This window comes from Triticum urartu, chromosome 1 (genome assembly GCF_003073215.2).
Source record: "Triticum urartu cultivar G1812 chromosome 1, Tu2.1, whole genome shotgun sequence".
Classification (NCBI taxonomy): Eukaryota; Viridiplantae; Streptophyta; class Magnoliopsida; order Poales; family Poaceae; genus Triticum; species Triticum urartu.
This window is the reverse complement of record NC_053022.1, coordinates 525935541-526006746: the sequence shown is the minus strand read 5'-3', so window position 1 is coordinate 526006746 and position 71206 is coordinate 525935541. Positions and strand designations below refer to the sequence as shown.

At 45.1% G+C, this 71206-nt stretch overlaps 4 protein-coding genes across 9 annotated transcripts; all 4 read right to left on the bottom strand.

Annotated features, from left to right (window-relative positions):
* Positions 1-35549: 35549 nt before the first annotated feature.
* LOC125533050 (putative leucine-rich repeat receptor-like protein kinase At2g19210) lies at positions 35550-40756 on the bottom strand. The gene is made up of 12 exons (XM_048696845.1): positions 40666-40756; positions 40029-40587; positions 39254-39747; positions 37938-38076; positions 37749-37820; positions 37583-37654; positions 37424-37504; positions 37172-37339; positions 36882-37110; positions 36565-36691; positions 36313-36384; positions 35550-36217 (listed from the first exon to the last, which is right to left on the bottom strand). The coding sequence occupies exons 1-12, from the start codon at positions 40754-40756 to the stop codon at positions 35550-35552; spliced, it is 2772 nt and encodes a 923-aa protein (XP_048552802.1).
* Positions 40757-43559: 2803 nt separating this feature from the next.
* LOC125525574 lies at positions 43560-49185 on the bottom strand. Of its 6 annotated transcripts, XM_048690616.1 has the most exons (5): positions 48736-49185; positions 48428-48497; positions 46351-46578; positions 44474-46183; positions 43560-44319 (listed from the first exon to the last, which is right to left on the bottom strand). In XM_048690616.1, the coding sequence occupies exons 4-5, from the start codon at positions 45248-45250 to the stop codon at positions 43759-43761; spliced, it is 1338 nt and encodes a 445-aa protein (XP_048546573.1). In that variant the 5' UTR covers positions 45251-46183; positions 46351-46578; positions 48428-48497; positions 48736-49185; the 3' UTR covers positions 43560-43758. The 6 variants fall into 6 exon arrangements, with proteins under 6 accessions (XP_048546573.1, XP_048546546.1, XP_048546552.1 ...); XM_048690589.1 differs by having other exon boundaries at positions 46765-49185; XM_048690595.1 differs by having other exon boundaries at positions 48428-49185.
* A 3733-nt stretch (positions 49186-52918) lies between these two features.
* Positions 52919-57861, bottom strand: LOC125525536 (ATP-dependent 6-phosphofructokinase 6-like). Its single transcript, XM_048690542.1, has 14 exons — positions 57384-57861; positions 56704-56750; positions 56552-56591; positions 56405-56467; positions 56181-56318; positions 55465-55623; positions 55327-55380; positions 55067-55135; positions 54816-54945; positions 54494-54534; positions 54071-54295; positions 53872-53917; positions 53614-53765; positions 52919-53341 (listed from the first exon to the last, which is right to left on the bottom strand). The coding sequence occupies exons 1-14, from the start codon at positions 57705-57707 to the stop codon at positions 53120-53122; spliced, it is 1710 nt and encodes a 569-aa protein (XP_048546499.1). The 5' UTR covers positions 57708-57861; the 3' UTR covers positions 52919-53119.
* Positions 57862-58622: 761 nt separating this feature from the next.
* LOC125525562 (mitochondrial-processing peptidase subunit alpha-like) lies at positions 58623-64639 on the bottom strand. Its single transcript, XM_048690571.1, has 13 exons — positions 64462-64639; positions 62582-62803; positions 62209-62505; positions 61961-62128; positions 61714-61881; positions 61545-61625; positions 61326-61392; positions 61125-61222; positions 60082-60154; positions 59913-59983; positions 59777-59826; positions 59081-59193; positions 58623-59000 (listed from the first exon to the last, which is right to left on the bottom strand). The coding sequence occupies exons 1-13, from the start codon at positions 64498-64500 to the stop codon at positions 58948-58950; spliced, it is 1500 nt and encodes a 499-aa protein (XP_048546528.1). The 5' UTR covers positions 64501-64639; the 3' UTR covers positions 58623-58947.
* Between the last annotated feature and the right edge of the window lie 6567 nt (positions 64640-71206).

Below are 71206 nucleotides of genomic sequence, written 5' to 3'. Positions count from 1 at the left end.
CGTGTGATAGTTCAAAGTGAACAGTGTTCGTCAAGTGGTCAGTGCAGCCTTGGTAGCACAGCGAGAAGTGGATGAGGCAGAGAGTGAGTAGAGACCGGCAGAGTCAGAGAAAGATCAAGACAACAGTGAGTACGGCAACAAGAACAACCCCAAGGACACGGCAAGGAAGAAAGTGGTGCAGTACAACCCCAAGGACGCGGCAAGGAAGAAAGTGGTGCAGCGCCCAGTGTACTTCATCAGCTCCCTAGTACTCCTACACTAAGACTATGTTTGGATGTTGATATTGGGCCTCGGAATTAGATATTGGCATTGGTCTGGCCTGAATGTCGTTGTTTGGATGGCTGTGGCATTCGGGATTGGAAACGAGCTCGAATATCGGCCCGACCGCGGCAAATTGTGCGCATGCCCTTCTCCAATTCGGACCCCCAGCGCTCGATATTGCCTTGCATTCGCTAGCAAGAGCCCCTCCCCGCCAAACATACCTCTTCGTTCCCGCTCGAGGAAAGGCAAGAGGCGCGAGCGACGGCGCGATTGAGGTACTCCAACAGCGGCGCAGGTGAGATCCCTCCCCCTCCTCCCTCCTCCCCCCTTGTCTTCCCCGTCCTTCTCTATCCCCGGCGAGGCTCCGTTTGTCCCCATCCTGCTCCCTCCTCGTGCCAATCCTCAACCCCCTCCCCCGTCTCACCAGCCATGGCGGCCAAGGTGCTCCCTCCCCGTGGCGCGGCGGCGGAGGCTGTCTTTTGCCTACCGTGGCAAGCGCCCCCCTCGCCCCCCCCCTTCTTGAACCCCTATCTCGACCGGCCCCATGGTATCTTCTCACCCCCTCATCTAGAACCCTAGAAATCTTCTCTGATCCCCAATTTCTCTGCGTCTTGCAGGTCACTTGGTGGGTGTATGGATCCTTCTCAGCAGCCCGATTCAAGGTATGTGATGTTCATAGGTGTGTGTGATGTTGATCTAAATCTGTCTAGATGTTTGTCTTCTCAAAGATTAGAAATTGTAGGTGTTTTAGATCTGTATTGCTGTTACAATCAATAATTATGTTTGTGGTGCATCTTTTATTCTGTTCTAGCAGGTCTTCATAGTTGCAACTTGCTGTGCTAATTTATTGTGTGATGTTCGCTTCATAAAATGCTCAGTTTTATTGATTGAAAAGCTGTATAAATGATTGATGGCTAATAACTAAATTATTGTGTAGTTCCATACTATCAGATCAAGTAGACATGATTTCATACATAACTGAAGAGAACAAAAGGAGAAAGAGGAAAAGGATAATCTTGACAGAACTTTACTTCGAATCGGTACTTCTTGGAATGGCATACCTTATTTCACAGAGAGCACCTCGTGGATTAGGTAGTTTTAGTGATGATGAGAACAAGCACACACTTAGGAAGTATTTGTTGAAAGATATGTATGATGGCTCAGAAGTGGCATGCTATGATCAGCTACGTTTAACAAAAATAAATTTCCATGATTTGTGCATCATGTTGCGTGAGAGGTGTGGTCTACTTGATAGTGTGTATGTGGCTGTGGAAGAAAAGGTTGCGATGTTCTTGTTAGTAGTGGGTCATGGTCTGAAAATGAGGTTGCTTCGAGGCACATACAAGCGGTCTTTGGGAACTATAAGTACTCACTTTTCCGAAGTGTTAAGAGCCATTCTATCTATGCATGGGGAGTTCATTAAGCTTCCAGATGCTAATGTTCAACCTCCCGATGATTACAAATGGAAGTGGTTTGGTGATGCACTAGGAGCATTAGATGGCTGTCATGTAGATGTTTCCGTTCCCGTACCTTCCCAAGGGAGGTACAGGAATAGAAAGCAAGCTGTCACTACCAACATGCTCGGTGTGGTGGACTGGAATATGAAATTTCTATATGTCTTACCTGGCTGGGAAGGTTCCGCTTCAGACTCTAGAGTCCTACGCGACTCCATGAGAACTAATCGCCAAGATGCATTTGTTGTACCTAATGGTATGGCTTTTTCTCTTGGCATCTTGTTCTCTTTTCACATGCTACAACCAACCTAACCGACTTGTCTAACGATAGGGAGATATTACTTGGCTGATGCTGGTTACACGAATGGACCTGGATTTCTAGCTCCATTCAGATCCACTCGGTATCACTTGAAAGAGTGGGCATCAAGTCAGCAACGACCCCAAAATGCCAAAGAGCTATATAACTTGCGTCACTCTCGTGCTAGAAATGTAGTAGAGAGAACTTTTGGGTTGTGGAAGAAGAAGTGGGCTATTCTTCGCACTCAAAGTTTCTTTGACATAAAGGACCAGGTAACATGTGTCCATTTGGTTTTCAATAAGAGGCATAACGGAGGGAAAAATATTTACTTGAAGAAAACATTCTTGCAGATTCGAATCATTAATGCTTGTTGTGTGTTACACAACTTTGCGAGGGATAGACAACATATGATGGACGACTTATTGCTGCAGGAAGTGGATAATGAAATAGCTTCTCAGCCAATTGAGGTTGATGATGCAAACTCAATTAGAAGTGTTCAAGTCACTAATGCATGGACCAACTTCAGGAACCAACTATCTAATGACATGTTTGCTGAATATGTAGTGGCACATGCAAATTTACAGCAGTAGCGGGGCATGTGGATTAGCAAGATGTGTATTTTGCTTTTGGGCTAGCAAGATGATGTCTTTTCTTTTGTGCTAGCTAGATGATGGATTAGCAAGATGATGTCTGTTCTTTTGTGCTAGCTAGATGATGGATTAGCAAGATAATGTCTTTTCTTTTGTGCTAGTTAGATGATGTTATGTTCTCTTTTGTGCATAGCTATTGGATGGTGACTTTTGGATATTTTGTACATCATCATCATGAGAAAGCAATTAATATATGTTCTCTTTTGTTTGTCAATTGTTATTCAAACTTTTTACTTGTAGCACCATGGTTGAAGAGAAAAAGAAGTATAGTAGAGATTACTTGACATGGAATGATGAGATGGACAAGGTTTTGTTGGATGTCTTTGTTGAACATCACAATAGAGGTGATCAGGCCCAAAATGGATGGAAGCCACATGTCTACAATGCTGCTATAAAGGCAATACATGATAAGTGTGGACTAAAGGTCACAAAGGATAAAATATGTTCAAGGATGAAGACTTTTGACAAGCATTATGCTACGATTAGCAAGATTCTTTCTCAGAGTGGATTTGGTTGGGATTGGGTCAATAACAAGCTACTCATGGATAGTGATGATGTGTGGAACAAATATGTCGAGGTAAAACATGATGTTTAATTAATTTACTCTATGTCATATATATACATGCAGGCTAATGCTTTACTTTGTATGTGTGTCCAGGCTAATGTGAAGGCAGCTTGCTACAAGAACAAAGAAGTGAAGAATTGGGAGGCAATCTGCACAATATACTCCAAAGATCATGCAACCGGTGAAGGTGCAATGACAGGTGCTGAAAGTGAAGCACAACCAGCAGAACTAGACGTAGTAGATGTCGAAGCCTCTCCAGAATTGCCACAAAAAAGGCAGCAAACAGGCGATGCTATCTTGTACATGCTTGGAGACATGAAGGGTTCTTTCCAAGATGCTTTGAAGTCACTTGAGCCACTAGAACAGCCCAAGGTTACTCCTCCTCTTGAAATCATTGCCGCGCTTGAAAAGATCCCAGACTTGGCTTGTTCAGACATGTTTCGAGCATATGGTAAACTCATCCTTAGTGAACGCTTATTCCAAGCGCTTATGGAGTTGCCCATAGAGTTTAGGAAGGAATGGTTGTTGATGCTCAATGAGAAGAACAACGTTTGACTAGTTTGAAGTTACTATGTTATTGTAATGATGAAAAACACATATACTATGTTCTTCATTTCATCGCACTTGAATTTCCTATGTTATTGTATGAGACTTGAATTTCGTATGTTATGTCTTGTTGTCAGCTAAATGCTGCTGAACTATAAGTGTTGCTGTTCTTGTTGTATTACTGCTGTTGTACAAATGTTGTTGTTGCTGCTGTGTAAGTGATGCTGTTGCTGTTGTATAAGTGCTGCTGCTGCTGTTGTATAAGTGCTGCTGCTGCTGTATAAGTGCTGCTGCTGTTCTATATGTGCTGCTGCTACTGCTGTATAAGTGCTGCTGCTGATGTATAAGTGCTGCTGCTGATGTATAAGTGCTGTTGCTGCTGTATATGTGCTGCTATCAAATAAGTGTTGTTTTTGGGTAAGTGCATCTTGTTTATAATTGTAGATTGTATTCTTTGTATATAGTCATTCAAAAAATAAATGCAGATTGCATATATTTTAGTTTCAAACATTACATGGAAGTTTAATTTTCATCATATGACAAATGAGCAATTCCAATGTAGAGGATGACCATCCAAACAAGCTTCAGAATTGAGGCTCTCATCCAAATTCCAAGTGACAATTCTGTGCACATCCAAACAAGAGAATTCGGGTTCAATGTCAATATCAAAGTCAAGCAGATTTGATATTGGGGCCAATTCAATTCCATGGCCCTCAATATCAACATCCAAACAGAGTATAAGGGATATCCATAATGTGATTTCCACATTCAGTGATGTCGGTGAAATTCACTGAATTTCAATAAATTTTAGTCCACACCAAACTAATTACCTTTCGCCTGAAACAACCTTGTCATTTCAGTTGTACATAGGAATTTAAAAATATTTACAAGTTTTTCAAATGTTGGTAGAATTTCAAGTGAACATTTTAGTCAAGGTCATTTGACCAAGATGCAAATCAAAACCCCTGAATTTCAATGATTTTCGGTAGTGGCTGAAATATTTATGAAACTGCAATTCAAGACCATCCGCACCGAAGCAAAACAGCGTGGCATGGTAATGGCACAGGTTTTCAACAGGTGAACAATAGCTACTGTCGAGGTTTTCATTTTAAGTTTCAGAAAGAAAAAAAATCAGTATCAACCGAAATCATCGAAATTCAGTGAATTCAGCGATTTTGATTTGCATTTCGGCCAAAAGGCAGAATACTCACCTGGATTCAATTAAATATTTGAAATTTTTGCAATATTATTTTGAAAAATATTTAATTCATGTGTACTACTACTACTAAAATTGTTGAAATATTTTGGTCAAAAGGCAAATATTTCAGTGACTGCTGGAATTAATGAAATTTCATGAAATCTCAGTGAAGCCAACCATGAAATCTCAGTACACCACTACTACTGCTACTAGCAAATTTGTTCCACTATATCCCACCATTCGACGATGATGAACTAGACTAAGTAAAGTCCAAAGCAAACCTTGAATTCATATGGCTCATCGGAAATCGGAATTGAACCCCCACCTCATAATTCCTAAAAATCACCACCTTGAATTCTCTGATCCCGGCGATTACTTACCTTTATGCTCATTTTCGGAGTGAAAGGCACCCGGTCTGAACCCCTTGTAGTATATCAAGATGGACTCTCTGAAGTTTCATGAACTCTCTAAATTCTCTTTGCACACCATGTACTATCTCAGAGATGGACTATTTTTCACTCTTGAATCTCATCTTATGGTATCTTCTGGGTCTCAAGTCCATCAAGTAGTAAAAAAATAGAGAAGAGGGAACCGAAAAGAAAAAAATACGAATGGAGCATGTTTAAGAACTATACTGCTTTCTGATCCTTACACCTGTGCCTGAATTCGAGGATTCACTGTGATGATGCGGTTTCACTTAATGAAATGAAACCAGGAGGCACGCCGTTTTTCTCTAGAAAAAAAACAAATACGAACAGAGCTACAAGACACTAAATTCTCATGGAAAGAATGAACAAAGCCCAGCATATAAACACAGTTTCAGGGCAAAAGAACAATATGCAATGTAACAAAGCAACCCGTTCATACATTGTATTTCACAGCACAAATTTCTAGGCAAATATTAACAATTCGGTCAAGATGCACAACACCACCTACAGGGACACTCCTCAGCCTTAGTGCCTGGGATGACCATGAAAACATACCAATGTGGCGCAGCATATCTGTAAGAATAGTAGACTGGATATGAAAAATGTAGAGCTATACTCCCAGCTGAATTACAATGACTAATATTAAACTAAACCATCTCAGTTGAAGTTTCATTGAGTTAACATCAAACAGGTCTCATAACTAGAAAAGGTCAATTCAGATTACGCTGAAACTATTTCCAAAAAATAGACCAGATACATCTCCATTCCAATGTTGAAACTCATACTGCCAAACAGAGAACATGTACCAATCAACTGCTGCAATTCCATTTCAATGCTCCAAATTAAGCAACTTCTGATCAAAGTTGCAGGTACTGCCTTGACCTAAAATTCAAAGCACTAGATTAGTTTCCTTCCAGAGCAGACATGATGATTCGTTTATAGTGTATGCATAAAAATGTGGAAACTACTATGCATTGTTACATGTATAACCTGTAAAATCCATGCCACCACAAACTATAACAGCCATTGGTCATCTTGAAGTCAATACTCACAAATGGACAAGCGTTCTTGATAATTTGATCATGATTCATGCATTCCAAGGAATTCCAATACTCAGAGCATTATGTAAATTTGTTCGATTAAAGAACAATGATGGAATTTAAGTTTGTCATTTCAATTGAGATAACTGAAGAAAATATACTGAAGTTAAGCATACAGATCATGGATGCAAACTATGACCTGATACTAAGCCTTAATGCGTTTTTGAAAACCAACTGAACTGCGATGCATTTATCTACAGACAACTCAGCTGCTAACACAGTGTACATGCCATAAAGCGAACAAATGACAAGAAATAGTAAACAAGCGAGAAAAATCAGTTATTTGTATCGTGGAACTATTTCAAGAAGTAATCAAGTTTTTCTTAGCACACTTGTGCTACTAAAGCTGACTCGTGATATTTTTGCAATATCTGAGAAACAATAATCATCATTAAAATAAACAACTGAGGAGTTCCTTCTTAAACTTTCGATCAATATATCAACAGCCCATGAGCCTACACTAGTAGAAAACAGGGCTTTGGTTCGGCCAGAAAAGAGCATTAATCCCGGTTGCATTACGAACTGGGACTAATGTGAGCATTAGTCCCGGTTCGAGCAGCTAGGGCACCGTATAGGCATTAGTCCTTGTTCAAATGGGACCTTTATGTTGGAAATATGCCCTAGAGGCAATAATAAAATGATTATTATTGTATTTCCTTGTTCATGATAATTGTCTATTGTTCATGCTATAATTGTATTAACCGGAAACCGTAATACATGTGTGAATACATAGACCACAACATGTCCCTAGTAAGCCTCTAGTTGACTAGCTCGTTGATCAATAGATGGTCATGGTTTCCTGACCATGGACATTGGATGTCATTGATAACGGGATCACATCATTAGGAGAATGATGTGATGGACAAGACCCTATCCTAAGCCTAGTACAAGATCGTATAGTTCGTCTGCTAAAGCTTTTCTAATGTCAAGTATCATTTCCTTAGACCATGAGATTGTGCAACTCCCGGATACCGTAGGAATGCTTTGGGTGTACCAAACGCCACAACGTAACTGTGTGGCTATAAAGGTGCACTACGGGTATCTCCGAAAATGTCTGTTGGGTTGGCATGAATTGAGACTGGGATTTGTCACTCTGTGTAAATGGAGAGGTATCACTGGGCCCACTCGGTGGGACATCATCATAATGTGCACAATGTGACCAAGGAGTTGATCACGGGATGATGCCTTACGGAACGAGTAAAGAGACTTGCCGGTAACGAGATTGAACAAGGTATCGGGATACCGACGATCGAATCTCGGGCAAGTACTATACCGGTAGACAAAGGGAATTGTATACGGGATTGATTGAATCCTCGACATCGTGGTTCATCCGATGAGATCATCGTGGAGCATGTGGGAGCCAACATGGGTGTCCAGATCCCACTGTTGGTTATTGGCCTGAGAGTTGTCTCTGTCATGTCTACGTGTCTCCCGAACCCGTAGGGTCTACACACTTAAGGTTCGGTGACGCTAGAGTTTTTGAGATATTAGTATGCGGTTAACTGAAAGTTGTTCGGAGTCCCGGATGAGATCCCGGACATCACGAGGAGTTCTGGAATGGTCTAGAGGTATATATATATAGGAAGTCTAGTTTTGGCTGATGAAGCTACGTACCTAGGGTAGGGGCACGGACCCGTCCAAAGAGCCCTACCCAAGGACATCCCTAGAAGAAATCACCTATCAATCGACTTGAAGGTACCCCACTCGACAGGTTCAAGACACTCGACCAAGAAGCTACCACTCGACCATGAAGCTAATCACTCGACTGCCAGGAGACCTACAGTCACTCCGTAGGCAAACGGTCAGCTGTTAAGTAGTCTGCATGGTCATTATAGCACTTTATTAGAGGCGTTACCAGTAACGCCCAATCTTAAATGTACCTTAAACCCTGCATTACTGAGGGCAGGAGGGGGCCGGCGAACTCTATATAAGCCACCCCCCTCCTCAGTATGAAGGGTTCGCACCCCTGTAATCCATACACGCATAATCCAGTCGACCGCCTCCGGGCTCCGAGACGTAGGGCTATTACTTCCTCCGAGAAGGGCCTGAACTCGTAAACCTCGCGTGTAACAACTTCCCAATAGCTAGGATCTAGCCTCTCCATACTCACACCCCTACATCACTGTCAGAGTCGGAACCACGACAGTTGGCGCCCACCGTGGGGCAGGAATCTTAGCACTTAGTTGGAGAAGTTGCGATCTTTTCCGATCCCTTTGATCATGGTTTCTTGCGGAGTTTTGGTGGAGGGCCGCGAGATCCGTCTCGGCGCGCTCACCTTCATCGCCGATGACTCCGCCTGGCTTCAGGAGGCACCACTCGACATCGACGCGCTCCCCGTCCGCGGCGCGACGCACTTCCGCGCATGCATTCATGGCGTCCTCCTGCGGCAGCCGTCGACCCAGTATCGGTCGACCCCTGCGCCGTCTCCCCGCCCTGTCTCCCACCAGCGCAAGCGCTCCGGTCGGTCGAGACTTCAGCGGTGGGTGAGGCACGCCGTGGCCCGCCAGTCGGCAGCCCCACAAGTTGCGGCAATCGAGCCCGTCGAGTCCCTCTATGGCCTGTTCGACCTGTCGACTGGCTCCGTGGGGACCGCATCCGAGTGCGAAAGCAGCAACCCAGCGGCTGAGGTTCTGGCGATCGATGGGACACACAGTCCCCTCGGTTTCCCTCGCGCTGACGGAGCTACGGGCGGAGGCGACCCGTCGCGTCCCCACGATGAGTATCTGCCCGAACCTCTCACATCGTTACAGCGAGAGGAGCTTCGCCGCCGGAACATGGACGCACTTCACACTCCTATTGTCGGAGAAACCCCCGAGGCCCGGGCCTTGGAGGACGTGCGCCTTGCTAACCTGGCCGAGCGCACTCGACTGGAGAATCTCCAGCGAATACTCGACGAGCAAGCGCGTCAGCGGGCTCCCGAGTCCAGTCGACGTCCGCTAGCTCCCGAGTCCAGTCGGCGCCGGCTCTTCTCACCGCCTCAGGTATATCGAACCCCAGTTCAGAATTTGGCCGCTGCAGCCCGTATAGCAGAATCAATTCAGCCATCCCAGTCAGAGGCAGGCAGGGGCTTGTTGCAGATCAGAGCATTGCTCCGGGCGGCAGGAAACCAGAATTCCGCCGTTTCTCAGTCGCGGGATAGGATCCACAGTCGATCCGTTGCAGCAGACACAGTCCAGTCAGCCCACAGCCCGAGATCACCCCCGAGGCGTGAGGGACGTGATGACCGGCATGATCAGTACAGGAGGAATGAGCAGTATGATCATCGATTCGGTCGAGATGATCGACGTTGAGTGCCAACCCCTCCCCCGAGGAGCGGGTCATATGCGCCTCGACGGCAAGATGACAGACGCCCTCACAGTGTTGGGCAGAGGATTCCAGTCGACCCCAGAGACCCAGGCTTTGATGCGAGGTCTATCCTCGTTCAAGGTTTGGTCGACAGGAACAGGGCTCATCGAGAGGGCCACAACAGAGATGCGCCTGCCAGCAGCAGCAGAGTACGTGTTTCAGGGCCAGAGTGCTTCAGTCGAGCCATCAGGGCCGCAGTGATTCCTCCCAATTTCAGGCTGGCAACTGGAGTCAGCAAGTTCACCGGCGAGTCCAAGCCTGACACTTGGCTCAAAGATTACCGAGTGGCTGTACAGATTGGCGGTGGCAATGATGAAGTGGCCATGAAGCATTTGCCTCTTATGTTGGAGGGCTCAGCCAGAGCGTGGTTGAATCAGTTGGCACCTAGCAGCATTTACACCTGGGAGGACCTCTCCCGAGTGTTTGTCACGACCTTTGAAGGAACATGCAAACAACCTGCAGACCTCACAGAGTTACGGTCTTGCGTGCAGAAGCCGAATGAAACACTAAGGGATTACATCCAGAGGTGGATCACGCTGCACCACACAGTTGAGAACGTGCCAGACCATCAAGCAGTTTGCGCTTTCAAAGAGGGCGTTAAATACAGAGAGTTGAATCTGAAGTTCGGTCAAACTGGAGAGATGTCTCTGAATCGGATGATGGAGATCGCCACCAAGTACGCTAATGGTGAAGACGAAGACCGACTCCGAAGCGGCAAGCTCAAAGCAGTCGCCCAAGAAACTGGAGGAAACTCCACTCGGAAGCAGAAGCGGAAGGCCGAGCCAGCTGCTCCCGGGGAGGCCCTGGCCGTTGCCCAGGGAAACTTCAAGGGGAAACCCAAGGGCACCTGGAAGCCCAAGAAGGTCAAAGATCAAGACGGGAATGATGTTTTGGACTTACCGTGTCACATCCACACCAAGAAAGACGAAGAGGGTAATTTTATTTACCCAAAGCATACCACTCGATAGTGTCGGCTCCTGATCCAGCAGTTCCAGGGCAAGCAGCCCAAAGATAAGGAAAAAGAGCCAGACAGGATTGAAGACAAAGAAGACAGTGACGATGGATACCCCCAGATCAATTCCACCCTGATGATTTTTGCTGATGTTGAGAGCAAGAGTCGACTGAAAGTCATTAACCGTGAGGTGAACATGGTTGCCCCGGCAACACCCAATTACCTGAAGTGGTCGCAGACTGCCATCACATTCGACCAGTCAGATCACCCGACGCACATTGCCACCCCTGGGAGGCAAGCTTTGGTGGTCGACCCAGTTGTCGAAGGCACTCGACTGACCAAAGTATTGATGGACGGCGGCAGTGGCCTGAACATACTGTACTCTGAGACTTCGAAGGGGATGGGCATTCCGATGTCCAGACTTAGTACCAGCAACATGAGCTTCCATGGAGTCATTCCTGGGAAGAAAGCCGAGTCGCTCGGCCAGATTGCTCTTGATGTAGTTTTCGGTGATTCAAAGAATTACCGCAAGGAAAGGTTGACATTCGAAGTTGTGGACTTCCAGAGTGCCTATCATGCCATTTTGGGTAGGACGGCTTACGCACGCTTCATGGCTCGACCATGTTACGTGTATCTCAAACTAAAGATGCCTGGCCCCAAAGGTGTGATCACTGTTACTGGCAGCCGAAAGAAAGCAGAAGAATGCTTTCAGAAAGGCTCAAAGATCGCTGACGCTCAGATGGCAGTAGTCGAGCTGAAAGAGTACCAAAAGACTGCCGATCCGAGTGAATTGCTGCGAGCCAAGAAGCCCGCCTCAGAATCAGCTTTTCAGTCGGCTGGCGAAACAAAGACAGTCCACATTCACCCGACCGACCCCGACGCTGCTCCGACTCACATCTCGATGACGCTCGACTCCAAATAGGAAGAAGCACTCATCCAGCTCCTCCTTGAGAACTGGGATATCTTCGCATGGAAACCCTCTGACATGCCTGGAGTTCCCAAAGAGCTGGCTGAGCACCGTCTACGAGTCGACCCAAAATTCAAGCCTGTGAAGGAACATCTTCGACGGTCCGCCATCCAGAAGAAGCAAGCCATTGGCGAGGAAGTGGCTCGGCTCTTAGCAGCAGAGTTCATCCGAGAGATTTACCACTCTGAGTGGCTCGCCAATGTCGTCATGGTCCCCAAAAAGGACAAGTCGCTCCGCATGTGCATTGACTTCAAGCATATCAATCGGGCCTGCCCGAAAGATCATTTTCCCCTCCCTCGCATCGACCAAATAGTCGACTCGACTGCAGGGTGCGAGAGACTGTCTTTCCTAGACGCCTATTCCGGGTACCATCAGATCCGTCTGTATGGGCCCGACGAGATCAAAATAGCTTTCATCACTCCATTCGGGTGCTTCTGTTACGTCACCATGCCGTTCGGCCTCAAGAACGCCGGAGCCACGTTCATGAGAATGATTCAGAAGTGTTTACTCACTCAAATCAGTCGGAATGTGGAGGCATACATGGACGATATCGTGGTCAAGTCCCAAAAAGGTTCCGACCTGCGGGCTGACCTTGCTGAAACCTTTGCCAATCTCAGGAGGTATGATATCAAGCTCAATCCATCAAAGTGCACATTCGGAGTTCCAGGTGGAATGTTACTTGGTTTTCTCGTTTCCGAACGAGGGATCGATGCCAATCCTGAGAAAATTGGCACCATACTCCAGATGAAGCGTCCTGTACGCGTGCACGATGTCCAAAAGCTTACAGGCTGCTTGGCCGCTTTAAGTCGATTCATTTCTCGTCTCGGTGAAAAGGCGTTGCCTCTTTACCGACTGATGAAGAAGTCTGACAAATTCGAGTGGACTCCAGAAGCTGATGCAGCGTTTGCAGATCTCAAAGCTCTGCTCTCCACCCAGCCGGTGCTTGCTGCCCCAATCAGCAAAGAACCTTTGCTGCTTTACATTGCAGCCACAGGACAAGTTGTCAGCACAGTACTTACGGTCGAGCAGGAAGAGGAAGGAAAGGCCTTCAGAGTTCAGCGCCCAGTCTATTACGTGTCTGAAGTTTTGACCCCTTCAAAACAAAGATACCCCCATTACCAGAAGCTTGTATATGGGATTTACATGACCACAAAGAAGGTTGCACATTACTTCTCTGACCACTCCATTACAGTCATCAGCGACGCCCCACTGTCAGAGATTCTGCACAACAGAGATGCAACTGGTCGAATGGCCAAGTGGGCGATTGAACTCCTTCCCTTAGATATCAAGTTCGAGGCAAAGAAGGCTATCAAGTCCCAAGCAATCGTAGATTTCATCGCCGAGTGGATTGAACAGCAACTTCCGACTCAACTTCACTCGGAGCACTGGACCATGTTCTTCGATGGATCTAAGATGCTTAATGGTTCCGGCGCGGGAGTAGTCTTGGTCTCCCCCCGAGGAGATAAGCTCAGATATGTTCTCCAGATTCACTTTGATTCCTCCAATAATGAAGCAGAGTATGAAGCACTTTTGTATGGGTTGCGCATGGCCATTTCAGTCGGCGTCCGTCGCCTCATGGTCTATGGCGATTCGGATTTAGTGGTTAATCAAGTGATGAAGGAGTGGGACGTCAGAAGTCCGGCTTTGACCGGTTACTGCAACGCAGTAAGAAAGCTATAAAAGAAATTTGAGGGGTTGGAGCTTCATCACATTCCCCGACTGAAAAATCAGGCAGCTGATGATCTGGCAAAGATAGGCTCCAAGAGGGAAGCCATTCCCAGCAACGTGTTCCTGGAACACATCCACTCACCGTCAGTCCAAGAAGATCCCTTCACAGAAGAAACCCCGCAGCCGAAAAGTGCCACAGATCCGACTGGAGTCGAAGTTCCTGCCGTGGTCGACCTAATCATGGAAGTCTTGGCGATCACTCCCGACTGGACGGTACCGTACATCGCGTATATCCTAAGAAAAGAACTCCCGGAGGACGAAGAAGAGGCTCGACAGATCGTCCGTCGATCCAAGGCCTTCACAGTCATAAAAGGACAGTTGTACAGAGAAAGCGCGACTGGAATCGGTCAGAAGTGCATAACACCGGAAGAAGGTCAGATGATCCTTGACGAGATCCACTCGGGGACCTGTGGTCACCACGCGTCCTCTCGGACCATTGTGGCCAAAGCATACCGAGCGGGATTTTACTGGCCAAGAGCAAATGAGATGGCAAAGGAGATAGTCGACAAGTGTGAGGGGTGTCAGTTCTACTCCAACATGTCACGCAAGCCCGCATCAGCCCTGAAGACCATTCCACTCGTCTGGCCCTTCGCTGTCTGGGGACTGGACATGGTCGGTCCTCTGAGAACAGGCAGGAGCGGTTTCACCCATGTGCTTGTGGAAGTCGACAAGTTTACCAAATGGATTGAAGCTAAACCCATCAAGAACCTCGATGCTCGCACTGCTATTAGTTTCGTCAGAGGACTAACATTCAGATATGGAGTCCCTCACAGCATCATCACTGACAATGGGTCAAACTTCGATTCAGACCAGTTCAGAGCCTTTTGCGCCTCTCAAGGCACTCGAGTCGACTATGCATCAGTCGCCCATCCCCAGTCGAATGGACAAGCTGAAAGAGCAAATGGTCTGATCCTCAAAAGACTAAAACCTCGACTAATGCGTGATCTCAAGCACGCGGCAGGTGCCTGGGTCGACGAGCTTCCGTCAGTTCTGTGGGGATTAAGGACCACCCCTAACCGGTCGACTGGAAGAACCCCATTCTTTCTTGTTTATGGAGCCGAAGCCGTTCTGCCAAGTGATCTCCTTCACAACGCTCCCCGAGTCGAGCTTTACACCGAAGATGAAGCAGAACAGGCTCGGCAAGATGCAGTAGACCTCCTGGAAGAAGAAAGAGAGATGGCCATGATCAGATCGACCATTTATCAGCAAGACTTGCGTCGATTCCATGCCCGGCATGTGAAGAGTCGAGCCTTCCAAGAAGGAGATTTGGTCCTCCGAGTGGATCAACAGAAACCACACAAGCTTGCTCCTACTTGGGAAGGCCCCTTCATCATCACCAGAGTCCTCCACAACAGAGCGTATCACCTCTACAATGTTGATCGCCAGATCGATGAGCCGCGAGCTTGGAACGCGGAGCTGCTCCGCCACTTTTACACTTAAGTTCCTTCCTATAAAGATGTAATAAGAGAAACTTCCGCAGTTCATTTTTATCAAAGTCAAGAGTGTTCCAATGATTGCTGTCACTTTTGTTTACATACGAAAACCCCCAGTGGGTGACTTAGCCGCGAATCCGTTTCGCCTAAGTTCAAAAAAAATCCTACCGAGTGGAGAGCAAACCTCCCACTCGGGGGCTTAGCTGCAGTCCAGCACTCGCCTAAGTTCTCCTACGAAGAGACTTAGCTGCAGTCAGCACTCGCCTAAGTTTGAAAAATCCTACCGAGTGGAGAGCAAAACTCCCACTCGGGGGCTTAGCTGCAGTCTAGCACTCGCCTAAGTTCTCCTACGAAGAGACTTAGCTGCAGTTAGCACTCGCCTAAGTTTGAAAAATCCTACCGAGTGGAGAGCAAACCTCCCACTCGGGGGCTTAGCTGCAGTCCAGCACTCGCCTAAGTTCTCCTACAAAGAGACTTAGCTGCAGTCAGCACTCGCCTAAGTTTGAAAAATCCTACCGAGTGGAGAGCAAAACTCCCACTCGGGGGCTTAGCTGCAGTCTAGCACTCGCCTAAGTTCTCCTACGAAGAGACTTAGCTGCAGTTAGCACTCGCCTAAGTTTGAAAAATCCTACCGAGTGGAGAGCAAACCTCCCACTCGGGGGCTTAGCTGCAGTCCAGCACTCGCCTAAGTTCTCCTACGAAGAGACTTAGCTGCAGTCAGCACTCTCCTAAGTTTGAAAAATCCTACTGAGTGGAGAGCAAACCTCCCACTCGGGGGCTTAGCTGCAGTCCAGCACTCGCCTAAGTTCTCCTACGAAGAGACTTAGCTGCAGTCAGCACTCGCCTAAGTTTGAAAAATCCTACCGAGTGGAGAGAAAACCTCCCACTCGGGGGCTTAGCTGCAGTCCAGCACTCGCCTAAGTTCTCCTACGAAGAGACTTAGCTGTAGTCAGCACTCGCCTAAGTTTGAAAAATCCTACCGAGTGGAGAGCCAACCTCCCACTCGGGGGCTTAGCTGCAGTCCAGCACTCGCCTAAGTTCTCCTACGAAGAGACTTAGCTGCAGTCAGCACTCGCCTAAGTTTGAAAAATCCTACCAAGTGGAGAGCAAACCTCCCACTCGGGGGCTTAGCTGCAGTCCAGCACTCGCCTAAGTTCTCCTACGAAGAGACTTAGCTGCAGTCAGCACTCGCCTAAGTTTGAAAAATCCTACCGAGTGGAGAGCAAACCTCCCACTCGGGGGGCTTAGCTGCAGTCCAGCACTCGCCTAAGTTCTCCTACGAAGAGACTTAGCTGCAGTCAGCACTCGCCTAAGTTTGAAATCCTACCGAGCGAGAGCAAACCTCCCGCTCGAAGGCTTAGCTGCAGCCCAGTGCTCGCTTAAGTATGAAACACATCTCATTTCCCAAGGACGACGAGGGGCAGGTCGACTGCCACCTTCTCCTGGAGAGCTTCGCCACAAATACAATGTGCGCTCCGTCCCACCCCACAGCAACAGGGTGTGGGTCGACCGCCACCTCCTCCTGGAGAGCTTCGCCACAAATACAATGTGCGCTCCGTCCCACTTTGCAGTAACAGGGTGTAGATCGACTACTACCTTCTCCTTCGGAGCTGCACCACAGACACAAAGTTATTTCGAGTGAAGACCAAATTCCACTCGACGGGTCATCCACAAAGAGATTCAACGACAAATCAAGTTCAAATAAAGCCTAAAAGGTCCCAGAGACCTCTGATCAAAGTACTCCAGCCCCCGGCTCGGCAGAGTTTAACTGTTACACTTCCACTTAGCATTCCGAGGCAAATTTAAGGCAGAGTTTAACGGATTACAAAATACACTCGGCATTCCGAGGCAAGTTTTTTCATTCCTCGGGAGGAGGAGGACTGGCAGGGGCGACAAACTCATCCAAGTCGATCCCGTCTGCGATACGAGTAGCAGCAGCAATAAATGTCTCCATGAAGTCCTGGAAGTTGTGCTTCCTCGTGTTGGCGACTTGGATGGCGGCCAGCTTCTCCTCCCGCACCTCCTTGCAATGGACGCGGACCAGAGACAGAGCCACGTCAGCGCCACACCGAGCTGAAGACTTCTTCCACTCCTGCACTCGGTCAGGGATTCCGTTGAGTCGAGTCATCAGAGACTCGAGATCATTCTGGAGCGTAGACTCTGGCCAAAGCGTCGGGTCGATCCGCGTCATGGCAACCTTCAGTCGAGCCAAGTAATCCACGACGCCGTCAACACGAGATTCCAGTCGGAGCAGGTTCATGGCAGCTTCATCTTTCACCGAAGAGTTGATTGGATCCAAACCTGTTTCGATCCGCCCAGTCTCCTCTTCAAAGTTCTGGCAAAGTTCTGCATACACGACCCAAGGATAAGTCAAATTTCGTAAAACTGAGTCGACACAAAAAAACAGTCGGAACTGAATGTGCACCTTCAAGCTTGATGTACAACTTCTTGGCAAAACTCCTCAAGTAGCCCTCCAGGTCGTCCCTCCTACGAGCGATGCCTTCCATCTTCTCGCCCAAGAGGAGGTTCTCCTTCTTCCAATTTGCAGTCAACCTATTGGCTTCATTCAAAGCGGTCTACAACCTGGTATTCTCTTTTTCTAATTGATCGACCGAAGCCAGCTTCTGTGTGGCCAGAGCAGTCTTGTCATCAGCCTCCTTACGGGCAGCAGCCAAGTCCTGATCCTTCTTCGCCAGAGCTTCTTTCAGTTTTTCTGCAAAAAAATGATGATTGGGTCGGAGAAAGCGAAAAGATACTCAAGCCTAAAAACTAACCAGTCGACAAAGGCGTCTTACCTGCGGCGCCGTCTCTGACCTTCTGCAGCTCTGTCCTGGCCAGCTCCAGATCAAGGTTCATTTGAATTTGCTGCTTCTCCAAGTCAGCCAAGCGGGTTCAAAGATCACTAGATCTCTGAAGTCAAAGGGGAGGAGTTACAATTTCAGTAAAAAAAGCAACAAAGGCAATAAATACTAAGACTACGGTCGACTGCCAGCAGTCCACCATAGTCTCGGGGACTACACGCAGTGGGTGCACTTAGCGTGCCCCCACCGGTTCCTATCCCACCCGACCGACCCCTGAAGTCGAGTCCAAGACAAGTTGCTTCCGAGCAGCTAAGAGACAATAATGGAGTTTCTAAGACTACAGCCGAAGCGAAACATTCGACAGTAGCCTCGGGGACTACACCCAGTGGGTGCACTCAGCGTGCCCCCACAGTAAAAAAAGAGAAAGACGTCGACTGCCCGCAGTCGACAGGATACCGTTCCATTCGACATGACCCGATCAGACAGAGCGAAGAAACTCAACTACAACGACTCAATTTAAAGACTACAGTCGACTGCCAGCAGTCCACCGTAGTCTCGGGGACTACACCCAGTGGGTGCACTTAGCGTGCCCCCACTCGTCCAAGAATTGGCAAACACACCCACTGGGTGTACAAACTTAAAGATCTTCGGAAAAGAGATTCTTCAAAGGACATATCGAAACAGACCAAGTGTTGAAGTCGACTGACCTGGACATTGCTCTGAAGAGCCGAGCTTGCGTCATAAGCCGCCTGGCAAGCCTCCCGAGCCACTTTCACCTGTTCCATCATGATTCCAGCCTGGCGTACAGCCTCCTTCGCAGCAGCCGCTTGGTCCTCAGGGACGGGGTACGCAGCAAAAAGCGAAGACGGATCCGCAGTCGACGCTGAAGGCCGCACACTCATCAGAGGAACAGCGAAAGTCACGGAAGCCCGAGCGGGTTCGCCATCATCCCGAACTACGGCCTCAGGCGCCGGAGTGGATTGCGGAGTCTTGCCAGCCAACGCCTTCTTCTTCCTCTTCACCCTCAGTGGTTCGTTGTCGTCGTCGTCCGGGAGGTCAATAACATGAGGAGGAGCTGCAAGGAAAACATTCAATCAACCAGAGTCGCAATAAAGTTTCAGTCGACTCAAAAGCAGGACGTCAGTGATCGTACCAGGGTTGGAGGTGACAGCGTCCTCCATCTCTTGGTCGTCGTTCCTGGCGGAGACCTCAGAAGTTGCACCACTGCAAATGTCGAAAGTTAGTCAGTTGGCCCAGTGAATCGACCAAGGATCCGTCCACAGTGGACAAAGGAAAGCAAGTGTTATTGTTACCCGGAAATGGTGGGAACAGCTATCTTCATCTTGGGCAAGGCCTTGGGCGGCTTGGATGGCGTCGCTCGTGGGTGCTTGGGAGCCTTCCCGGTCGGCGGAGGAGAAGAAGTCCGAGGGCTATGTACCTAGGGTAGGGGCACGGACCCGTCCAAAGAGCCCTACCCAAGGACATCCCTAGAAGAAATCACCTATCAATTGACTTGAAGGTACCCCACTCGACAGGTTCAAGACACTCGACCAAGAAGCTACCACTCGACCATGAAGCTAATCACTCGACTGCCAGGAGACCTACAGTCACTCCGTAGGCAAACGGTCAGCTGTTAAGTAGTCTGCATGGTCATTATAGCACTTTATTATAGGCGTTACCAGTAACGCCCAATCTTAAATGTACCTTAAACCCTGCATTACTGAGGGCAGGAGGGGGCCGGCGAACTCTATATAAGCCACCCCCCTCCTCAGTATGGAGGGTTCGCACCCCTGTAATCCATACACGCATAATCCAGTCCACCGCCTCCGGGCTCCGAGACGTAGGGCTATTACTTCCTCCGAGAAGGGCCTGAACTCGTAAACCTCGCGTGTAACAACTTCCCAATAGCTAGGATCTAGCCTCTCCATACTCACCCCCCTACATCACTGTCAGAGTCGGAACCACGACATTGGCCACCGGGAGAGTTTCGGGGTCACCGGTATTGTACCGGGACCACCGGAAGGGTCCCGGGGGTCCACTGGGTGGGGCCACCTGTCCCGGAGGGCGCCTCCACCTGGCTTGGGGGCCAAGCCACCCCCTAGGCCGCCGCCCCTCCCATTAGATGGGATCTCTAGGGGCCGACGCCCCCCCAGGGCCCCTATATATAGTGGAGGGGAGGGAGGGCAGTAGAACCTAAGCCCTGATGCCTCCCTCCCTCCCGTAACACCTCTTCATCCCCGCTTGCGCTTGGCGAAGCCCTGCCGGGATCCCGCTACTTCCACCACCACGCCGTCGTGTTGCTGGATCTCCATCAACTTCTCCTTCCCCTTGCTGGATCAAGAAGGAGGAGACGTCTCTGCTCCGTACGTGTGTTGAACGCGGAGGTGCCGTCCGTTCGGCGCTAGGATCATTGGTGATTTGGATCACGACGAGTATGACTCCATCAACCCCGTTCTCTTGAACGCTTTCGCTTAGCGATCTTCAAGGGTATGAAGATGCACTCCCTCCATCTCGTTGCTAGATGACTCCATAGATTGATCTTGGTGATGCGTAGAAAATTTTAAATTTCTGCTACGATCCCCAACAGTGGCATCATGAGCTAGGTCTATGCATAGATTCTATGCACGAGTAGAACACAAAGTAATTGTGGGCGATGATTTTTTCAATTTGCTTGCCGTTACTAGTCTTATCTTGATTCGGCGGCATTGTGGGATGAAGTGGCCCGGACCGACCTTACACGTACACTTACGTGAGACAGGTTCCACCGACTGACATGCACTTGATGCATAAGGTGGCTGGCGGGTGTCTGTCTCTCCCACTTTAGTCGGATCAGATTCGATGAAAAAGGTCCTTATGAAGGGTAAATAGCAATTGACATATCACCATTGTGGTTTTGCGTAGGTAAGAAACGTTCTTGCTAGAAACCCATAGCAGCCACGTAAAACATGCAACAACAATTAGAGGACGTCTAACTTGTTTTTGCAGGGTATGCTATGTGATGTGATATGGCCAAAAGGATTTGATGAATGATATATGTGATGTATGAGATTGATCATGTTCTTGTAATAGGAATCACGACTTGCATGTCGATGAGTATGACAAACGGCAGGAGCCATAGGAGTTGTCTTAATTTATTTATGACCTACGTGTCAATGAAAACGCCATGTAATTACTTTACTTCATTGCTAACCGTTAGCCATAGTAGTAGAAGTAATAGTTGGCGAGGCAACTTCATGAAGACACGATGATAGAGATCATGATGATGGAGATCATGGTGTCATGCCGGTGACGATGGTGTTCATGCCGCGCCTCGAAGATGGAGATCAAAGGCGCAAGATGATATTGGCCATATCATGTCACTTTATGATTTGCATGTGATGTTTGTCATGTTTACATCTTATTTGCTTAGAACGACGGTAGCATAAATAAGATGATCCCTCGCAATAATTTCAAGAAAGTGTTCCCCCTAACTGTGCACCGTTGCTAAGATCTGTTGTTCCGAAGCACCAATGATGATCGGGTGTGATAGGTTCTAACATTCGCATACAACGGGTGTAAGCCAGATTTACACACGCAATACACTTAGGTTAACTTGACGAGTCTATCATGTACAAACATGGCCTCGGAACACGGAAGACCGAAAGGTCGAACATGAGTCATATAGTGGATACGATCAACATGAAGATGTTCACCGATGATGACTAGTCCGTCTCACGTGATGATCGGACACGGCCTAGTTGACTCGGATCATGTATCACTTAGATGACTAGAGGGGTGTCTATCTAAGTGGGAGTTCATTGAATAATTTGATTAGATGAACTTAATTATCATGAACATAGTCAAAAGGTCTTTGCAAATTATGTCGTAGCTCACGCTTTGGTTCTACTATTTTAGATATGTTCCTAGAGAAAATTTAGTTGAGAGTTGACAGTAGCAATTATGCGGACTGGGTCCATGAACTGAGGATTGTCCTCATTGCTGCACAGAAGGGTTATGTCATTAATGCACCGCTCAGTGTGCTGAACCTCGAGCATCGTCTGTAGATGTTGGGAAACATCTGACATACACGTTTTGATGACTACGTGATAGTTCAGTACGTAATACTAACGGTTTAGAATTGTGGCACCAAAGACGTTTTTGAAACGTCGCAGAACATATGAGATGTTCCAAAGACTGAAATTGGAATTTCAGACTAGTGCCCACGTCAAGAGGTATGAGACCTCTGACAAGTTTCTTAAGCCTGCAAACTAAGGGAGAAAAACTCAATCGCTGAGCATGTGCTCAGATTGTCTGAGTACTACAATCGCTTGAATCGTGTGGGAGTTAATCTTCCAGATGAGATAGTGATGGTTCTCCATAGTCACTGCCACCAAGCTATTGGAGCTTCATGATGAACTATAACATATCAGGGATAGACATGATGATCCTTGAGCAACTCGCGAGGTTTGACACCGCGAAAGTAGAAATCAAGTAGGAGCATCAATTGTTGATGGTTAAACCACTAGTTTCAAGAAGGGTAAGGGAAAGAAGGGATACTTCATGAGACGGCAAATCAGTTGCTGCTCTAGTGAAGAAACCCAAGGTTGAACCAAACCCGAGACTAAGTGCTTCTATAATGAGGGGAACGGTCACTGAAGCAGAACTACCCTAGATACTTGGTAGATGAGAACGCTGGTAAGGTCGACAGAAGTATTTTGGATATACGTCATATTATTGTGTACTTTACTAGTACTCCTAGTAGCACCAGGGTAATAAATACCGGTTCGGTTGCTAAGCGTTAGTAACTCGAAATAAAAGGCTGTGGAGACTAGCTAAAGGTGAGATGACGATATGTGTTGGAAGTGTTTCCAAGGTTGATGTGATCAAACATCGCACGCTCCCTCTACCATCGGGATTGGTGTTAAACCGAAATAATTGTTATTTGGTGTTTGCGTTGAGCATAGACATGATTGGATTATGTTTATTGCCACACGGCTATTCATTTAAGGAGAATAATGGTTACTCTGTTTATTTGAATAATACCTTCAATGGTCTTGCACCTAAAATGAATAGTTTATTGAATCTCGATCGTAGTGATACACATGTTCATGCCAAAAGATATAAGATAGTAATGATAGTACCACATACTTGTGGCACTGCCATTTGAGTCATGTTGGTATAAAACGCATGAAGAAGCTCCATGTTGATGGATCTTTGGACTCACTCGTTTTTGAAAAGATTGAGACATGCGAACCATGTCTATTGGTAGATATGCATGAAGAAACTCCATACAGATGGATCTTTGGACTCACTTGTTTTTGAATCACTTGAGACATGCAAATCATACCACATGGGCAAGATGACTGAAAGACCTCGTTTTCAGTAAGATGGAACAAGAAAGCAACTTGTTGGAAGTAATACATTTTGATGTGTGCAGTCCAATGAGTGCTGAGGTACGCAGTAGATATTGTTATGTTCTTACTTCACAGATAATTTGAGTAGATGCTGAGTATATTTACTTAATGAAACACAAGTCAGAATTATTGAAAGGTTCAAGTAATTTCAGAGTGAAGTTGAAGATCGTCGTGACAAGAGGATAAAATGTCTATGATATGATCATAGAGATGAATATCTGAGTTACGAGTTTGGTACACAATCAAGACATTGTGGAAATTGTTTCACAACTAATACCGCCTGGAACACCATAGTGTGATGGTGTGTCCGAACATCACAACTGCACCCTATTGGATATGGTGCATACCATGATGTCTCTTATCAAATTACCACTATCGTTTATGGGTTAGGCATTAGAGACCACCGCACTCACTTTAAATAGGGCACCACATAATTCCGTTGAGACGACACCGTATGAACTATGGTTTAGAGAAACCTAAGCCGTTGTTTCTTAAAAGTTTGGGGCTGCGATGCTTATGTGAAAAAGTTTCAGGCTGATAAGCTCGAACCCAAAGCGGATAAATGCATCTTCATAGAATACCCAAAAATAGTTGGGTATGCCTCCTATTTCAGATCCGGAAGCAAATGTGATTGTTTCTAGAAACGGGTCCTTTCTCGAGGAAAAGTTTCTCTCGAAAGAATTGAGTGGGAGGATGGTGGAGACTTGATGAGGTTATTGAACCGTCACTTCAACTAGTGTGTAGCAAGGCACAGGAAGTTGTTCCTGTGGCACCTACACCAATTGAGGTGGAAGCTTATGATAGTGATGATGAAACTTCGGATCAAGTCACTACCAAACCTCATAGGTCGACAAGGATGCATACTACTTCAGAGTGGTACGTAATACTGTCTTGGAAGTCATGTTGCTAGACAACAATGAACCTACGAGCTATGGAGAAGTGATGGTGGGCCCAGATTCCGAAGAATGGCTCGAGGCCATAAAATCCGAGAGAGGATCCATGTATAAAAGAAAGTATAGACTTTGAAAGAACCACTTGATGGTCGTAAGGCTGTTGGGTGCAGATGGATTTTAAAAGGAAGACAGACAATGATGGTAAGTGTCACCATTAAGAAAGCTCGACTTGTCGTTAAGATGTTTCCCGACAAGTTCAAGGAGTTGACTACGATGAGACTTTCTCACTCGTAGCGATGCTAAGAGTCTGTTGGAATTATGTTAGCAGTTGCTGCATTATTTATGAAATCTTGCAGATAGGATGTCAAAACATTGTTTCCTCGACGTTTTTCTTGAGGAAAGGTTGTATGTGATACAACCAGAAGGTTTTGTCAATCCTGAAAGATGCTAACAAGTATGCAAAAGCTCCAGCAATCCTTCTAAGGACTGGAGTAAGCATCTCGGAATTGGAATGTACGCTTTGATGAGATGATCAAAGATTTTGGGTTTATACAAAGTTTATGAGAAACTTGTATTTCCAAAGAAGTGAGTGGGAGCACTATAGAATTTTTGATGAGTATATGTTGTTAACATATTGTTGATCAGAAATGATGTAGAATTTCTGGAAAGCATGCAGGGTTATTTGAAAAGTGTTTTTCAATGGAAAACCTGGATTAAGCTACTTGAACATTGAGAATCAAGATCTATAAGGATAGATAAAAAACCGCTTAATATTACTTTCAAATGAATACATACCGTGACAAGATTTTGAAGGAGTTCAAAATAGATCAGCAAAGAAGGGGTTCTTAGCTGTGTTACAAGGTGTGAGTATTGAGTAAGACTCAAGACCTGACCACGGCAGAAGAGAGAGAAAGGACGAAGGTCATCCCCTATGCTTTAGACGTAGGCTCTACAGTATGCTATGCTGTGTACCGCACCTGAAGTGTGTCTTGCCATGAGTTAGTCAAGGGGTACAAGAGTGATCCAGGAATGGATCACATGACAGCGGTCAAACTTATCCTTAGTAACTAGTGGACTAAGGAATTTTCTCGATTATGGAGGTGGTAAAAGAGTTCGTCATAAAGGGTTACGTTGATGCAAACTTTGACACTAATCCGGATGACTCTGAGTAGTAAACCGGATTCATATAGTAGAGCAGTTATTTGGAATAGCTCCAAGTAGCGTGTGGTAGCTGCATCTACAAGATGACATAGAGATTTGTAAAGCACACATGGATCTGAAAGGTTCAGACTCATTGACTAATAAACCTCTCTCACAAGCAAGATATGAACAAACCCCATGGGTGTTGGATTCATTGCAATCACATAGTGATGTGAACTAGATTATTGACTCTAGTGCAAGTGGGAGACTGTTGGAAATATGCCCTAGAGGCAATAATAAAATGGTTATTATTATATTTCCTTGTTCATGATAATTGTCTATTGTTCATGCTATAATTGTATTAACTGGAAACCGTAATACATGTGTGAATACATAGACCACAACATGTCCCTAGTAAGCCTCTAGCTGACTAGCTCGTTGATCAATAGATGGTCATGGTTTCCTGACCATGGACATTGGATGTCATTGATAACGGGATCACATCATTAGGAGAATGATGTGATGGACAAGACCCAATCCTAAGCCTAGTACAAGATCGTATAGTTCGTCTGCTAAAGCTTTTCTAATGTCAAGTATCATTTCCTTAGACCATGAGATTGTGCAACTCCCAGATACCGTAGGAATGCTTTGGGTGTACCAAACGCCACAACGTAACTGAGTGGCTATAAAGGTGCACTACGGGTATCTCCGAAAGTGTCTGTTGGGTTGGCACGAATCGAGACTGGGATTTGTCACTCTGTGTAAATGGAGAGGTATCTCTGGGCCCACTCGGTAGGACATCATCATAATGTGCACAATGTGACCAAGGAGTTGATCACGAGCTGATGTGTTACGGAACGAGTAAAGAGACTTGCCGGTAACGAGATTGAACAAGGTATCAGGATACCGACGATCGAATCTCGGGCAAGTACTATACCGGTAGACAAAGGGAATTGTATACGGAATTGATTGAATCCTCGACATCGTGGTTCATCCAATGAGATCATCGTGGAGCATGTGGGAGCCAACATGGGTATCCAGATCCCGCTGTTGGTTATTGGCCTGAGAGTTGTCTCTGTCATGTCTACGTGTCTCCCGAACCCGTAGGGTCTACACACTTAAGGTTCGGTGACGCTAGAGTTGTAGAGATATTAGTATGCAGTTAACCGAAAGTTGTTCGGAGTCCCGGATGAGATCCCGGACATCACGAGGAGTTCCGGAATGGTCCAGTTTTGGCCACCGGGAGAGTTTCGGGGTCACCGGTATTGTACCGGGACCACCGGAAGGGTCCCGGGGGTCCACCGGGTGGGGCCACCTGTCCCGGAGGGCCCTATGGGCTGAAGTGACGTGGGAACCAGCCCCTGGTGGGCTGGTGCGCCCCCTTGGGCCTCCCTTGCGCCTAGGGTTGGAAACCCTAAAGAGGTGGGGGCGCCTCCACCTGGCTTGGGGGCCAAGCCACCCCCTAGGCCGCTGCCCCTCCCATTAGATGGGATATCTAGGGGCCGACGCCCCCCCAGGGCCCCTATATATAGTGGAGGGGAGGGAGGGGAGTAGAACCTAAGCCCTGGCGCCTCCCTCCCTCCCGTGACACCTCTTCCTCCCCGCTTGCGCTTGGCGAAGCCCTGCCGGGATCCCGCTACTTCAACCACCACGCCGTCGTGTTGCTGGATCTCCATCAACTTCTCCTTCCCCTTGCTGGATCAATAAGGAGGAGACGTCTCCACTCCGTACGTGTGTTGAACGCGGAGGTGCCGTCCGTTTGGCGTTAGGATCATCGGTGATTTGGATCACGACGAGTACGACTCCATCAACCCCGTTCTCTTGAACGCTTCCGCTTAGCGATCTTCAAGGGTATGAAGATGCACTCCCTCTATCTCGTTGCTAGATGACTCCATAGATTGATCTTGGTGATGCGTAGAAAATTTTAAATTTCTGCTACGATCCCCAACACTTTAGTCCCGGTTGGTGCCACGAACCGGGACTAAAGGGTGCGATGCCCATTAGTACTGGTTCGTGGCACGAACCAGTACTAAAGGTTAAGTTAGACATTTAGTCCCGGTTCGAGCCACCAACTGGGACAAATGGGGTTGAGGCATTAGTACCGGTTCGTGGCACCAACCGGTACTAAAGGTAAGGTGCCACGAACCGGTACTAATGGTGCAATTTTCAAATTCTACCCCCCCCCCCCCCCCCCCCGGCGTGTATCGGCTTTTCAGTTTTGTAAAAAGCAAAAGAAAATGATAAAAACTTCAAAAGTTAAAATCCTTCGAGATGTAGTTATGTTACTACATCCACTAGTTAGGAAAATTTAAAAACTTAAATTTGGATATGCTTTGCAAAAAGCGTAGGGAAAATGTAAAACGGCTATAACTTTTGCATACGATGTCAGAAAAAAAAACATATAATATATCAAAATGTTCAACACGAAAATCCGCATCCGATTTTGACAGCCTACGGCCTGTTTGCAAATTTTTAGAATCCTCAGTTATGCTCAAATTTCAGTTTTTTTTATTTTTTGTTAAATCTGGTCAAACTACTTATTCAAGAAGTATTAGTGTTACTAAATAATTATTCAAGAATATTAGTGTTACTAAATAATTATTTCAGTTTTTTTGAATTTTGGTCAAATCTGGTCAAAATGTGGTCAAACAATGGTCAAACTACTTATTCAAGAAATATTAGTGTTACTAAATAATTATTGTTTTTTAGAATGGTAGTTTTAAACTCAAACAATGAAATGTGTGACTTCATGCTCAAGCTAAACTCCTAAGGGTTAATAGGATTGACATCTTACTATTGTCAGGAAAACAACAAGTGCAGACTTGGAAACGAGGAAGAATAGAACCCGGAAGTTAAGCATGTCCAGGCTGGGCTAGTGAGAGGATGGGTGACCGTCCGGGAAATTAGATGATTTGGAATGATGAGGGGTGATTAGATATTAGAGGTTAAATTGAGTAGTGATGAGGGGTGATTAGAGATTAGAGATTAAAATAATTCAGAAATTTGAAAATTCGGGAAAAAATTCAAAAAAAACTTTAAAAAAATTCAAAAAAAATCATAAAATTTCCTTTAGTACCGGTTAGTGTTACCAACCGGGACTAAAGGTGGACCTCCACGCAGCGGCCATGTGGAGGGCCTTTAGTCCCGGTTGAACCGGGACTAAAGGGGGAGGGGGGCTTTAGTAATGACCCTTTAGTCCAGGTTCCAGAATCGGGACTAAAGGCCCTTATGAACCGGGACAAATGGTCCTTTTTCTACTAGTGCTAATAAACAAAGATGAGCTAACACTGATCGAATCATCTGGGCAAACAAGACACAATGAATCAACAGCTTCTGGAGACAGATCAACTACTTCTACAGTTCTACACATGATCATGAGTTCTAGAAAAATAATCTGGAAAACAGGGGACATTTTTTACAGTGAAAACATGGGTGCATTAATTTAAGGAAGCAAGTCACAGTTAAAGCGACAAAGGTTACAAGATTGGGAGTTCTAGAAAAATAATCTGGGAAACTGGTTGAAGTAAATGAAACTGGACAAAACGTGCATTATACAACTATTTATAGTACTAACAAATTAGAAATCCGTTAAACTCTATGAATTTAGGAACGTGGGCAATAAATCTAACAGATCCAAGTGGCTTGGTGAGCAATTTGCACCGGTAACAATTGCTAGATCGATCAAAGTAGAAGCAAGAGAGATGAATCTAGCAAACAGATCAAATAGGAGATTACCTACTCCATGCTATCAAGCATCTTGAAGCTCCTTGTCATCATCTGCGGCAGGCAGTGGTGACAACCGCAGAAAGAATGGAAAAGCAGCACCTCTGTAGCGCTCATCCGCATTGTTGCGAAAGAATTGTTGCAGCTGGACGGTGTTCAGATTGAGCACAAGAATATAGGATTCAGACTTCCTTATGGACCAGAACTCCATGTAGACATAGCCGGCTTTCATTGCGAGGATGCGCAGCCTCTTCATCCATTCGTCGCGACGAATCCTCTTCAAGAACCCGAACTGATTTAGCAAGGAGACCTCCTTCTTGACCACCCATCCACCACTGATATCACGAACCCAGAGCAGCACGCTTTGCTCCCTGCTGGACACGATGCACAGCCCGCCGTGCTCCGCCATGTCCGCCACGCAGTACGACTTGCCAACCGGGAACGGCGCGGTTATAACCGACCACACCATGGTTTTCGTGTCAAGCACATATATCTTCTCTTCATCCTCATGCCAGTTCTTGGTGTTCGACCGCCAGTACGCGAACCGTCCGGCGGCCATACCGTCGCTGCGAGGCCACGCGAAACCCCAGTATGGGAACGACGAGTCACGAGTCAAGCACGACCCATTTGCCGGTGCGGGAGGAGAAGACGGCAAAGGTTTCTTCGATCCAGAGATCTATGCCGATGACCTGGAACGAGGCGTCGGCCTCGTCGGCGACGATGGCGTACCGGCCGGTGTGCCAGCGCTCGGATGGCTGGAAGAAGATGGCAGTGCACTCGAGAGGGTCGTAGACGGCGAGCCTCGACGCATGGCGGCCGCAGGAGAGGAGGAGGAGGCCGCCGTCGCAGCCACGGAGGCGCCACTCGTCGGCAGCTTTAATCTCGGGGTGGCGTTGGAAGTAGAAATCGCCGAATGCTGCGGCGAGGTCCTGGTCGGGGTGACGGTAGTGTGCCGTGACGAAGCGGAGAGCAGGGTTGTGGAGGGGGGAGCGCTCGCGGCCAAGGTCGGTGAGGATGACGCCGACGAGCGGGGGCCTGCGGAGGGAGCCGAAGCGGCGGAAGACGGCGCGGTCGGAAGCGACGCGGCCCCAGCGCTTGCAGACGAGGGCGGCGCTGGCGAGTGACGCCATGTCGGGGAGGCGACGGAGTATTTCCCCGAGGAGCTCGGCGCCAGTGTAGGCCCCGGGCGGCGCCGGCGGGGTCCTTGTCTTCTTGACGCTGGCGCCCTCGCTTCTCTGCCATGGCTCCATCTCTTCCTCCCTCGCCTCCTGGATTGGGGATCGATGGTGTCGCCTCCGCTCTCTGTTGTTGGAAGGGGATTTCTCGCGACTTTTGGCGCCCATATCATAGCAAGGCTCACGCCAAAATCGTTTCGCGTTAACGCCAAAAGAATACCCGCGCCATTTTTTCGCGCCAAAAATTATACCCCGATGCTTTTCATCCTCCTGCTCTGAGCTCACGCGCAACCTCCGTTTCTTTTTACCCGCGTATAAAATTTATTTAAAATCAAACTACACAAAGTTTGACCAAATTTATCTTAAAAATATCAATATCTATAATATTAAATTTATATAGTATGAAAATTAATTTCATGATGCATCTAATAATATTCGTATTATGAATGTTGATATTTTTTCTTTAAAATTGATCAAACTTTACGATTTTTTTTGGTAGAAAAAAATTATATGCCAATTGAAAAGAAACGGATGGAGTATTAGGCCGCTTAAAAGCCAGCGAAATAATGATAATTATGGGACCAGCTATACATACCTAAGTAGTTTTTTCGAGTTATTAGATTAAGATGCAACAGTAGTCCTTATTTCTTCTTCCTCTAGCTTTTTTTCTCCTTCAGCCATTCCTATTTCCACAAAATCGACATGTATAAATTGCAAATTCAGTCAAATTACATATAGCTATTGCGATAAATTACATAGAACTATCGTAACCAGCGAACATTCGTTGGAAGGCATGGCAAATGCGAACGGTTTTATGGCAATTTGTGTTGTCCATGGATGGCAAATTTCTTTAGCGAGTCAATTACACTGGTGGTGCTATAACTTGACGCAAACGATCACTTTAGTGCTAGAAATTGCGGCATACTTTGAAGTGCTGCAAAAATTTGGCTCTATTGTGCAAACGCAGTGCTAATCACGGTTAGATACGAAAATCGGCACTGACTAGGCGCGCCAGTGTGGCCTGGGGCCCGCTGTCAGCGAGAGACGGGGCGTGTGGCCTGTTTTTTATTAAAAAAAACTTGAGAAAAATTCTCAAAAAAGCCCCTGTTTTTTTGAAAAACCCCCTCAATATTTTCTCTCTCACAAAAAACCCATATTTTTTGGAAAACCCCTCATCATTTTGTTCTCTCACATAAGAGTCCTGGCCCACCTACCAGCGACCTTAAAAATTACTCCCTCCGTTCGAAAAATTTTGTCCCTAAAATAAATGTATCTATCACCAAGTTAGTGCTAGATACATCAATTTGATGAATAAGTTTGAGACAAGCTTTTTCAGACGTAGGGAGTATAAGGAAGACCTATACATTGTCTGTATGGGGACTAGAACCACAGACCCACGGACTGCACGAGCAGGTGTATAGCCAACCAAGCCGTTGCCATCTGTGGTTAATTGAGGATAGGAAATCTATATATCGTTGGAGTGAATAATCAAAATGAAAAAAGACGATTGAGGGTATCAAACAGGAGACATCATGCGAGGTTGCACCGCTGCCTACCGCTCCAACGAAGAAGATATCATGTGTAAAGAGTCAAACTATTTGTATCCAAACTATAATCATATGTTAAAAAGAGTATACATAAAAATAAATTAATTAAATTTAAAAATTGATAGTATAATTTCATTAAATATTCAATTATTAATTATAGTTATAACCATATAATTAATTATGAAATATAATAATTGACTACAGTCAGTGCGGCCCATTTCCACAAGTTAGACTTTTTTAGAAATTTTAAAATTAATAATCACAGTAAAAACAATCAAGTTAGGATATTTCATGTTATAAATAATACATACAAATAAATTAAGTTAGGGAAATGTGCTTGTTTTTTTTAAATCACATATCATTACAAAACATCTTCATATAATGAAAAAAGTGTGCATAACTTAAATAATATTAATTTGAAGATCTGCAGTCTAGGGGCACACTATGCTCGCATATAATTTTTCACTCATATATTTTTCATACATATTTATATTTTATATTTAATTTTATTTATATTTTATATTTTTTCGAAAATACACAAAATTTATTACATCAGCTTCTTAATGTAACCTATTTTTTATAAAAACATGAGTATTTAAATCGTGAACATTTTCAAACTTATATCATCATTTATTTAAATATAAAATAACTTTTTAAATTACTTGTACATATTTTTTATATAATTATTTTAAAAAATTTATAAGATATGACTACAGTTTGCAAACAGAAAGTTTAGTTATCCTATTTATACATTATATCTTCTTCTTTGTATTGGCAGGCAGAGGTGCAAGTTCGCATGAGGTCGCCGGCTCAATTCCCTAGGCTGTATTTTTTTTCATTTTGATTAAAACTATTATTCCCTACAAAGGATATAGAGATTTCCTATCCACATTCAACCACAAATGGCGATGGCTGGGGTGGCTACGCACCCGTTTCTGCAGTCTGCAGGTATGTGGTTTGAGTCCCGAGGTCGCTGGCAGGTGGGCCAGGGCTCTTTTGTGAGAGAGAAAATATCATGAGTTTTTATGAATAAAACAAGGGCTTTTTGTGAGAGAGAAAATATTGAGGGGGTTTGTTGTAGAAAAGGAGATTTTGTGTGAGAGAAATTGTCAAGCTGGGTTTTCACAAAAGAACGGGCAACTCCTCGTCTCTCGCTAACGGCGATTCCCATGCAGTGGCGGAGCTAGGATTTTGAAACAGGATGGTTCATCTATATTTTTTTTTACAATAAGTATGCTATGCAAACAGGGATTGGTCTGGATTTTTTAACAACAAATATGCCATACAGTGCCTTTTTTAACTCAACACAGCACATCCTAGTTAATAGTATTGATTTAACTAGAAATTGGGTGTAGGGATGGGGAAGTGCGTACTGAAGATAACATGCTGGACGGCTGGACTGTGCACGTCTCAATACTTCTGTCAGACGCTGAGTAGGGCTGCTAGCTGCTGCCGCATGTCGAGTGCATAGCGCGGTGGTGCCGCTATTGGTACTTGGCCGGGCGAGGCTGGCTGACCCGTGGTGGCTCCTGGCCTTCTTGACGTTCGACGACGACGGGTGGTCAGTGAGGCAGGTAGCTTGGCGGCTGGCGGCGACACCGGGCAGAGGGGAATCGCTGACGCGAGAGGTTTGCGCGCGGGTCGCGGAACGAGTGCGAGTTCTTGTTGGGCTCTTTATTAAATTTTTCCCTGGCCCATCTCTATTCCCCTATAGTATATGGACCAAACCAGAATCTCAGGGTGGGCCGCGGCCCACCCTGTCCACCGTCTGCCTCCGCCACTGTCCCCATGCCACGTTGGCGCGCCTAATCATCGTCGATTCTGTATCCAACCATAATTAGCACTGTATTTGCATGACCGTGTAAGTTTTTGCACCACTTCGATGTATGCTGCAACTTCTAGCACCGAAGTGACTGTTTGCGTCAAGTTCTAGCATCACCAGTGTAACTAACTCTTCTTTAGTAAGCATGGCAACTTCGCTTACTTCAATTTTTTTGTTAGAATTTGCCATGCTTCTAGAAGGAATTTGTCGTCCTCTCCTTTGGTCTATAAACAAAGTCGTCGCATTCCAAACAGAAGCATGGATGGTTGATGCCCCATCTCCATTTCAAAAAAGAAAGGTTTTCATGATGGCCTTTGTGATTTACTTGAGTCATTACGACAGCCGCACTATTAAGAGGATGCAGGCGTGCAACTTAGAGGTATTGTGGAAATCAACTGCACGTAAACGGACTAAAATGGACCCATAAAACATCCCCGTTACTTGAGAGAGAGCCGTGAAGTTGTGATTTTTATTCACATGAAAAGACTACACGGAGCCTTAGGGGCAACCTTGACCCTCTGAGGTCCGCCCCGTCCGGCCAGCATTTGGGGCAACCAGAAGGTTTGCTTATCGATGCAAATTCTCTGTGTATTCCGAAACATACCTCGATCGTCCGGGGCAAATAGTTGCATACTTGTATGCAACCCTTGTGGTTAGTCCAGAATCTGCTCGGAGCCTTTGGGATCCGGACCCTCCTGGGTGCATAGATTATGCACATAATGGTTGGGATTTGGGGCCACTTATAAAAGCCCCCCTTCTTCCGTGTGAAACAAGGTGACGACTCTGCTCTCTCTCCTCCATTGATTCTAACTCAATTTTCTTTGAGAACTCGCTTTCCTTCCACTCAAATTGTTGATCTTTTGAGGAGTGAAAAAGAAGTGCCTAATCTATACTTCCACCAAAGAAAAAGTCCATCCTTCCTTATTTCCTTGGTGGATCTTGTTGCTCTTGGAGATTGAGAAATATCGTGTGTGTAGTGCATGCATAGCTGGAAAGTAACACAATGATTCTCTCTGCCACCTTGACTCTCTCTCTCTCCCTGCGATAAGTACCTAGGATTTTACTCGTGCGGCCTTCCATCTAGCCACCCTAGCCATTGCCTCCCACATCCCTCTGACACTTCCTCTCGTCCCCTTCTCTGTTCCCACCATGGCCTCGCCCTCGACCATGTTGTCTATCTCCTATAGTCCACAGAGCGTCAAAGCAAGCAGATCGACCTTGTTGAAACCAGCCACCCCACCTCACTATCGCATTGATCAACCTCGAGCCCCGTCTCCTATTGTCCAACATGAACACCAGATCACTTCCTCCCATGTCGGCCTCGGCCATCGTAGCTCGCTTCCTCTCATGTGGACCTCGACCACCATAGCTCACCTCCTCCTAGGTAGACATTGACCTCCACCCCGTTTTCCAATAAGGTTAAGCTAAAGAGAAGCGATCCATATATTGTATGGAAATTCGTTGTACATGAGCTCAAGCTAATATGTTCCCGCATGAATACTGAAATCTGAAATAATATTGAACAAAAATAAAAATATGGATTTTTTTTATAGTGACATGTTTGTGTGTTCTATCCATTTGCAATTTTTTGTGAAGAAGGACATGTGCGGTTGTTTGGTGTAACAAAGAAAATCTAGTGCCCCAATAAAGGGGTTTTAGAGCATTTGTTTTTGTTTTTGTTTTCCGCACTAACTAATATGTATCTTCTCGGCAAAAATCTACATACGGATCGGAAAAAATGGATGGAGGCAATTGAAGCTGGTGTCAGGAGGCCAATTACCAATTTCAAGTGAATACAAACATTAGCACACTGAAATCAATTTTTGGAAGAAGAGTACAAAGTTCCCATGGAAATAGAAGTCAATAGAGAGACCTAGGGAAGAGTACATAGTCTTAGATACCCATGTATTTCAAAAGAATTAAGAATTAAGCATACTTTCTTTTGCAAAAAGGCCAAAGGCCATATATTAAGTAGCACAAACCCTCAAAAACACATCATACTTGGGTTTTCAAATATCTGAACATTTCCCATTTGCGTGTTGGTAAATAAGGACATATTAAAGCACACAGAGTTCCCTTCAATGACACAAAAGGGCAATTGTGACTTCTTTCAACCAAATGAACGAGTCTTCAACGTGCAACAGGATCGGTGGTCCTTGTTGCCATCCTTCTAGACACATACTCCATCTCTGATGTGACACTGTCCTGAGATTCATTATTCAAGTTTGGGTCATGGCTGCCACTGCCGATGTACAAGCCGCCACTCATATCACTCCTTGCATAGCAATCCTCGAGCTTAAGGCACTCTTGGAGCTGCACCACCACGTCGTTGATGGTGGGACGTTCCACCGACACCTGTGTGGTGCACTCCAGAGCGATGTTTGCCACCTTCCACACACTGTTCACATCATAACAACCATGCATGCACGCATCCACCACGCTCTCAATGTTGCCCTCAGCTAGCTGGGACCTCACCCAATGGATGATGCTGATGGGCATCGGAGACTCTGGCAGTATAGCTGGTCTTCCGGTGACTAACTCCAGCAACACGACACCGAAACTGTACACATCACTCTTTGTAGTTGGTTGCATTGTTGCCAGGTACTCTGGATCAACGTATCCGTAGGTACCAACGAGTGTGTTTGTGGATACATGTGTGTCCTTGTCATGTTTGAAGGCCTTAGACATGCCGAAGTCGGCAATCTTGGCCTCCAGACTTGCATTTAGGAGGATATTTGTGGGCTTCACGTCCATGTGGATGAGAGGCGGGCTGCACCCGGTGTGTAAGTACTCAAGCCCTGCACATCACAACATCAACAAAGCATCCCTCCCTAAACTTTTTGGAAATACAAACATATAGAAGAAAAAGGGGCATTGTATTCAAAGCTAGTACCTTTGGCAGATTCAAGTGCAATTCGAAGTCTCTGTCTCCAATCCAGTAAACCTTCTCCATTATCGTCTCTTCCTGCAAATATATGGGCATTTTGAATTTCCCAACATCAGACATGCGATGATTCTATGGATCAATTGTGAACATTCCGCCAGATAGTACTTTGAAGTGATAGGTCACGGTATAGTAGCAATCACTTTGTTGGTACCAATTTGAAACCACACGGCTAAACAATTTACATTATGTACATATTACCTATAATATGCTCTTGTAGTGTTCCTTCTGACATGTACTCGTACACAAGTGCCATGTCTTTTCCATCCTTACAATAGCCAATCATGGTGACAAGATTCTTATGGTGAATCTGCGTCAAAATCTGAGCCTGCACAAATGTTCATATCCCACCAAATCCAAGATCAAAAAATGCTTAGTTTTTTGTTGCATGTGCACTAGGTGTGGCTAATGGCTAGGCATTATGATTGACTTAAACTCTTGAATGTCTTAATGTAGTGACGTGTAAGACTCACGCACATTCAAAAAACCCTCACCAACTGAAGTCAATGAGATCCTACCTCTGCGAGGAACACATTGACACCTTGCTTAGAAGTACGAGATCGCAATTTCACGGCCACCTCAGTGTCATCTTCTAGGAAGCCATGATAGACAATCCCGAAACCTCCCCGGCCAAGAATCCTCTTGAATCCCTTTGTTATCATATCAAGTTGTTTGTAGGTGAACCGACGGTTCTCAAGTTGCAATGAACAGCCCCCACGGTCACCATTTACTAGCATATAGTTGACAAATGGCAGCATCAATAGTGTTCATGGACTAGATAATTGTTATGCACACTTATGTTGATGCCTCACCTTGTTGTCTTCGTCTTACCAAGAAAAAGATCACTATTGCTAATGATACCATCACCACAACCACAAGTAGAGGGACAACAATATAGATAGCCAGCTTGTTGTTCCTTTTAGGCGCCGACTGGCATGAATTGTCACTTGCGCAAATGTTTGGATTGTTCTCATATCTACCAAAAAATATGAAATGAAAATGTTCCATCCAATTTATCTAGTATTATATGTGATGGAACTAGAAGAACATGGAAGCTGACCTAAAATTGAGGGAGCCATCTTGAACTCTTTTGAGAAGTCCAGGGGGAATTGAACCACTGAGCTGATTACCTGACAAATCTCTAACGAAAAAGAAAATTTGCAGGAGTTGAATTAATATCTTGGGTGCAAAATTAATTGTCAGAAGTTGCAGGACTTACATAATCGTCAATGAAGGTAATTGTGAAAGGGCATCTGGAATTGAGCCTGTCAATTTGTTGTTTGACAGATTCCTAAAAAAATGTGGGCCAAGATTACCTTTCGCCATTTTTTGGTGCAAAAAGGAACCATGACGAATCTTAAAAACATTATAGAAAATCAACTTACAAGTACTGGAGAGCCTTGAGATTTATGAAAGAAGATGTTATATCACCACTGAGACCGGTGACTGATAAATCTCTACATAAAGCGAACCTCCGCCGGATGAGTATCATTATCGAGTTTTACATGATATTCCATTAGGTATTTTCATGTTGAAGTGAATTTAATTATGATGCTCAAATCTAAAATACTTACACGGCTTTGATCCTATGGGGGGTTGTGACCTCATAACCGCACGTCAACCTTTCCCAGGCCATAGTCTTTGGAATGCACGGATCACCCATCCAGTTCTTCTGCACCTGATACTTTGTCTTTATCGCCATGATAGCAGATACTGTTGATTCATGCAAGTTTTTAGTACCACACATGATTTGACTAAGCATCAACCACAACTCATTTGTGTATGTCGTGTTGTTATATGGGGTGTGAATTTCTTCTGTGCAGAGCACATGCTCCCTTCATTGTAGAATAGAAAGCTTTAAAGAACATATGGTGTGCAGATATTAGAGTGAGTATGTGCCAATAATTTTGTTGGAAAATTCCATCCATTTGCGATATGGGTGGAAAAACAAAAATTGGGAACTAAAATAGCAAATATTCTTTTGAAAAAGTACTTGAATTTTTTATTTGCAATGCCTGGAAACAAATTGTTATTTTCACCAAACATGAAATTTGAAAATGAATTTGATCATTAGTATATGAGTATATTGTGGATGTTTACGAAGGGTGCAAAATCATAAAAAAAATTGAAAAAGAGAGTATGTCAAGAGCACAATTGATGGTTTCAATAATATTTGGGATTATATTGTGCCACGAAACCTCAATACATTAATCACACAAACACACGCGCGCGGGGTGGCGGGGGGGGGGGGGGGGGGGGGGGGGGGGGGGGGGGGGGGGCACACTCATACATAGGTAGATATATTGGATACAAAGTTATCATTGTGAATTTTCAGAAAAAGTTGTAACTACTTGCAACGTGTGTGAAAAACAGAAAATGAGAAAGCAACTATACAATTTGTGTTGTAGCCTTTTCCATTTTCAGATTTTCACACATGTTCGTAGGTGTACCTGATTCATCCTACTTGCGTGATTTTTTTATATTTTTTGAAATTTAGTAGTATGATTTTTGCGAAGTCTTAAGAAGTAGGTTTATAAGTACCCATGCTCGTTGAACATTTTAACTAGGCACTAGTGCATGAAAGACATGATTACATTTCTTGTAGTCATAAAATTTCCTAGTACTGTACAACTGCTCAACCTAAACACCTGAAAAAGACTGTCACGGGTGAGACTCATTGTACATGGTTTTGAAACAAAATCTACATCAGAGGCGGCATATTATTGCATATTACTACCAGCTGTGAATTTGTGCTTGTTGTTCCTTGATGTGGCCATCAAATTTGATTCGCAATTTCATAACATGCTATATAGATTTTCTGTGAACATTGTAAAAATAATATATTTTTTAGTGGTGCACCTGTTATTGTTAAATGTGAAAATAGACGTACCGTCCTGTGAGTACGTGCTAAGGTTGGTGGTGGAGATGACGGAGAAAATCTCCACACCATTGATGATCGGCGGCAGCGTCGAGTTGCTGGTGGCGTTGATGGAGACGTTATAGCGGTTATGCCTGGAGGGGAGGTTGTTGTAGGTGGCGCCGATGTAGAGGTAGGTCGGCGTGAAGCCGCTCGGGTACCACAACTCGCTGTTGAGGTTGACGTAGAATTGTCGAACGGCGTTAATGGGGAGTATCTGCAGCTCGGAGAAGTGCATGATGGCGATGTACCCTGGCGAGGGGTCGTTGGGCTGGGGCTCCGGGTCCCAAGAGAACTCTATGTTCTTGGTGACGTCTCGCGGCCTAATAGCCGTCTGCATGACCGCTGTCGGCGCCTCGAAGACGTCGTTGTCTATGCTCTGCACCCTCTTCTTTGTTGATATCACGGTCCAGATTTTAGTGTTGATCCATGGGGTCCAGATTCGATCGTATGGATCATCAGGGTACCTGATCAATTTCGTTTGTTGCTTATTACTATGATATCTGAATCAGATTGGGTTACCATAAGTCGAAGGTTCCCCGTCAGGAATACTGTAGAATTTTCACACTTTCTGACTATTTAGTTATAGCACATTTGAGTAAACATAAAGAGAAGAAGAAAAGAATACCCACACACACAAACCTTCGTGTAAAATCAATGACCTTAGGACTTAGATGTACAATGCTTAGGGCACAACTGAATATGCTCTAAATTGGTGAGCTTCTTGCATTCAAATAGAATGACTAACCTGACAAAGGTAGAATCGTCTCTCGGGCCGAAGTTGAGCCTAGTCATCAGCACCAGGCCCTGCGTTGCGGTCACCTGCGGGTACATCGTCTTCTTGAGCGGCCTCAGGTCAAGCCCGGAGATGAACGGCGTCCCGGCGCCGGTGTTTATCAGGCAAACCTGCACAAAGTCGTCCGGCACGACCACGAGGGCCTCCAGTTGCAGCGCGTATCCCATATTTGTGATGTTCACCACCCTCCAGAAGTTGACCCCGATGTGGAGGTCAAATATGGGAATCCTGTCGAGCCCGTCGTAGTTTCCGTAGAAGAAGGTGGCGCGGAGGAGGTACTTGAGCCCGGGCACCAGGGACCGGAGCGTATAGCAGTTGCGCGTGCCGTCGGGGAAGCTGCGCAGGTCGTGGTAGCGCTTGGAGAGGAGCAACTGCGGCTTCATGTACTCCACCGAGATGTTGTGGCTCGAGCCGGTGTCGGTGAAGGCGGCGTCCGGGGCGTAGGAGAGCTCGGTTGTGCTGTCTATGTAGCTCGTTGTCCCCGGAAATCCGCAGTCTATGCTTATGAAACCTGCAATGGATAGAGTTGATAGAAGGTGAAGTTTGCAATTGTACAAGAGTTTATCTTTTCGGGGACAGGCATACATACCTTTGTTGTCAGGCTGGGCACGAGCTTGAAGCGCCCCGCTCGAGGCGGCGGCGGCGAGGCAGAGAAGCAGCAGCCACGGCGTGGTCGCCATTGTCCGCGCGCGGCGTTGATGGCTCCAATATGCACTTGCAAGTAGCTAATGAGCAACATGGTATTTATATGTGCGACCCTCCATCCATGCGTCCATGTACATGCGCAGCCTCAACTCTCATTTGTCAAAAGAATAGACAAAGACAACACGTCCAGCCTTTAATCCAGATAGAAAGAGAACCGACTGTCTTTTGTTTTCCGATGGAAAGCCAACTCTGTCTGACTGTTACTAGTACTAGCTTAATTAGCCTAATGATCGCATGAAACACCGTCATGCTTAACCACCTCGCTTCACCTCTGTATATAGTACAGTAATGTTAAACACTTGGAAGCGTCTACTACGGTGGGTCGCGCTCTCACCAGTGGCACAAACCTTAATTCTCTCGTCTCCTCTTTGTGGTACCCACGACCTGCTTAGTGCTATGGCAAACCGTCCGTCCAAGGTTTGACTTTAATTTCTCCAACCTGGTCAATGTGTCCTCTCTTGCTGGGTGCACGACTTTTCATTTTGCGTTGAGCCAACCGCAGCACCCCAGGTCGCTGAAGCGAGGTGATGACGCACATACAGCTTGTCCTCACACCGCTAAAAGAGAGATCCAAAAATCTAAGCACAATTCATTGAAATCAGCACACCTGATCTGCTACCCAGGTGCTACCAAAAGTTCCATATCATTGTGTAACCTAGTTGTTTCATAGCGCACGTTGGTAATGAAGCTTAATAACTGTTGAATGTGTGCACACGAGGCTGCTTTTGATTCGGTTTTACGAAGCCTGATTTGGGTTCAATTTTTAGTGCATATAGGTTGCTTTTCTGTTCAGTGAAACGTGAATCAATCTTCTCCGGAAGAAATGAAGAAAGCAGAGATGAAAGACCTCTGCCCAGGCGACTGCGTGTTTGACGGCGGCGTGTACCCTGATGGCGGTGCTGGCGACCTAGGCCCGACGGAGAGGGGCGGGCAGGCGGTCCAGGCAGTGTCCATGATGGTCCGACGGCCCGAAGCCAGCGGACGGCCATGCGGTGTCCCTGACAGGTCCGACGGCGATGAGCGGTCCAGGTGGCGCCTTCGATGCACCCCCACCGGTCAGCCAAGCGGTCTAGGCGGCGTCCCCGGCAACCGCGTCCTTGAAGTTGCGGCGGCGTCGCTACGGCCTAGGCCACGCAAAGGCGATGGGTAGAGGCGGCACGGAGATGTGAGGGGCGGTGTCCTTGAAGCTGCTGTGGGTCGAGGCGATGGGGGCGGCATGCATCGCTGAAGCGAGGTGATGGGATGGCGTTGTGGGGCGGTTCGTTGTGGCAGTTTCCTTTCGTGTGAAAGGGTACGTAAGGAAGGGGATCGCACGACGGTTCGCTATGGGAGTTTTCCTTTCGTGTGAAAGGGTACGTAAGGAGGGGATCGCACGACGGTTCGTTGTGGCAATTTCCTTTCGTGTGAAAGGATGTGTAAGGAAGGGGATCGGGGATAGAAAGAATTGATTAGCAGTAAACGCATTTAGCACTAAACGTGTTTGGTTGTCATCATTAGGACAATAAAGACTGTCGGATTAACGCTAATGGATGGCCGAGATCTGTTGGATCTGCCTCACTGGGTCTTTTTATATTGATATAGATATAGATATAGGTGATGCTATCAAACAGATGGTTGATCACATGTGCAACAAGCGTTAACACTATGCATGCATGTTAATTTGTATCCGACAAACGTTCAAAGAGGCAGACCTGAACGGCCACGCGAGGATAGATCCCGACGAATGGAAATCATTCACAAGCATGAATCCAGAATTGCTGAAGTACATGACTCTCCCATACCTAAAGTAAGTAGTGCCCACTAGGCACTATATTTTCAGCTTTGGAAAACAATGCATGTTGAGAAGTTGACTGTTGACCGACATCTGAGCATGCTGTGATGCAGGGACATGACCATGCCGTCATTCCCCAGCTTTGTTCTCTACTCTGGAACTGGCGATGAAGAGTTTGTAGATGCCATCGGCACAGGCATCTGTGACTCTGACCTCTCAACTCAGGCATAAAGCGACCTTCTGAGCTTCTCTCATGTGGCTTGTGTTTTTCTTTTCGTTCACTGTGTGCATAATTTTTTGGGTTATGAAACATGGCTTTGTAGCAGAAACTGTAATAACAGAATGTGCACTGAGAAATGGTAGACGAACACCAGGTCAACAGGTCGGCAGTTCTTTTCTGTCACCCAATGGGCTCATCACTATAATCGTTACATTTGCAACATCTAACAGTTTGGCCATTTATATGGATTCTTGTCGGTGCATTTACAGCCGAATATACTTGCATTTATCCGAACTATCAAAACCCGACTTTTGAACTCCATGACTCAAAGTATGCACGTGGAATTAGTCATAATGTCCTAGACATTCCTCTGTAATTTTTTGAATCATTTGGGCTTTCTGCTAGGACCTTCAGAAATTTTGTGTGGAATTATTGGGCTTTCTATGTTTTATTTGAAATTATCTGTTGTTGTGAATCAAATGGCTGGAATTATTCAGTTTCCCCATCTACCTTGACACCAAATGGCAGCAGGGTTTAGGGAGATCTTCCCCGTGGTAGGAGGGGATCCCACCTGCCCCTCAAAGTCATCCGACTGGAGTTTGCCTCCGATGCAACCAAACGAGCCCTTAAAGAGGACGGCAGACGGGACTTCATGGGGAAACTTGTGTCTTGCAGATGGCCGATGCACAATTTTGACTTGCCCGAGGCACAAAACTATGTTAAATTTTGTGTTTGTGTGCATGAATGTGACTCTACTGCTAGGAAACTGGCAATAAACTCAGATACTGATACAAAGGAATGCATCATCTGATCTCTCAAAATACAAATAGAGACTCATAGATATATTGTCGCAGTCACAAAGTTTCAAAGATGAATAAAGGCTACTGAAAGCAAGTGAATAATAAGTTCTAACTTAAACAGCTTCCAGATGATACAGTTTCAACATCAAAGTTCAATCCTTTTGTCAACTAGTTCCTGTGCTTCTTTCACGAGGGAAGCGAGACTCCTGAAAGGCCCCGGTGTCGTTTCGTCATCTTCCGTAATGTCAAAACCATGGAGCCATCAAGAAGAAACATGTCATTCGAAGCGGTGGACAGTGTATCCATCAAGCTCTGCAGATCCTCTTTGACATAGCTGCCCTTGTGTTTCATCATTGATATGACCATCTTACATGCAAGCTTCACAATTGTCAGGCAGTCAGGCTTGTGATTCATATTTTTGCTTACAATCTGCTGGAGCTTCATTGGGAAGCTAGATAAACCATCATCCATAGGGATAGTTGATTCAAACTGAGGAGTCAAGTCCTGGTCTGCACTGATCAACGTGTCGCATACTGTGACACAAAAGGATAACATGCAAGTCACCCCATACTCGGTCATCTTGTGGTCTTGCTGATTAGAGGAAGACGTGCTGTTGCCCTGGCCATTATCTTGTGGAACACCAGACTGGTTTTCAAGGTCAGTTTCTGGTTCCATGGACCTGACTTTGTCAGGTTCTATTACTGCACGTGTTTCTTCTGATGCCCAACAAACTATCTCTTCAAGCACCTAAAACAACAAGAATATATTCAGTTTATTTTGACTGATTTGATAATTGAAAGCAGGATAGCTTCTATGTATCCGCTAATACAAAGATTTCAAAGGAACACCATATTTGAGATCAACTGTTGAGGAGAATAAAAGAAATGGTGGCATCGATTACCTTTGGAACTACATCTCTCATGACTTTCTTTAGCCTTTTGTGACTTGCATCATCATTGGCGTGATGAATACATAGAGATTTCAGGATTTTTGCTGCAGTAAATTGGAAACTACCCTTTTCAAGAATCATTATAGCGAGACTATTAACGACATTATCATTGGCCATAATGATACTCCTGGCACCCGTTTCAGTTTTGGAGCATAGAGCCATCAACGCAGGAGCTGTTGTTAGTCCTCTGTCCTTTTTGTCCTTGTTATCATCAGTCATAATGTCTACTAGCAGCATCTCTATGAATTTTTCTCTGTTTGCATTCTCGAGGATCAAAGATGTATCCATGTATAGGAACGTGAGAACCTGAATAGCATGTTTCTGCAGCTTTTCATTGCATTTGTCACACTCGAGAATCCTCTCCATGGTGCTGATCGCTTCCTTACTGCTTGAGATTTTGCTGCGCAGCTTGGTGCCAGTCTGCCCAGTAGCAGCCACGAGCCGGATAATCACTTTGAGTGAACCCTCTACTATGCTAGACCATTCATCATGATCTATTTGGTGGAGTAGGTCGGAGGTCACAGGCGCCATGATCTTTTGGAGCAGACGTGGGGTGTTGAGCATGATTCTGCAGTTGTCATTATTGGCTGCAAGCTTCTGAAGGATACGAAAGCCTTGCACCATTAGCTCCTTGTAGGCGTTGAGAAGGTCAACATCACTGTCCTCTCGCTGGTCCTCATCACTGTCCTCTTTATCATCAAAATCTGGTGATCTCAAGTAGTCAACCATAATGTTCCAATTTTGGTCAAATATCTCTTTTGACCAGTCTCACTGGTATGGTTGGAGTAAACTATATTCTTCAAATGAGTCGATGAGGGAAGATATGTAGTCGACCCCCCTTGGGAACTCCTCCAAATGGATGCCTCCAGCAATCTTGGCCACAACCCTCGCAGCATGCCCTCTCGTCTCTCTGTCATGAATGCTTCTCAAGTCTAAAGTCTGCAGCAGTTTCTGGAGTACGTTGGTGGAGGATGCAGACATGATCAGATGCTTCACGAGTATGTGCTCATGCATGAACATCGTAAATTTCTTCCGACGGCTCACAAGATGTTTTTCTTCCCATCCCTTGGCAACTATCTCCATTCCTCTGGCAAATGCATCCAGGATCCTTACCCCCGAAACATAGTCATCAGGTGACTTGGACCCCATCAGGTCGACAGCATATGTGATGAGGTTTCTTCCTCTAGCGAACGAAGGGTCCTTTTCACATCCAATCATCGTTTCAAGTAAGTAGTCCGAGATTCCAACAACCTGATTCCCAAACCCCCTTCTTTTAAGTACTGCATTCACTACAGATCCCTTTGCAAAACCAAATAAGGTTTGTAGCAGAAAATCACACCCTGGAGTAGAGCAATGGAATACAAGACGTCCAGCGCCGGCTTCAGGTTTCCAAGTCCGTCAGCATCACTCCCGTAATCGTGTTGCCTCAGACGCCACACAGAAATCCCCGCGGAGATTAACAACCCAAACATGTAGACAGCTGCCAGTGGGCACAGTAGAATGACAAATACTAACAGTTGAACAATCGCCATAACATCTGCTAGCACCTGGCGTTTACTCTGCAATTCGTTGTGGCCAACCACGGCAACCCGAACATATAAAAGGGCCAAAACTGAATCCATAATATAGCTCAGCTTTTCAGTCAGAAGAACATCGAAGATCCTGGTGTTTGTACGGAAGTTAGATGCAGACACAATAAAGATTGGACCAGATAAAGATTCTCAGAAATAGAATTAGGAAAAGAATTAACCACGGAAACAGTTTCCAAAGGAAAATTAGGACAAACTTGAGCAGTGATTATGCACGAATTGAAGAGTAACAACACTAACCCAGCTGTCTGTACTAGCGTAATGAATGTAAGACACCAAAAATCCTTCTTCTGCAATATGGAGACGTAGCCACCCAGAAGAACTACAGTGGTCCAAGTAAGCACCAGAAAACCCAGGCCCTTGACGGCCATGGACAGGTACCCGATGAGCAGGGCATAACTGTTGGCAAACTCTACTTCACTCCACTCGCTGTCATCAACAAGCTTCCCACGGCGTGGCATTTTCCCCCTGAAGAGTTGCGGTCAGTCCAATAAGACTATCAGCTGCATGCTCGATCTGCTCCATATTATGGATACAACTGTTTTGGAAGAGGTTGGTACTCTAGCCAGCTAATCCGTGTGCTATCAGTGCACAAAAGAAAACTGAAGAGAAAATAGTATGCCTTTATGAACTCGAGGGATCCATTGATCTTACCTTCAGGTAATAGACGCCCTGCTCAGGGTACCGCTGGAAACAGGAGACGAATCTAATTCAACTTAGACACACCAAGCAGAGCAGGAAGGAACTAAGAGCAGCGACAGCAAACTGAACAGATTACTGACATCACCTAACCAAGGCTTGGTGGCTGGGGGGGCTGGGCCTAAGGCAGGGCCTTTGGGGTAAAATATATGCCTATATGTGCAGAGACCAAGGTTAGATCTTGACCAACAGCAAACGAGGTTGTCGTTAATACTTAATAATAGTTCCAACAGCTAGCTAGCCTGTTAAGCTGAACGACAAGCAAGCTATTCAAATATACAGCCCGTTCGGATCCACGGGACTGCATTACAAACATCATCGCCTGCCTAACATCCTCTGTTAGAAAAATAGCTACTTCTCCATCCGAGTTTATTAGTCCCTTGAAAATTTAAGCCTAAATTTGACCACATCAGTATACATTTTCCAGAAATGCTGGGCAAAACCATGGATCAGTCGAACCTACGCTCACTACCGCTCATCTGCTACACTTTACAGGGATTTGTGCCTGGCGCCTATTGTGTAGGATGGCGGGAACCATCAAGGGAGATTTAGCAGGTCTATAGATGGCAATTAAACCTACTGTACATGGTAACATCATAGGGGTTTATCCGTCGCTTACTGCTCAGTTTGCATGTTAAGCAAATATTTTTCTTCATCAATGATGTTTACTTGTGAAAATCAACTGAATTTTTAGTTAGTGAGAGACAGTGATATTAAACTGTAAGAAAAAAGATTGAAGTCACAAAAACTAACTGATAGAAATTAAAATAAGTAGCAAGCGGAAATGTCCAGGATTCTTAGTCCGGTTTTTAAGTTGTTATGTCTTGAAGTTCCCGCAAAAGATTTTTACTGGATATCTGCCAATTGAATGTTATGTTTTCAAACTAGATAAGATGTTGTTCCTCATATGATTTTTTTTTTCCAGCAACCGAATACTCACAAGCTCATTCAGGAGAATAACACCCGAAAAATGATAGCAAGATGAACACAACCGACAAGGTTCATAAAAATATCACCTTTTTTGAATTCCTGGGCTTGGCGCTCAATTGCTACAGTACAGAGCCGCGTGCCCGCCCATCAGGGTTAAAAAATTAGAGCATGTGCATGCCTACTGATGGAGCTGGTTACACTTTTGAACTTAAACATGTCCCTAATCCATATGTCAGCAGCGTTACATCCAACGGTGTCGAGTGTGGCTGCGGCGACCATGGCCTAAACCTCTTCTCTCTGCATTTTTGGCATATAAGTAATGTTTTATTTATCAAATTTTTGAGTTAAAAAGTGAATTCAAAATTCAAAGGGGGTGGCTTATAAAGCCGGATAGAGGAAGTAGTTAGTTTTCATCTTCTTCTTTCTTTTGCAATTATTATTCACATTGAGGCACTTTATAAGGAATCGAGCTGACTCAACTTGGCTTGACTCAGTAGTCAGTATATCTCGTTAAGGTATTAACCAGTTCGCTCAACTCCGGTCCTTACCATAACGACTAACTCAAACACTAAGGCCCCGCTTGGCAACCGCGTAAATATATACATCTGTGAGAAGTTACACAGCTGGTAAAATATGTGTAAAATACAGTGCACCAATAAAACTATAAAACCAGTGAAATTATACTCACCCAGATTGCTCTGTTTGGGAAGTGCATCAGATAAAATCCTGACAGAGCAACTTTAGCTTACTTTCATTATCTGTTCATCAAAATTTCAAACTGAAACATCAAATTGGAGCTACAAAACTTGAGAAATTGACAGCAGAAATATAAACCAACTTATCAAATCACTCCTGCACAAACCAATACGTACGAAGAGAGCCACTGGCAGTAGCAAGCCAAACAACCAATCGACGGTGATGGTGAGCAGAGTCGATGCCCGCAATAAAATCATAGCAAGCCAAACTGTTGTTATGCACTTTTGCCTAGTACTGTACCTGATTGCTCGCGTGCCAGCCCAAAATGAGGGCTGTAAAGAACGAGCCCATCTGCAGATACGCGAGCGCCAAACGGCGCCGCTACCCTCGAGCTTGCAAAGCACGAGCTCGGCAAGGTCGTGTGGCGCACTGCACTGGAGCATCTCCGTAGAGAGGAGAAATGGGGGTGTATCACCCAGCGAGCTCATCGGGGGTGTAGATCTGGCGACGGCGCAGCAGGGGGGCTTGGATTCGATGGTGGGGGTCAGCTCTCTTGGAGGAGATAGGGCGGCGACTGCGGCGGGAAGCGGAGGGCATGGGGGTTTCGTCACCTCGCCCAGTACGCGGTGGCCATCGGACAATCGCGGCGGTCATCGCACCGTCGAGCCGTCCGCCGGCAATCGGCAACATGACTCCTCGGCTCCTCGCAAAAGAAACGCAGGCGCACAGGTGCTAAACGGACCGACCCAGTGCGGGGATGCTATGGTTTGAGGGGTTTTTTTTCTGATCGGGAATTTCAGCCAATTTTTCATTAAAATATTTTCTTAATTTTAAAAAATGTTAAAGGATTTCTAAAAATAGTGTACTACATCGAAATAAATTCGCTAATGTAAAATTTTCACGAATTAAAAAAATATTCGTGAGGTTAAAAATGTTTATGATTTTTTTAAAATGTTCACGACTTATAAATTATTCATGAATTCAAAAAGTATTCGTGAATTCCAAAAAATGTTAATAGATTTCAAAGAATATTTCTCAATTTTAAAATGGAAAAAATAAAACAGAAAAATAGAAATAAAATCGTTAAAACTATAGAGAAAAAACATTAAAAAGAAAAGAAAAACTGGCTGAAAAGGGTTCTACAACCTTTTCAAAACCGGTGAAAAAAAAAGGAAACATAGGGCCACCCATATAGCGTTTGGGGGTGCGCGTTTGGAGCACAGGTCCTGCATTATGCGTGGACTAGGATTTTTCCTTGTTGTCGGCCCCTCTTCTTTTACCTAGCCCGAAATATCCATCCAAGCATTGATTGCCAAGACAACCGAAATTTTGTGGGGCTTGTAATTTACAAGTGAAAATACCAATCAAGCGGGTCCTAAGGATGGACTTTAGGAACATCGGCCATCTTTTTTCAAAAAAAAAGTGAGCACATTGTGGTGCATAGAGGAGCAGTGGCTTCATCCATGGACGCGACATAGTTTGTTTCGCTTGGGGTTGTTTTAAGCTGATCCCCACATCCAGATACTTGATTTCTCTTTGACCAATAACCCAAGTGCTTGCTTGTGTGTACTCATTGTCTTTTGTTGTTGCTTTATTATAAAGCTGGGCTATAATATTCTTCTCCCTAAAAGGAGGTAAAAACCCAACATGTGCATCAACTGATAATGCACAAAGCTATCTAGTTTGTAAAGTTATAAGGTTTTGCATCCAAAATGGGAATACAAAAGACCATTGAAGCTAAAACAACAGTAAAACCACCAAAAAATAACATTACATGATGTGGGAATTGCTTTCATCTCCTAGGCTGCATGGAGCCCGGATATTTTAAAATAAAAAAAAACTTGATTTTTAAGTTTTAAGACATTATGAAAACAAATACACACACATATGATTGTAAGTTTCACGATGAAATACATTTTGACATGAGCTACCCAAAATATCATTTACATATATTGCATAAAGACATATTTATCATGAAAGTTTAGACGCATGTAGTATGCACCTCTATGGTCATGTGTATTTTCAAAACCATTTTGGGACTTAAAAGGTTGGCTTTTCAATTTTTGAAATTTTTGGATTTCATGGAGCCCAGAAGCTAAAAATCCTCACTCTACATGATATCTCATGCTTCACTAAGTCTATTAATGGACCGTCATCTATATTGGTGGAATACATCCAAGCTATCGTTTCTCATAGGTTACACACATTTTTGTCTCAAAAAGGTTCGAACACTTACTCTGTTCAACTTGTACAGTCTGCAAGGTGGCTCATTTAACTCTTTTTTTAATCACCTATTCCCCTTATCCCGCACATTAAACGATACGACATGTCAAGGATATTTTTTATCTTTGGTGAAGCAAATCTATAAAACTTTTCTTCTCTTACTGCCTCTAGGAGTACTTCACAAATTGGGATCCACTCTATCTAATGTACATGACTCTGATTAATGTTCTTTCATCTTAACTAGAAGGGTTGGGCGCGCTTTGTTGTGCCGTTGGTGTTTTTCTTAAATACTCACTATGTTTCAAAATTTGAGAAATTATTGACCAAGTCAAAATCGGGTGACCCAATTCTAATTGGAGACCACAATTGAATATGGGTCTCTAAAACTAGGGATCTTAGTGGCTTCTTTTTTCTAGGTGGTGAGAGGATGCGAGGGATTAATGCTATTTTATAGGTCGGTTGCTGCTAATTGATTTGAAAACTCATGGGACCAATCAAAATGGTAAACCTAATCTAAAATTGAATACCTCAATCGAATGAAAGGGCTGCAAAGTTATGGCACATAGTGAATTAAAGGAATTGAATGGAAAAGCTCCTTGAGAAATTGTTGACCCGGTCAAAATCGGATCGCCCAATTCTAATCTGAAGACCTCAGTTAATTGTGAGGCTATGAAAATTAGAAAGCATAATGTATAGTATAAAAAGATTAAATGAGAGAGCTTTGAGAAATAGTTGATCTGGTCAAAATTGGGTGACCCAATTCTAATTGGAGACTTCTATTGATTGTGAGGCCTTAAAAATTAGTATAAAAGAATGGAATAAGGAAGCTTTGAGAAATTGTTGATCCGGTCAATCGGGTGATCCAATTCCAACTGGAGACCTTAATTTAATATGGGCTCTTTAAAACTAGGGAGTTTACCGTTATAGAGGCTTCTTTTTTCTAGGTGGTGAGAGGATGCGAGGGATTAATATATTTTGTAGGTGCTGATTGATTTGAAAATTTATGGAACCAATCAAAATTGTAAACATAATCCAAAATTGAATGCCCCAATCGAATGAAAGGGCTTCAAAATAATGGGACATAGTGAATTAAAAGAAATGAATGGAAGAGTTCCTTGAGAAATTGTTGACCCGGTCAAAATCGGGTGACCCATTTCTAATCTAAAGACCTCAGTTAATTGTGAGGCTATCAAAATTAGGAAGCATATTGTATAGTATAAAAAATAAATGAGAGAGCTTTGAGAAATTATTGACCCGGTTAGAATCAGGTGACTCAATTCCAATTAAAAACCTCAATTAAATATGAGCTCTTTAAAACTATGGAGCTTAGTGTTATGAACTACCACATACAGATGTATATGGACATATTTTAGATTGTAGATTCACGCATTTTGCTTCGTATGTAGTCGCTTGTTAAAATATCTAGGAAGACAAATATTTAGGAACGGAGGGAGTATGAAGCAGAATATCAAAACTCGGGGCTTGCTTTAATTAGTTCAAACTCATTAACAAAACATGATACATATATAGGTACTCCCTCCATCCAAAAAACTTGTCTCAAACTTGTTCCTTAAATGAATGTATCTAGTACTAACTTGGTGCTAGATACTTCCATTTGAAGGACAAGCTTTTTCGGACGAAGGAAGTATCAATTGCGTAAAACACCAAAGACAAATAACGTTGGTAGGAGTTAACCATCATCAACTCGGGGCTTGCTTTAATTAGTTCAAACTCATTAACAAAACATGATACATATATAGGTATCAATTGTGTAAAACACCAAAGCCAAATAACGTTGGTAGGAGTTAACCATCATCAGTCATCACCAAGAGAACATACGGACAAGATTCAAGACACTAGAGTTAACTATCATCGGTAGTTACGAAGAGAACACACTGACACCATTCAAGACACTACTATAAAGTTTCAATTTATGGTATCAGATGAAAGGAAGGCAATTGAGTAGTAGTTATTATTACATTAAGAGCAAGTCTTAAAATGTAGATTCCTCCCAACTAAACATATTTTAAAATGTAGATTCACACATTTTGCTCCATTGGGGGGGGGGGGGGGGGGTCAAACCCCCCATACTAGAATCCCTAAAAAAACACTTATATTTAGGAACAGAGAGAGTGGATCCTAAAAGTGGCAAATGGTTCATTACAGGTTGTACAGACGAGAGAACAAAATGCAAGCATATATACCCCCATCCCCCTCCAGCAGAAGGCCGCTGCAGATTTCACAGGAAATGCGAAGCAAATTGGCAGGGCAAGAAAAGAACATTATCAGCAGTAGCAGCACAATAATACTGCTTATTTCACAGAACACCTGAACAGTATCCATACGTGCACTACTCGTACAAGGGATATCGTAAGGAAGTAAAACTCCGTGGCGTGGCGTGGCACATGTTCCTCAGCAGGATAGCAGTAGCTACTGTACACGGTTACAGACCAGCGCATCGCTATATCTCGCCGTTCGACGAAGTTGCTGCAGATTGGTCAAAGGCTCTTGCCACATTGTGGTTGGCGACGGATGGCAGTGGCGGCTTGTTGGCCAGCCTATCGGCCTCCCTGGCCTCGTCGATGTCCTTCTGGCTCAAGAAGCTAGGCTGGTTGGTCGACGACAGCAGCCTCGCCCACATCCGGTCAGTGATCTTCACCTTGTTCCGTGTGGACGTCACCCTCTGTAACCAAAAAGATATTTTTGTTCATGTTATGTTAAAACCATGTTTAACATGAGAGCAGATGAAATGGTAGAGCGCTTATAAATGGTTTAAATTATGTTTGCTAAAATGTCTTTGCCATGTCCTTCAGGTGGCAAATGTCAGATCTTGCAGGAACTGAGAAAAATGGGAACATAGGGTGCAACTGAGCTACCCATTAGAAGCTACATATGCATATTCAGTAAGCACATTTTTTCCTACCATAATGCACAAGATAACTTCAAGGTACTCACATAGAAAGGTATATAGGCATGTCTGCCATTGACCATCCCAACAGTGAAGCTGTATCCCGCCATTGCGCCATGGATGGCACTATGAGCCAGCAGTGTGCAGTAGACATTGTCTGCTGCATTACTCGGGATAGCTCGGATCATGTAGGTAGGATCTGCAGAATGTAGATAAGACTATTGTTAGCCTAGTGCTACACAGATCAACAAGTTGTTTTAGAACATTGTCCTCTATGAAGTAGACACAATTAGTCAATATGTTACCAATGTATTTAATCGTCATCTCCATCTTTTTGCTCTTGAAGTGGTCCTACAGTGCATTAATGAAATGAGTAAGTAAACTGAGTACTCCCTAAAATATTCATGCAACAGATAAGGCAACACAATTTCTAGTAAATACCAATAATAATTATGTCATGGAGAATGGAATCAACTCCAGTGGCAAGAAAATGTTGGTATGTACCTTAATCTTGTGAGTCAGCCAGAGACCAATATCAAGAAGCAGCTTATTTCCAGATGCATCTAGCTGATCTGAAGCGGGTATGCTTTTGGCAATAATATCCTGGCCTGCTCCCTCAGCAACAACAATAACCATGTGCTTGTTTTCTTTCAGCCTCCTCTCTACATATTGAAGCAACCCCCCTTCCCCATCCATATAAAACGGAGACTCTGGAATCAAGCAGCAATCCTGCGGAAATCGGAGATCCAAAGAAAAAATAAGTAACTCTTACATTGAGGTTAAATAATGAACATAAAGCAAGAATTCTAATACTAATGTTTGAGAAATGGGTAGGAATTAAGTCAATCATGCATGAATAAGAAGGAATGAACTAAAACAGAATATAGAATGCAACATCCTGGACAGTTATAGAAGGCATCAACTTACCACATCCCGGCTTGCAAGAGTAGCATACATCGCAATGAACCCTGCATTAGAGGAAAAGGAATTTAATGATAAGAAAATGTAAAGAGTTAGCAAAGTTGTTGTGGCTGAAATAAAGAAAAATCTAGCACCTTTTTTTCTGTATGCAGACTGTAAATACAATTAATAAGATGTTGAATAGTTTAACTAACACTATATATGAACAAGCTTATCAAATAATTTTCCTTCTATTTGTATAAATCTGACATTTGCTTTCAGAAAATGTATAAGAAAATAGCACGCACAAGATGGCAAGTGACTATGAAGAATATGTCAGAAAACTAACCACTATAACGGCCCATCAGTTTTACCAAGCCTATTCCATTCTCAGCACTGCAAGCTTCCACATGAGCTGAATTAATGGCACGTTGAGCCTCTTCGACGGCCGAATCAAAACCAAAGGACTTGTCGATAATCTAATAATCAAAAGACACAAGCAATCAGTAATGAGTCATCTTCCTATTTGTGGGCATATTAACTGATTTTAAGAAAACAGTTCTGTACAAGAAAATAAAGTAATTTGTAAACAATAATTACCGCTATGTCATTGTCTATTGTCTTGGGAACCCCTGCCACGGCAACTTTTAGGCCACGCTTCCGGATTTCCTGATTGTATTAGTAAGGAATAAAGTATTACTATTATTTTCTTCAAATGCAGAAGGAATAAGCATTGCAGAGTATCTTAGAGAAATGAACTTTTTAGGTATTAATATCTCTGTCACTAATGCATTCATGTACACTTACAATGAAAAGGTGGCCTATATGACTCAACATTTGTAGCATTATAAATTAATTACCTTATAGATCTCATATGCTCCCTTCTGAGTTCCATCTCCTCCAATGATATACACCTAAACAACATATCCGAGAGTATGAGTTCATGTCCAGTCAAAATGGCTATGTCACAGGGGTGCAATTTGAACAGTAATATTTACCTGATTAATTCCCCGATCCTGAATGTTGTCAACAATCTTTTTTGTATCATGACCACCTCGTGATGTTCCAAGGACTGTACCACCCCGTTTGTGGATGTCATTGACTGTCTTTGGTGTAATAGCAACATAATTGCTAGAATAGAAGCCCTTGTATCCATTCTATAATTGGGTAATAAGATTTTAAGAGACCACAGGTACCGAGTCATAACCAAAACTAAACATATGCAATACACATAACATGCCAAACTGCTCTAACATGATTATATAATTTTCACACCTACATTACACTGAAAAAAAATCTGAAGAGAACATTTCACAAAAATAAAATAAAAATCACAGCAGGTCATTCATCTTATAGTTATGTCGGTATTATATAACAGATTCCAGTCAAGAAGTAGATGCATTGCAATCTGAAATGTTTGATAAGGTGTGACCATGATATAGAGATCTTACAGTACCTGGTGAGTTCTTCTAACAAAAGACAAATTTAGATAGACATGTACAAAAATGCGAGAGTAACATTTACAAGCATCTGTGGGAGGGACAAGTCCTATGGTTTTGTTGACATTGTAAGTTTAGAACAGGGCACAGACTTGTACTCCATAGATTGTTTGTATATTTTGGTCATTAGATTGTTTTGCCTCTTTTGACTGAAGGAACAGACAAAGATACAAGTATGTACATGGCCATTTAGAATAGGGCAGTATGGCACAAACCTGTATTCCAAAGATGTTGTTGACATTGTACATGTGCGCCAAGCCACACACCAGCTCCCTGATAACAGTGTTGAGCCCAGGGCAAAGGCCTCCACAACTTACAATGCATGCTTTCACTTCGTCTGACTCAAAATTAACCTAACAAGATTGAAGTACAAAATATTTCTGTCAGACAAGACGCCAGTGATGCAGTCAATAATCAAACGAGGTGCAAGTGACCGTACCCTCTGACGGGGTCCAGCGCGACGGAAGTGAACCCCCCGGCGGCTATTCTTTTGAACAACAACCTGTAATAGCAAATACAGCTACTTGTAAATCCACAATCGACCGTGCAACATCAGATTGAAAACATTGAGCGACACTCTACATACCTTTTGTGGTACGGTGTCATCTTCATTGACAAAATATTGCCTGATACCGATAAGAAGAGAAGTTCCAGTGTCACATATACAGCATACTCACTCAGAGACTTACCAAAGAGCGGAAGATGAAAGAAACAATATGTACGCAGGACAAGCCTTACTTGACGGTTGAATATGCTGGGTGGTCTTGTAATGGGTTCGGGTAAGTCTGCAAAAGCAATAAAACAGCAAACCATAAGCTCAATTCTCATGGTTTCACCTTTCAAACAAATTAAATTCACTGCGGTTGGGCACATATAGAAAGACCAACTTCTACAAATTCTCATAAATTGGCTCACGAATTTAACTGAACATGGCAGGGAGAAGCAGACAGACTATAGATACTAACAGATTACTACTTCTCCGGTATCGATGTTACCCGTTCTACCCAATCAAATCTCCCACTCCCAAAAGCAGAGCCAACGACAGTAACTTATGGCATCCACAGAATAGCCACAGCTTTGCTAGTATTCATCGGAGTTGCCCTCTATCTGTGGATCGTGACCGACAAATCAGCCACACTGCACGCTCTCAGGTCGAGTTTGATTTCGACAGTAGTGTCCAAAAACGGATCTGCATAGCGGAGATCCGAAATCGAGCAACCCACGCAAACATCGGGGCCAGGCTTGCCCCCAAAAAATGGGCAATCCCCGGCCCCGGACAATTTCGCTGCTCACGCACGCCCCACTGACAGTCAAATAGCTAAAGCTGCACCGCACAAAACCCATCACGAACCGAAACGAGCGGCCGAGCAAGGAGGGGCAGGGGAGGGGAGGGGAGGGGAGAAGGGGCAGGGACTCACGGGGACGTCGGGGATGTAGTCGGCGAGGTGGGGCACGTCGTCGAGGACGTATCCGAAGTCGCCCTCGGAGATCTTGACGTATGCGGCGTCGGTGAGGCTGGCGTGGGAGGCGTTGCGGAGCGCGCGGAGGTTGGGGTAGGAGTCGCGGGAGATCCGCACGCACATGGCGGAGAAGGGCAGCGCCGCCTTGGCGTTGCCCCCGCCCTGCTGCTGCTGCTCCCCGTCGCCCCCGCTGCCGCTGCCGCCGCCGTCGTTCTCCTCGTCCTCCCTCCGCTGCTGCTCGTCGTCGTCGCCGTCCGGCGGCAGGATGATGTGGGACGCCATGGGCGGCGGAAGAATCGGAATCGGAGCCGGGGGGGTTTTGGCTTTGGTTCGCTGCCGCGCTGTCGCGAGCCGACGGGTTTTAATAAAAAAAATTTTGAAGACTGACTGACTGGCCGGCCGGACGCTTCTCTCTTTCTTGCTCGGTGGTGCGGGTCGGGTATAGAGGTGGGGGTGGGGCGTCGGTAGTCGGCAGTCGGCAGTCGGCAGCGGGGCGGGGAACAATCTCGGGGCGCGTGTGGAAAGCGGGGATGCGATGCGGCGAGCGGTTTCGGCCTGCGGTGCTGCGGTATGGTGACCGGCCTCTGCGTACACGGTTTTATTTTACCGGGATCAGCAGCACTTGGAGACGGACTTGTCAATCGGGTGAAGCTAGATCTACTTTCCGAGTCTGTGTGCGGCACGACTGAAAATTTGTTACTCTGCCCCGTGCCGTTATCGGCCGGTTTGAGACCGAGGTCAAGGGGACGCCGCCGTTGCATACGACTCGCTGGTCACTGGAACCAAAATCTTCCATCTCCATGGCCCCGGGGGCGTCGTCGCCGGTTTGAGACCGAGGCTCGCCCCCGGACAAACAACACACAAGCACGTACGCGTACAGAAAGCCAGTCCGCACGCACAGTCACGCCGTCCACATGGCAGGTAGCGCGAGTCCATTCAATTCAGGGCGTCGCCGTCGCATACCTTGCCTTGCGCCGCAGGAAAGGAACCCGACCGAGCGGATCACAGCCGCAAACGCACACATTCGTCAGCTGGTGGATAACAAACTCTTCTTCAGAGCTCCTCACCATATTGTCTTCTAAACGCCCAAAGCTGGATTCTCCAGCAAGAAATCTCAAGTGGACTTGAAAACGGTATTACGTTACTCCCTCTGTAAACAAATATAAGACGCTTTAGGTCACCTAAACACCAGAAGGATGACAGGAGGGCGCCAAATCTGCTGTGGCATTCATATGTCATAAACCCAAAATGAACATATAGATGGATCATACAAGCAGAGTGGTACAGGTCTCTCAACTAAAACACCACCCGACGTCGCCTGATTTAGGGACGACCCTAGTGTAGCTGCACGGTAGAGCACACACCAGATGACAGAAACCTTATGATTATTCATCGCTGTAATAACTAGTCAACAAAAATATAGCATCACTGGTTTTATTCCAGCCGAGGGCCGGTGCAGGGCTAAGGCTTGCAACTTCGGAACGAACTCCACAGGTCTGTCCAGGTGCCGACCGATGAACCATCACTTGGAGAGGAACTTCCGGCTGACGGACTCGTAGCTCGGGACGTGGATAACTGCAACAAGAACATTCAAGTTAGTCAGTGCAGCTCCTTCAACACCACGCGAGCCGCTAACTTGGAAGTATTGAACATACCATCGCCCCATGATGCCAATGTAAGCGGTGAAGAGATTATCTTCTGTGCAACCGTAGAGATGTCGTTCAGGGTGGTCGCCTCAACAGCTCTCACAAAGTACTCAACGGGCTTCCTGTAATTTTGACGATGCACAATGAATGGTCAAAAGACAAACAATGGTTCTGCAGAAATGCTGTAACAAAACCGACACTGCTGCAGGCATCATCACGTCATAAGATCGCTGGATTCCTTCTAATGTTGTGTGCTTTAACTGTTTTAGGCAGCACTGAATGGTCAATGGGACCCACAAGAAAACTATAGCTATACCGACTTGTTTGGCAAGCAAAAGTACTCCTACTTGACATAATAAGAAACTATCTACTAGAACCACGGTGATACAAAAAAAGACAATATAATCTTTCATAGTTCATGACATTGTCATTGGAAACTACAGCAGGCAGAATATAGGAGGCACAGAGGTGACAAAGACATAACTCTAGGCACAGCTTGGTTGAAAGCAAAGAAAAAGATAAGAGGAGAAAAACTCTTAAGGGGGTCTAGATGGACCATTTAAAGTAGTCGGTGACAACAATTTAGTTTTTGTTTACACTGTTCAACAAGACACACATTGCATACATATGATATGGAAGATATGACATTTAATTCGTAACACAGGGATATGTGGAAAATGTATTACGATACTCTTATGCACGTACCTTTGCCCATAAGTCAGAACCTGTCTTCCAATATCTTCAGATGCCACAATCTGTATGAAAGGAAAAGTAGTGCGAAGAGCATTTTAGGGAAGCAAGTCATAAAATTGGGATTTGATCAGGAGAAACAACAGCGTACTCTTGATTCCAAATTCATCAGAACTGCAGCCTTGGTAGCCTCTTTAGCACGATCAAGCTGCTCTTGAGTAACTATATGAGGTAAAAGACCGGGGACAAAAAGAATGTAACTTATTATGGTCAATCTAATCTGGAAACAGATGGTCTTGAGATGAAAAACAATAAGGAACCTTTTCCAGGGGTTGCAACTTCAAGGAGTTCCCCTGCTGCCAAATCCACAGCCGTTGATGCAAAATCTGGGCTCTGTTAGAATGATAACATGAGATGTCAAAGCCAAGGGGGGCACATAACAAGAGTACAATAACTGTAGAAGCTTGAGTAGACTGTGTCAGTGACAAAGCTACGCCTAGAGTGATGTCCAAGCGACATCACAGGAAAAAATTAGCAAGCAAAACCCAGCTATAAGTTACTGTATATGTGTACACAAATACTGTATACATGCAACTATTTGAGCTTTTGACATCATTAGGTTCAACTGCTAGCACCGCCACTGGACTATGTTCAGCCTTTAACTCGTATTTCAAGTTCAGGACGGGGAGGATTTAAAATAAAGGACTGGGACGTGGGACCGGGTAACTGACTGAACTAGACAGCATTAACCACCAGCTCACCTAGAAAATCTTAGACCACGAGGCATGGATATAGTTGACTAGTAATTATAATCTAACAAAATACTACATCATTGTTTCCCATAGTGACTTGTTACACCATATAGGACTGGGACCGGGTAACTGACTAGACAGCATTAACCACCAGCTCACCTAGAAAATCTTAGACCACGAGGCATGGATATAGTTGACTAGTAATTATAATCTAACAAAATACTACATCATTATTTCCCATAGTGACTTGTTACACCATATAGGACATATTTTTGTTCTTAAACAGATAAATATATGCCCATCTTCCTAAATTTTCCGTACTCATGTTTAATAATACTTAGTTGTATGAAGCATAGTTCACCTAGCCTGCAAATAAAAATGTACTGATTGGATAAATTTCGTAATTATAGAACACACAGCTTGTGCCATCAGGTAATACACATGCACAAATAAAACAACTCTTCAGAAAAGGGAAATATGAAAATTATATTGAGAACACACAAAAATCTGAAGTGGTACTATCCATTATCAACAAGAACTTCTTCATTGTGTTTATTGCATTAATTTAGAATGATAACCATATTAGAAGTCATGCTCTATGAGAGGCTTACAGTGGCTGCATGAATTCCGAAAAGACCTGAATCATTGTAGATACTGTTGAAAGCAGAGAATGACTCGATCTGGTCATACTTGTTCAAGACACGGAGATCTGTAGGTAGAGGAGTATAGCTCATGTTTAGGTCACTTACAGAACTATGCATGTGTATGGGCATGAGACAAGTATGAAAACATTGATTTAAACAGCAGCATACACAATCGAGAATGCATTCCCTTCCCAGGGCCACCAACAGAGAAAGACCCCCCTCCTCCCATGAGCATCTACAAACAGGTTGATTTATCTTATCTTTCAGCAGCAATTATATGAAAAATAGGTTTGCGCATTAGATAATATATAAAGCAAACCCAACAAGCCAAAAAAACAACATAAGTTAGTCCTAAATAATTACACCACTTTAAGATTAGTTACGCACCTGAAGCACAGTCACAATCATTGCAGTTTTCTCTTGGCGCCAGCCACCTGGCACCTCAAAAGCAAGTGCAATGTGCGTATTCTGATCACAGGAAATTCAATCTTAAGCATAAGAAAAGTAACAGTGCATATGCCTCAAGAATAATGCTGCAAATCAGCCAACAACTCACTGGAGAATCTGCTTGGCAACGATAGTCCCCTCCCACATACACCGATTTTGGCTCTTCATGACGTTTCACACCAGGAAGGTCTGAGAGCAGTGGTTCCGCAATCGAAACCAACTCATCATGTTCAAGTCCTGATGCTGCAAGAACCATCCTGGGAGCAGTGTAATTTTCCTACATTTATTTAACAAGTAAAATTGTCAAAGGGGGTAATTTCTCACTCAAGCATGGGAAACAAATCGCTGAATCTTACATGAATGAATTCCTCCAGGGTACTAATATCCAATCTCCTTATAGCAGATTCTGTAGCCATCAGAGGTTTCGCCAGTGCCCCAGAATACCCAGCCGAATGAAGTGCCTCCAAAAGCAGACCTTGTGGATTACTAGACACTTCAGATATTTCAGACTTTATCTTCTGGAGCTGTAGAAGAAGGAATACAGACCATGGTAAGTAAAAGGCAGGAAAAATATTTGTAAGTTTTAATCAAAATGACCAAGTACCTGCTCTTTGACCTCCCACTCTAAGAATGCTGGATTCCTCACACTGTCAACGAGAACTTCAACCATCTCTGGTGCATAACTCTTCAGTGCGTCATAGGTATAGCTCATTTGTTCACGAGAAGCAGATGCAGAGACATTTCCTCCGATGGCTTCCACCTCACGAACTAGCCGCAAGTGACTCCGATTTGCTGTGCTCCTGAAGGCCATTCTCTCTAATAGATGCGATGCTCCAGATGAACCAGGTGTTTCATAAATAGAACCACAGTCAATGTACAAACCCACTGATGCAGCCGCGCCCTGAAATAAGTCCTTAGGAAAAATACTGGCATGGACAGAACGAAAATACTGTGACATCAATGAGCATCAACAATACCGGTGATGTCTCTGATGCAATCTTGATGCCATTTGGAAGAGTAGTGATTTTTGTCTTGGATTGCTCAACAAAATCTGGTAGGGGTGGAGGAATTGTAATGCCTGGGAGCGGAACATCAAGAGGGGGTAGTTGGCTTGAGCCTCCGCCAAGAAGCCAGCTAAACAGACCACCTGAAGATTGCTTCACTACACTTGTGCTAGCAAACCTACTAGCACCATGATTCTGAAAGTCAGAAAAAAAAGTGTCCTCAAGATGTAGTATATGTCAATAATAATTAATTTAGAGTAAAACAACTCAAATGATGGGCAAACTTAGATGACAAGTACTACAATGAATATGACAACGGCCAAGGCTGAATTTCATCCCGAGTACATTTATAATATTGGGAAGAAAATAACTATTATAGTTAAGTACGGTTCAGACAAAAGGACAATATGATCACAGCTGTAGATCCAGATATTTGATCCTCTACACTCAGAAACAAGAGGGGAGCACCGTTGCCAGTTCCTCTCCCTCTTCTCTGGTGCTCCTCATATGTGTTGAGTGGGTAGAGTACCCACTGATTTCCCAAAGTGCTTTTAGATTTCTCAACGGTCGTCTGGTTTTCTTTCCTGCTCATATTTTCTACACCCTCCATTCACTTTTATAAATCGTTTCAGACAACTGAAAATGGGCTGCTTTGCATGTTGTCTGAAATGTCTTCAACGCCTTAAAAGTGAACAGAGGGAGTAGTTGTTTGTAATCTCTGGTGAATTCTTCAGGAACTATTCTTTTACCACAATGAGTTTTGTTGGTCCGATTTACAAGAATACAGAACAACTGTTAAAACACCTAGACCTGAAACCGACACTGGACTGAGTGGTTACAGGATGCAAAGGGCATGTTTGGTTCAAGGCTAACTTAGACACACATAACCTTAGGCAATGTGTGGCTCCCTAATCTTAGGTGATGTGTGGCTTACGATGAAAGTATGGCTAACAAAATTGGAGCCACAAGTGTGGCAAAAGTTGACAAAAGATTGTGTTTATGAGAAATAAGCCATATATAGGTAGTAAAGTGTGGCAAGCCACCACTGTGGCAAAAACCGAACACACACATAAAAAAATTGTAGCGTGCCTAAGGTTAGGAGTGCCAAGTTGTGGTTGGGAACCAAACAACCCTTAAATCACCAACAGTTTTCTTCTGACAAGCAATACCACTAACGAGGCTAAGTCCTACACATCAATAGAGATCATAGACGATGCACTTTCCATTGTCGTTGATCACAATGAAGCCACTGTTGCAAGGTATGTGATCAATGGTGAGGAAGAAAGAGAAATCCAGCACATTCATCGACTCATGTGACACTGACATCATGCCATTAGTTGACCACACAACTTACTCTTACATGTCACCAAGCAATCTATAGACCATGTCGAATCCTATACTTTGCACATTCAACAAACAACCGCTGCACCGATAATTGAGAGAACAAAATCTACAGCAAGCCTAACAAAATCATACAATGAATCAGCTCATCATTTCAGCATTTACAATCGTAGGAGGAGAGTCGACATTTCAGCTCCCAGCACCTGTGCCTACACTATTGTACTTCCAGCATAACAAAACCCGACCCATCTCCACATTTTGCTCACAACAACACACAGTACACACTACACGGCACGGGGATCACAGATCATATGCAAAATTACCGCGCCCATCTACTATAAGAAATCTGCAACAACTGTACTGAATCGGCAAACCGACCTGCTTGAGCAGTTCCGATCTAACCTAAGTCCGCTCACATGGACCGGATCGAGACATGCAACGGGGCCGCGGGAGGACGGCGGGGGAGGGAGGGGGGGGGGGGGGGGGGGGGGGGGGGGGGGGGGGGGTCGAACCTTGAGAGAGCGGAGATGGCTCCCAACGGCGCGATACATGGTGGCCTGCGAGACGAGATCCCGGGGGCGCGGAGGCGGCGAGACGGTGGAGGGGGGAGAGGAGCCGCCGCCGGTGAGGGGTTGATGCGAGGGCAAGACACTCCGCGGCGCGTGTAAAGGCTAGCGGGCGGCCTGGATCCGCTTCGGGCGCTGCCTTGTGGGCTGCTCCCGGGCCGCAGACGGGTCGGGAGGGTTTTCATTCGGCCCACGGCTTGCGTCCCGCCGAGTGAAAAATCCGGCGCGAAATTCCGTTGGAGATTCCATCACCTGCGGCTGGTCTTTTTTTTTTTGACAGCGAATAGACTTTATTCCTCACATAATACACAAGTCATTTACAAAAAGAGGAGAAATAAAGTCCGGGATAGAACTATCCCAAAATCCCGAAGATCTAATGGTAAGAGAATTTCTAGCTAGGCTATCTGCTACCTCATTCGCTTTACGAAAACAATGCACAAAGGAAGTCTTTGCAAATTCCAACTCCATTTGCTTACACTCCCTGATGATAGCCGCCTCAGGACCAAAGTATGTTTCTTATTGATTAAAGGCTTCCACTGCAACCATACTATCAGATTCAATAATCAGTGAATTACACCCAATCCTTTCTGCGAGAATCATTCCATTTCAAACTGCAATTATTTCGGCTGCATCAATATTACTAACATGTGGTATGAACCAATTAGCTGTTACAATAAAATCACCTCTGTCATCGCGAGCAACAGCACCTGTAGCTCCAGATAAATTTTCAGCACAAAAGGAGGCATCAACATTTATATTAACTGCCCCTCTAACCGGTTTCTTCCACATATGATCATATTTTCGAACTGGCTGTCTAGGAGTTGTCGCTCTAACAAAGTTAGTGCAGATAACCTTAATAGCAGGTAGGGGCCGCCAAATGTGTGGCGGGTCTGGCGTCTTTGGGTGAGCCGTAGAAGGTAGTCGACCACACGAGAGCCACTCGCGTTTGGCGACCAAACGGAATCACCAAATCACCCGTATTAAACGCCGTTTAGAGCAACTCCAACGCGCAGTGTCCACGCGCATCCATTTGGATCAAACATACACAAATCGCAGCACAATATGTCGACAAACAGATGACCCATTTCAGACATAATTTTGAGCCTGGTTTGCGACGACGCGGACACGTGCGACGCCCACCCTTGTCATTTCCCTGGCCCGCCAGTCGGTGACACATCCACCCTCATTTCCCTTCCTTTCCAAAACCCTCCCGCCCGCTCGCCGTGGCCGACGCGCCGAACCCCCTGCCGCTGGCCTCACCTCCACCATCGACAAGACCCGCGTCGTCCGCAAAAAGGCGTCGCATCCCAAGAAGGAGATGATGGACGCGCGGCGGGCCATTCAGTCGGCCAAGAGGGCTGGCCAGAGAAAAGTGCGTGCCGACAAGCTGGAAGCCGAAAACGCCACCATCGCCCAACAGGAGGCCACCATCGCGGACAATAAGGCCCTCGTCGCTACGGCCACGCATCAGGCCCTCCTCATACAAGGGTTCGACAAGGGCCTCGATTAGCATGGACTCGTTGTTGCCGCCATGGAGAACATCATTTTCGAGGGTGGTGTGTCCCTACAAGACCCAAAGTCAAGACGCTGCAGCACCTTCACGGCAGGCCAGGATAGCACGACCGACACCTTTTTGCGCAAGGCCATGATGGCATGGACAAGACCTTCGCGCAAGGGCAATATGGCATGGACGACACATTCCCGCAAGGCCATGAATTCCCATACGACCACGACCAAGAAGAAGAAGAGGAAGTGGAAATCGAGGGGGAGGCTTTGTTTGCTGACGAGCTCACAAACCAAGCCAATGCGCAAAGGAAGAAGCGCCAAAGCATTCGGATGAAGGCATGCACAAAGGATGAGGACAAACTCATTTTTGAATGTTGGAGAGATATTGGACAATATCCCAAGATCGGCGCCGAGCAAAAAGGACCAACCTTTTGGTTGAGAGTTCATGCCCAATTCGATTAACGCAAAAAGTTTCCGCCGTACAAGTTTGAGAGCAAGCGTGGTTGGGTGTCCATCTCGAAAAGGTGGGGGCTCATCTGACAAGAGTGCAATAAATTTAATACCACCCTTGAGAGCATCGTTAGTTAGTCGTCCTGTGAGTGGCATAGACGTCAAAGACATGGTATACAATTCCTGCATCGTCATTTCTGTTTTCGTTGTTTGATGTTTGCATGTCCATTGCACATATGAATGTGCATTCGTGTAGTCATTTGTAGGCATTCCAAACTTTGGAAGCTTTCAAGACCCAACATGGGAACAAATCGTTCAGCATCACACTTTGTTGGATGATCATAAAAAGATGACAAAGAAGCTCAAGGAGCAATATGCAACCCTCAAGAAAAATGAAGGGCCGAAGGCCATCGAGGACCTTGGTGAGGGAGAGAAGAGTCTGCGGGGAAAGGCCAACTCCAAGGAGGAGCAGCATGATGCGGCGACATTTGCCTTGAAAGAAACTTTGCAAGGCATGATGACCCAAAAGGAAACAAGAGAGGAGAAGCGTCGACGAGATAAAGAGGAGCAAATGAAGGCCTACATCGAGATACAAAATAAAAAGCTCGAGATGGATGCAAAAATATTTCATTGTAAGAGGTGATAGAGAGAAAAGTGAAACAAAGAGGTGTGGAATTTTGAGTGCCAACCAAAGTCAATGTTTGGTTGTAATGGATTTACCTTTTTAGGTAAAAACAAATCATTTCACGTACGGCGGATCATCAAACATACCTCACCAAATGCCCAACGACATGTTCGGATGTGTCTTCAAACATTTTGATTGGGCAAAAGCTATCCAACAATGTCCCTTAATTTTTCCTATTTGTCCGACCTTTTCTTTATCAAATTATATAGATCAATAGCAATTTAATCATACATTTAAATTGTTGCAAGAAATGCAACTAATGGAAAAAAGCATTGAATGTCCAACAACTATTTTACATCCGTCGAACCCAAAAACAAAAAACTAGCTGTCCGAACCCAATGCCTTTTATTTTTGGCATCTTTCCCCTCTCCTTTTGTGCAAAGCGTGCATACATGATATTATGTAAGTCGTGAACAAACTCATATTGAGATCCAAGTCGTTCTTCTTCACATACGACATATTTTGCTCCTCAGGCAATCGCTCATCTAAAGCTTCCTCTTCTCAGCTCAATTTCCTTCTTTTAGGTTTTCGTGAACAAGCTAAACATCTTCGTCATATTTTCCTCCTTGATTTCATTTATGCTTGGCACATGCCTCATTTATTGTCATGACGTGCTCAAATTTCTCCGCTATCTTGGCTGCTTCTCCTTCTCCCATTTCCTTCCACTTGACCTAGCCACACGTGTGGTCGGTGCAAGTTCCCCTTTTGCTCCATCGGTTGGATCACCACCTTCATGACTTGCTTTAGTGTTGGCGGTCTTGAAGAAATGAGAAAATATTGCTCCACTTACTTTGCGCATTCAACTTGTACCTACAATGCATCATCTTGAATGAATTGCTCTCGGTGTTGTGATACAAAGCGGTCGCGCTAGAAAAGCAAGACAATGACATGATCAAACAAGTTGCAATATAAGAGCATCTCCAACAGCTCCCACAAAAAACTCTTCGTAAAAGTGGAATTTTCCCGTGAACCAGAGTTTTTTTACGGATACATAAAATGTTGGAGATGCTCTAAATCAAGGGCGATGGCTTTCATGAGAGAGAATCCGAGGTTTGGCACGGGAACAACGGGGATTGTCAAAATGCGCGGATGCTAATTGAATTTTGAACCGATGTGTAATATTTTGGATGTCAAAATGGTCCGGCCCGATTTGATGAGCCTTGGAGGAGCTTAAAAGGAATTTAATGATTGGACGAATGTAAGAGTAGTAGACTACATCGCCAAACATCCTCAACGCCCTACGCTCCCGAAATGGCAGGTGATATCCTAGCCCCAACTACGTTCCTACTGATGCAGCGAAGTTCAACGCACCTTGTGTGCAGGCTGTTGGCGAAGAACTCCACCCTTCCCCGCTCCCTTGTTCTTGCCAGAAGATTCGAAAGCTGCAGAAAAATCACCAGTTTATATATTAAGTCAGCCGGGTGATGAAAAAATTTCCCCTTCATAAGGGCTTTGTTACGGGTAGACCATAACGTTCAAGCTAATGTCGCAAAGCCAACCCATGTCAAGTTACGGTCCTGTCCATTCGTGCCCCTCACAGGGCGATAATCCGGAAAGTTGCTCGGGTTCCCAGCACACCCGATAGCCGCCCTTAACACACTCCACACAAACCCAGCGGCGATGCACTGGAAAATAATATGGTCAATGATTCGTCCTCGCAACACCACACCACATGCACTTGCCGTTGCCCGGGCCGTTACATTTTTTAACTTAATCCCCACTTGAAATCCTATTTCTCGCCAAGGGAAGATTTCGATTTTGGAGGGGACTTTGGCCTTCCAAAATCCCACTCAAGTCACATGGAGCGCTAGAACTCGTGCGGCAGGTGGCTAGGAAGATCTCGGCGAGAAAAAGCAAAGGCGTGTTCCTCAAGCTTGATATCTCCAGGGCCTTTGACTCTCTCTCATGGCCCTTTCTCTTCGAAGTCCTCAAGGCCAAAGGATTCGGTGATCGTTGGATCTCCTGGATTATCATTCTACTGCAATCAGCTTCCACTAGAATTGTGATCAATGGTGACCAAGGTAGGCGCATCAACCATGCCCAAGGTCTGCGACAAGGAGACCCTGTCTCGCCTCTCCTGTTTGTGATTGCTATGGATATCCTCACAGCCATCTTCGCCAGAGCCCTTGAGGAGAGAATCATTACAAGCTACAGGGGCATCTCGGCACATCAGCGTCTTTCCATATACGCAGATGATGTAGCCCTCTTCATACACCCCCTCAGGCAAGATCTCGAGTTCATCAGATGTGGGCTACAGATTTTTGGCGAGGCTTCGGGCCTCAAGGTCAACTACAAAAAATCTACTGCCACGCTCATTCATGGCGATCAGGAGGACAAGGAGAGAATCCTGGCAACCCTCCAGTGCCCGCTGACCAACTTCTCGTGCCGATACCTCGGGCTCCATCTCGCGATCAAGCAGCTCACCAAGGCTGATTGGCAACCCTTGCTCGATCTCGTGAGAAAATTCCTCCCTGCATGGCAGCGTGGCCTAATGCAGCGTTCTGGGCGCCTGATTCTTGTGAACTCTGTCATAGCGGCGAGGCCGATCCACCAACTGCTCATCCTCGAAGCCCCGGCTTGGGTGCTGGAAGACATTAATAGTTGGATGCGGGCCTTCTTTTGGGCTGGCAAAGATAAAGTCAATGGTGGCCAATGCTTGGTGGCATGGAACTCTATATGCCGTCCCTTGAAGTTTGGTGGGCTGGGAGTCAAGGATTTGCACCGGCAAGGGCTTGCCCTTAGGGTTCGGTGGGAGTGGCTCCGACGCACAGATCCGAACAGGCCATGGCAAGGGCTCTCTCTTTTTGTGGATGATGATGCTAGAGCAATTTTCGACAGCCTGGTGCATATCTCTGTTGGGAGAGGAGATAAAGTACTTTTCTGGAGAGATCGATAGATCCATGGCTTTGCGGTCAAGGACATTGCACCCATGGTTCATGCCCTAATCGACACTCGGACGATAAATCAGAGAACTGTGCAGCAGGCCACTGTGGATGAGAGATGGGTTTTGGACATCCCGGACAGCAACTCCTTCCAAGTGCTTCTACAAGTCATGCATCTACGGCTGGCCATCTCCACGGTGCAGCGAGACCTCGACGTGGAGGACGTGTTTTCTTGGCCCTGTGCTGCCTCACAAGCTTATTCAGCGCAGTCCACCTATGCCACTCTTTGCCACGGTTTGGTCTCTTTCCCCCAGGCCAAAGCCATTTGGAGGAGTTGGGCTCCACTCAAGTGCAAAATTTTCTCTTGGTTGGCCACGCAAAAGAGAATCTGGACTTCGGATCGTCGTGCCAGGCATGGCCTTCAGGACGAACCTTCCGCATGCTACACATGTCTCCAGGAGGTGGATGATGTTGATCATATCCTTGCACAATGTGTCTATGCCCGTGAAACCTGGCATCGCTGCTTTGATGTTCTGAACCTGCCTACTGCGGTCACGACACCCCAAGATTGCTTTATGGAATGGTGGATGGCGCAGAGACAAGCCTTCCAAAAGGAGGAGAGGCGTGGGTTTGACACTTTGGTTATCTGTGCCACGTGGTCCATGTGGAAGCAGCGGAACGCCCGTGTCTTCAATCAGAGAGAACAACAATTAGATGCGCAGGCCCTGACGAGTAGCATTCTTGAGGAGATTAAGGAATGGAAACTTGCTAGAGGCGGAGTAGGTGGTTTACAAAGATTCGTGAGAGTGTAGCTTATTCTCTTGTAATGGTGTGGGTGGGCTAATGGTGGTGTCCGCACTACTATCGGCCTCTTGTAATCAAATTTTCTCCCTTCTATAAAAATATGGTACGCAATTTGCTTTTGCCACTGAATGGCATTTGTGATGTATTGTCAAAAACTATGAGTGGCAAAAGTGATATGTCAAAATCTAGAATGGCATAAGTAAAGTAGGCAAAAGCTAGAGTGGCAAAAACAAAGTTTTCTCAATAATATTACTCTTCAGGGAGGGAATCAAATATACATTTGATATTGCACAATGCTCACCATTCAAGCATGGAATAACACAGTTCCACGGCCAGTGATTGCAACAATGGATCCATCTTTAAA

Bases quoted from the DNA above. Each gene is read 5' to 3' on its own strand.
- LOC125525536 (XM_048690542.1), bottom strand. From the start codon at position 57,707: ATGGCGTCCCACATCATCCTGCCGCCGGACGGCGACGACGACGAGCAG. The intron at 55,381-55,464 runs GTAAATATTACT...TATGTTGTTTAG, and splicing joins AGGATCGGGGAATTAATCAG to GTGTATATCATTGGAGGAGA. The intron at 53,342-53,613 runs GTGAGTACCTTG...TTTTGGTTACAG, and splicing joins ATGCCTATATACCTTTCTAT to AGGGTGACGTCCACACGGAA.
- LOC125525562 (XM_048690571.1), bottom strand. From the start codon at position 64,500: ATGTATCGCGCCGTTGGGAGCCATCTCCGCTCTCTCAAG. The intron at 61,626-61,713 runs GTGAGTTGTTGG...TCCTGTGATCAG, and splicing joins GTTGCCAAGCAGATTCTCCA to AATACGCACATTGCACTTGC. The intron at 59,827-59,912 runs GTACGCTGTTGT...CCTTTCATACAG, and splicing joins TGATGAATTTGGAATCAAGA to ATTGTGGCATCTGAAGATAT.
- LOC125533050 (XM_048696845.1), bottom strand. From the start codon at position 40,756: ATGGCGACCACGCCGTGGCTGCTGCTTCTCTGCCTCGCCGCCGCCGCC. The intron at 39,748-40,028 runs GTTAGTCATTCT...GAAATTGATCAG, and splicing joins GACGATTCTACCTTTGTCAG to GTACCCTGATGATCCATACG. The intron at 37,821-37,937 runs GTAAGTATTTTA...CGCTTTATGTAG, and splicing joins CCCCATAGGATCAAAGCCGT to AGATTTATCAGTCACCGGTC.
- LOC125525574 (XM_048690580.1), bottom strand. From the start codon at position 45,250: ATGGTTGACTACTTGAGATCACCAGATTTTGATGATAAAGAGGACAGT. The intron at 44,320-44,473 runs GTAATCGATGCC...TTGTTGTTTTAG, and splicing joins TGAGAGATGTAGTTCCAAAG to GTGCTTGAAGAGATAGTTTG.